The sequence below is a fragment of the Prunus avium genome, chromosome 3, assembly GCF_965620075.1.
Source record: "Prunus avium chromosome 3, drPruAviu1.hap1.1, whole genome shotgun sequence".
Taxonomy (NCBI): domain Eukaryota; kingdom Viridiplantae; phylum Streptophyta; class Magnoliopsida; order Rosales; family Rosaceae; genus Prunus; species Prunus avium.
The window spans coordinates 22,619,237-22,691,325 of NC_142286.1; the positions used below are offsets into that span (position 1 = coordinate 22,619,237).

Genomic DNA, 72,089 nt, shown 5'->3' on the forward strand with positions numbered 1-72,089 from the left:
CCACTCCAATTAGGAACGAACTGCCGTTGAACTTGATTTGTCCAATTTCTCAGACCTATTGATTTCGGATCGAGCCCAAAACTTGGGGAAAATCATAATATGGTGGGAGGAGTCATTTGAAGAGTTTTGAGTGCTATCCAATCGCTAGAAGTATGGAATACACCAACCACTCCAATTAGGAACGAACTGCCGTTGAACTTGAATTGTCCAATTTCTCACACCTATTGATTTAGGATCAAGCCCAAAACTTGGGCAAGATCATAATATGGTGGGAGGAGTCATTTGGTGAGTTTTGAGTGAAATCCAATCGCTAGAAGTATGCAATGCACCAACCACTCCAATTTCGAACGAACTGCCGTTGAACTTGAATTGTCCAATTTCCCGCACCTATTGATTTCGGATCGAACCCCAAACTTGGGCAACATCATAATATGGTGGGAGGAGTCATTTGGTGAGTTTTGAGTGAAATCCAATGGCTAGAAGTATGGAATACACCAACCACTCCAATTAGGAACGAACTGCCGTTGAACTTGAATTGTCCAATTTCTCACACCTATTGATTTCGGATCGAGCCCAAAACTTGGGAAACATCATAATATGGTGGGAGGAGTCATTTGGTGAGTTTTGAGTGAAATCCAATCGCTGCAAGTATGGAATACTCCAACCACTCCAATTAGGAACGAACTGCCGTTGAACTTGAATTGTCCAATTTCCAGCACCTATTGATTTCGGATCGAACCCCAAACTTGGGCAACATCATAATATGGTGGGAGGAGTCATTTGGTGAGTTTTGAGTGAAATCCAATCGCTAGAAGTATGGAATAGACCAACCACTCCAATTAGGAACGAACTGCCGTTGAACTTGAATTGTCCAATTTCTCACACCTATTGATTTCGGATCGAGCCCAAAACTTGGGCAACATCATAATATGGTGGGAGGAGTCATTTGGTGAGTTTTGAGTGAAATCCAATCGCTAGAAGTATGGAATACACCAACCACCCCAATTAGGAACGAACTGCCGTTGAACTTGAATTGTCCAATTTGGAACACCTATTGATTTCGGATCGAGCCCAAAACTTGGGAAACATCATAATATGGTGGGAGGAGTCATTTGGTGAGTTTTGAATGAAATCCAATCGCTAGAAGTTTGGAATACACCAACCACTCCAATTAGGAACGAACAGCCGTTGAACTTGAATTGTCCAATTTCTCACACCTATTGATTTCGGATCGAGCCCAAAACTTGGGCAACATCATAATATGGTGGGAGGAGTCATTTGGTGAGTTTTGAGTGAAATCCAATCGCTAGAAGTATGGAATACACCAACCACCCCAATTAGGAAGGAACTGCCGTTGAACTTGAATTGTCCAATTTCTCACACCTATTGATTTCGGATCGAGCCCAAAACTTAGGCAACATCATAATATGGTGGGAGGAGTCATTTGGTGATTTTTGAGTGAAATCCAATCGCTAGAAGTATGGAATACACCAACCACTCCAATTAGGAACGAACTGCCGTTGAACTTGAATTGTCCAATTTGGAACACCTATTGATTTCGGATCGAGCCCAAAACTTGGGCAACATCATAATATGGTGGGAGGAGTCATTTGGTGAGTTTTGAGTGAAATCCAATCGCTAGAAGTATGGAATACACCAACCACTCCAATTAGGAACGAACTGCCGTTGAACTTGAATTGTCCAATTTCCCACACCTATTGATTTCGGACCGAGCCAAAAGCTTGGGCAACATCATAATATGGTGGGTGGAGTCATTTTGGTGAGTTTTGAGTGAAATCCAATCGCTAGAAGTATGGAATACATCAACCACTCCAATTAGGAAGGAACAGCCGTTGAACTTGAATTGTCCAATTTCTCACACCCATTGATTTCGGATCGAGCCCAAAACTTGGGCAACATCATAATATGGTGGGAGGAGTCATTTGGTGAGTTTTGAGTGAAATCCAATCGCTAGAAGTATGGAATACACCAACCACACCAATTAGGAATGAACTGCCGTTGAACTTGAATTGTCCAATTTGGAACACCTATTGATTTTGGATCGAGCCCAAAACTTGGGCAACATCATAATATGGTGGGAGGAGTCATTTGGTGAGTTTTGAGTGAAATCCAATCGCTAGAAGTATGGAATACACCAACCACTCCAATTAGGAACGAACTGCCGTTGAACTTGAATTGTCCAATTTCTCACACCTATTGATTTCGGATCAATCCCAAAACTTGGGCAACATCATAATATGGTGGGAGGAGTCATTTTGGTGAGTTTTGAGTGAAATCCAATCGCTAGAAGTATGGAATACACCAACCACTCCAATTAGGAACGAAATGCCGTTGAACTTGAATTGTCCAATTTGGAACACCTATTGATTTCGGATCGAGCCCAAAACTTGGGCAACATCATAATATGGTGGGAGGAGTCATTTGGTGAGTTTTGAGTGAAATCCAATCGCTAGAAGTATGGAATACACCAACCACCCCGATTAGGAAGGAACTGCCGTTGAACTTGAATTGTCCAATTTGGAACACCTATTGATTTCGGATCGAGCCCAAAACTTGGGCAACATCATAATATGGTGGGAGGAGTCATTTGGTGAGTTTTCAGTGAAATCCAATCGCTAGAAGTATGGAATACACCAACCACTCCAATTAGGAACGAACTGCCGTTGAACTTGAATTGTCCAATTTCCCACACCTATTGATTTCGGACCGAGCCAAAAGCTTGGGCAACATCATAATATGGTGGGTGGAGTCATTTTGGTGAGTTTTGAGTGAAATCCAATCGCTAGAAGTATGGAATACATCAACCACTCCAATTAGGAAGGAACAGCCGTTGAACTTGAATTGTCCAATTTCTCACACCCATTGATTTCGGATCGAGCCCAAAACTTGGGCAACATCATAATATGGTGGGAGGAGTCATTTGGTGAGTTTTGAGTGAAATCCAATCGCTAGAAGTATGGAATACACCAACCACACCAATTAGGAATGAACTGCCGTTGAACTTGAATTGTCCAATTTGGAACACCTATTGATTTTGGATCGAGCCCAAAACTTGGGCAACATCATAATATGGTGGGAGGAGTCATTTGGTGAGTTTTGAGTGAAATCCAATCGCTAGAAGTATGGAATACACCAACCACTCCAATTAGGAACGAACTGCCGTTGAACTTGAATTGTCCAATTTCTCACACCTATTGATTTCGGATCAATCCCAAAACTTGGGCAACATCATAATATGGTGGGAGGAGTCATTTTGGTGAGTTTTGAGTGAAATCCAATCGCTAGAAGTATGGAATACACCAACCACTCCAATTAGGAACGAAATGCCGTTGAACTTGAATTGTCCAATTTGGAACACCTATTGATTTCGGATCGAGCCCAAAACTTGGGCTGTTCATAATATGGTGGGAGGAGTCATTTGGTTAGTTTTGAGTGAAATCCAATCGCTAGAAGTATGGAATACACCAACCACACCAATTAGGAATGAACTGCCGTTGAACTTGAATTGTCCAATTTGGAACACCTATTGATTTTGGATCGAGCCCAAAACTTGGGCAACATCATAATATGGTGGGAGGAGTCATTTGGTGAGTTTTGAGTGAAATCCAATCGCTAGAAGTATGGAATACACCAACCACCCCGATTAGGAAGGAACTGCCGTTGAACTTGAATTGTCCAATTTGGAACACCTATTGATTTCGGATCGAGCCCAAAACTTGGGCAACATCATAATATGGTGGGAGGAGTCATTTGGTGAGTTTTCAGTGAAATCCAATCGCTAGAAGTATGGAATACACCAACCACTCCAATTAGGAACGAACTGCCGTTGAACTTGAATTGTCCAATTTCTCACACCTATTGATTTCGGATCAATCCCAAAACTTGGGCAACATCATAATATGGTGGGAGGAGTCATTTTGGTGAGTTTTGAGTGAAATCCAATCGCTAGAAGTATGGAATACACCAACCACTCCAATTAGGAACGAAATGCCGTTGAACTTGAATTGTCCAATTTGGAACACCTATTGATTTCGGATCGAGCCCAAAACTTGGGCTGTTCATAATATGGTGGGAGGAGTCATTTGGTTAGTTTTGAGTGAAATCCAATCGCTAGAAGTATGGAATACACCAACCACTCCGATTGGGAACGAACTGCCGTTGAACTTGAATTGTCCAATTTCTCACACCTATTGATTTCGGATCGAGCCAAAAGCTTGGGCAACAGCATAATATGGTGGGAGGAGTCATTTGGTGAGTTTGAGTGAAATCCAATCGCTAGAAGTATGGAATACACCAACCACTCCAATTAGGAACGAACTGCCGTTGAACTTGAATTGTCCAATTTGGAAAACCTATTGATTTCGGATCGAGCCCAAAACTTGGGCAACATCATAGTATGGTGGGAGTAGTCATTTGGTGAGTTTGATTGAAATCCAATCGCTAGAAGTATGGAATACACCAACCACTCCAATTAGGAACGAACTGCCGTTGAACTTGAATTGTCCAATTTGGAACACCTATTGATTTCGGATCGAGCCCAAAACTTGGGCAACATCATAATATGGTGGGAGGAGTCATTTTGGTGAGTTTTGAGTGAAATCCAAACGCTAGAAGTATGGAATACACCAACCACTCCAATTAGGAAGGAACAGCCGTTGAACTTGAATTGTCCAATTTCTCACACCTATTGATTTCGGATCGAGCCCAAAACTTGGGCAACATCATAATATGGTGGGAGGAGTCATTTGGTGAGTTTTGAGTGAAATCCAATCGCTAGAAGTATGGAATACACCAACCACACCAATTAGGAACGAACTGCCGTTGAACTTGAATTGTCCAATTTGGAACACCTATTGATTTCGGATCGAGCCCAAAGCTTGGGCAACATCATAATATGGTGGGAGGAGTCATTTGGTGAGTTTTGAGTGAACCCCAAACGCTAGAAGTATGGAATACACCAACCACCCCAATTAGGAAGGAACTGCCGTTGAACTTGAATTGTCCAATTTGGAACACCTATTGATTTCGGATCGAGCCCAAAACTTGGCCAACATCATAATATGGTGGGAGGAGTCATTGGGTGATTTTTGAGTGAAATCCAATCGCTAGAAGTATGGAATACACCAACCACTCCAATTAGGAACGAACTGCCGTTGAACTTGAATTGTCCAATTTCTCACACCTATTGATTTCGGATCGAGCCCAAAACTTGGGCAACATCATAATATGGTGGGTGGAGTCATTTGGTGAGTTTTGAGTGAAATCCAATCGCTAGAAGTATGGAATACACCAACCACACCAATTAGGAATGAACTGCCGTTGAACTTGAATTGTCCAATTTGGAACACCTATTGATTTCGGATCGAGCCCAAAACTTGGGCAACATCATAATATGGTGGGAGGAGTCATTTGGTGAGTTTTGAGTGAAATCCAATCGCTAGAAGTATGGAATACACCAACCACCCCGATTAGGAAGGAACTGCCGTTGAACTTGAATTGTCCAATTTGGAACACCTATTGATTTCGGATCGAGCCCAAAACTTGGGCAACATCATAATATGGTGGGAGGAGTCATTTGGTGAGTTTTCAGTGAAATCCAATCGCTAGAAGTATGGAATACACCAACCACTCCAATTAGGAACGAACTGCCGTTGAACTTGAATTGTCCAATTTCTCACACCTATTGATTTCGGATCAATCCCAAAACTTGGGCAACATCATAATATGGTGGGAGGAGTCATTTTGGTGAGTTTTGAGTGAAATCCAATCGCTAGAAGTATGGAATACACCAACCACTCCAATTAGGAACGAAATGCCGTTGAACTTGAATTGTCCAATTTGGAACACCTATTGATTTCGGATCGAGCCCAAAACTTGGGCTGTTCATAATATGGTGGGAGGAGTCATTTGGTTAGTTTTGAGTGAAATCCAATCGCTAGAAGTATGGAATACACCAACCACTCCGATTAGGAACGAACTGCCGTTGAACTTGAATTGTCCAATTTCTCACACCTATTGATTTCGGATCGAGCCAAAAGCTTGGGCAACAGCATAATATGGTGGGAGGAGTCATTTGGTGAGTTTGAGTGAAATCCAATCGCTAGAAGTATGGAATACACCAACCACTCCAATTAGGAACGAACTGCCGTTGAACTTGAATTGTCCAATTTGGAAAACCTATTGATTTCGGATCGAGCCCAAAACTTGGGCAACATCATAGTATGGTGGGAGTAGTCATTTGGTGAGTTTGATTGAAATCCAATCGCTAGAAGTATGGAATACACCAACCACTCCAATTAGGAACGAACTGCCGTTGAACTTGAATTGTCCAATTTGGAACACCTATTGATTTCGGATCGAGCCCAAAACTTGGGCAACATCATAATATGGTGGGAGGAGTCATTTTGGTGAGTTTTGAGTGAAATCCAATCGCTAGAAGTATGGAATACACCAACCACTCCAATTAGGAAGGAACAGCCGTTGAACTTGAATTGTCCAATTTCTCACACCTATTGATTTCGGATCGAGCCCAAAACTTGGGCAACATCATAATATGGTGGGAGGAGTCATTTGGTGAGTTTTGAGTGAAATCCAATCGCTAGAAGTATGGAATACACCAACCACACCAATTAGGAACGAACTGCCGTTGAACTTGAATTGTCCAATTTGGAACACCTATTGATTTCGGATCGAGCCCAAAGCTTGGGCAACATCATAATATGGTGGGAGGAGTCATTTGGTGAGTTTTGAGTGAACCCCAAACGCTAGAAGTATGGAATACACCAACCACCCCAATTAGGAAGGAACTGCCGTTGAACTTGAATTGTCCAATTTGGAACACCTATTGATTTCGGATCGAGCCCAAAACTTGGGCAACATCATAATATGGTGGGAGGAGTCATTGGGTGATTTTTGAGTGAAATCCAATCGCTAGAAGTATGGAATACACCAACCACTCCAATTAGGAACGAACTGCCGTTGAACTTGAATTGTCCAATTTCTCACACCTATTGATTTCGGATCGAGCCCAAAACTTGGGCAACATCATAATATGGTGGGTGGAGTCATTTTGTGAGTTTTGAGTGAAATCCAACCGCTAGAAGTAAAACACCAACCACTCCAATTAGGAACGAACTGCCGTTGAACTTGAATTGTCCAATTTGGAACACCTATTGATTTCGTAGCGAGCCCAAAACTTGGGTAACAACATAATATGGTGGGAGGAGTCATTTTGTGAGTTTTGAGTGAAATCCAACCGCTAGAAGTAAAACAACAACCACTCCAATTAGGAACGAACTGCCGTTGAACTTGAATTGTCCAATTTGGAACACCTATTGATTTCGGATCGAGCCCAAAACTTGGGCAACGGCATAATATGGTGGGAGGAGTCATTTGGTTAGTTTTGAGTGAAATCCAATCGCTAGAAGTATGGAATACACCAACCACTCCAATTAGGAACGAACTGCCGTTGAACTTGAATTGTCCAATTTCTCACACCTATTGATTTCGGGTCGAACCCCAAACTTGTGCAACAGCATAATACGGTGGGAGGAGTCATTTGGTGAGTTTTGGGTGAAATCCAATCGCTAGAAGTATGGAATACACCAACCACTCCAATTAGGAACGAACTGCCGTTGAACTTGAATTGTCCAATTTCGAACACCTATTGATTTCGGATCGAACCCCAAACTTGGGCAACATCATAATATGTGGGAGGAGTCATTTGGTGAGTTTTGCGTGAAATCCAATCGCTAGAAGTATGGAATACACCAACCACTCCAATTAGGAACGAACTGCCGTTGAACTTGAATTGTCCAATTTCTCACACCTATTGATTTCGGATCGAGCCCAAAACTTGGGCAACATCATAATATGGTGGGAGGAGTCATTTGGTGAGTTTTGAGTGAAATCCAATCGCTAGAAGTATGGAATACCCCAACCACTCCAATTAGGAACGAACTGCCGTTGAACTTGAATTGTCAAATTTGGAACACCTATTGATTTCGGATCGAGCCCAAAACTTGGGTAACATCATAATATGGTGGGAGGAGTCATTTGGTGAGTTTTGAGTGAAATCCAATCACTAGAAGTATGGAATACACCAACCAGTCTAATTAGGAACGAAATGCCGTTGAACTTGAATTGTCCAATTTGGAACACCTATTGAATTCGGATCGAGCCCAAAACTTGGGCAACATCATAATATGGTGGGAGGAGTCATTTGTTCAGTTTTGAGTGAAATCCAATCGCTAGAAGTAAGGAATACCCCAACCACTCCAATTAGGATTGAACTGCCGTTGAACTTGAATTGTCCAATTTGGAACACCTATTGATTTCGGATCGAGCCCAAAACTTGGGCAACGTCATAATATGGTGGGAGGAGTCATTTGGTTAGTTTTGAGTGAAATCCAATCGCTAGAAGTATGGAATACACCAACCACTCCAATTAGGAACGAACTGCCGTTGAACTTGAATTGTCCAATTTCTCACACCTATTGATTTCGGGTCGAACCCCAAACTTGTGCAACAGCATAATACGGTTGGAGGAGTCATTTGGTGAGTTTTGGGTGAAATCCAATCGCTAGAAGTGTGGAATACACCAACCACTCCAATTAGGAACGAATTGCCGTTGAACTTGAATTGTCCAATTTGGAACACCTATTGATTTCGGATCGAGGCCAAAACTTGGGCAACATCATAATATGGTGGGAGGAGTCATTTGGTGAGTTTTGTGCGAAATCCAATCGCTAGAAGTATGGAATACACCAACCACTCCAATTAGGAACGAACTGTCGTTGAACTTGAATTGTCCAATTTCCCGCACCTATTGATTTCGGATCGAACCCCAAACTTGGGTAACATCATAATATGGTGGGAGGAGTCATTTGGTGATTTTCGAGTGAAATCCAATCGCTAAAAGTATGGAATACACCAACCACCACAATTAGGAACGAACTGCCGTTGAACTTGAATAGTCCAATTTCTCACACCTATTGAGTTCGGATCGAGCCCAAAACTTGGGCAATATCATAATATGGTGGGAGGAGTCATTTGATGAGTTTTGAGTGAAATCCAATCGCTAGAAGTATGGAATACCCCAACCCTGAACCATGCTCAGGAGGATTTGCAGCTGCCAGCTTTGAGCCTTGTCTCCTCCTTTAAGCCATGTGCCTCACCCATGCTGCAACTGACTTTGGATCCAACATAATGAGTGAAGTGGGGAGGCATTCCAGCTATGAAATTCTAAAGGAGCAAGTTGGTACATGCTGGAGCTATTATAGAGAAAGCATGTGCATGCATGTAAAGCAAAGAAATGAAATGAAGTCAATTCCAGTCTCTGTTCGGCTGCCAACTTGCAAGGCCCAAAACGCACACTTCTACTGCTCCGATGGGAATACTTTCTTCATAGAAGTTGTTCCAATGGGTGTCTAGTATAACATATCCAAATTTGAGCACCATTGGATACGTTTTGAAACCTCTAGCCTTCCTACACCAAGACTGGTTCAGAAAACTCGTTTTTCAGCAACCAAAAGGCAACCACATGGGTTGGCAACCAAAAGGCAACCACATGGGTTGGCAGCAAAGGCAGCCACAACTGATCACCTTTGAACCCATGTGAAGATGCTTGAGGTGCAGCAAAAGATGAAGGATGGTGTGGGAGTTCATCATGATGTTCCTCCCTCTTAGCCCTATAAATAGAGAAGCCTTCAAGCTTCAAAACACACCCCAAGGGAGGGAGCTCTCAAACACTTCTCTAGAGCTCCCTTCCCTTCTCTCCCTCAAATTCTCTTAGTTTCCTTTCAAGTTGTCAATTGTTGTAACAAAATGAGTTTACTAAATTTTCCTTCAAGTTTTCTTAGTTCTACTTTACTTTTATTTGTAATGTACATTCTTTCTTAAGTATTCAAGTTTAATTAGTTTCCAAGTTTCAATTATGGTTTTTGTTCTTATTCATTATGCTTATAAGTTAATAGGCTAGTTTGAATGATTGATCACCATTTAGGCTTGCATGTTAGCTATCTTGGTTTGAATTAAGAGTAGACACCATGCTTTAATTCGAATTGAACTATGAATAAGAAGAGTATGTATGGACATTCGACAACAGGGATTAGATACATGCTTGGTTGTTTAAATTGTTCTTCTATGCTTAATGGGTTCCTAATGCTTAGTTTTAGGTTAGACAACAAATGATCAAATTAGGGAATTAGGAACACAAGGTTATGACCAAACACCATGGCTTAATCATACTTTAGCTAGAATCAATCCGTTAATCTAATTGAACTTGGGAACTTATTTGCTTGAGTTATTTCTTTTTTTCTTGTTTTATTTATTTTCTTTTTCATTTCTGTTTTGTGTAGGGAAAATGAATTGGATCATTCAATCACCAATCCTCGTGGGATCGACCTCGCACTTACATATGCTATACTACCAAACGGCTCGTGCACTTGCGAGTATCACAAGTTGAGGATGCAGCTGAATCTATTTTGGTGCAGCTGAATCGAAGCAACACTAGAAGTATGGAATACACCAACCACTCCAGTTAGGAACGAACTGCCATTGAACTTGAATTGTCCAATTTGGAACACCTATTGATTTCGGATCGAGCCCAAAACTTGGGCAACATCATAATATGGCGGGAGGAGTCATTTGGTGAGTTTGAGTGAAATCCAATCACTAGAAGGATGGAATACACCAACCACTCCAATTAGAAACGAACTGCCGTTGAACTTGAATTGTCCAATTTCTCACACCTATTGATTTCGGGTCGAACCCCAAACTTGTGCAACAGCATAATACGGTGCGAGGAGTCATTTGGTGAGTTTTGGGTGAAATCAAATCGCTAGAAGTATGGAATACACCAACCACTCCAATTAGGAACGAACTGCCGTTGAACTTGAATTGTCCAATTTGGAACATCTATTGATTTCAGATCGCGCCCAAAACTTGGGCAACATCATAATATGGTAGGAGGAGTCATTTGGTGAGTTTTGAGTGAAATCCAATCGCTAGAAGTATGGAATACACCAACCACCCCAATTAGGAACGAACTGCCGTTGAACTTGAATTGTCCAATTTCTCACACCTATTGATTTCGGATTGAGCCCAAAACTTGGGCAACATCATAATATGGTCGGAGGAGTCATTTGGTGAATTTTGAGTGAAACCCAATCGCTAGAAGTATGGAATACACCAACCACCCCAATTAGGAACGAACTGCGTTGAACTTGAATTGTCCAATTTCTCACACCTATTGATTTCGGATCGAGCCCAAAACTTGGGCAACATCATAATATGGTCGGAGGAGTCATTTGGTGAGTTTTGAGTGAAATCCAATCGCTAGAAGTATGGAATACACCAACCACTCCAATTAGGAACGAACTGCCGTTGAACTTGAATTGTCCAATTTGGAACACCTATTGATTTCGGATCGAGCCCAAAACTTGGGCAACATCATAATATGGCGGGAGGAGTCATTTGGTGAGTTTGAGTGAAATCCAATCACTAGAAGGATGGAATACACCAACCACTCCAATTAGAAACGAACTGCCGTTGAACTTGAATTGTCCAATTTCTCACACCTATTGATTTCGGGTCGAACCCCAAACTTGTGCAACAGCATAATACGGTGCGAGGAGTCATTTGGTGAGTTTTGGGTGAAATCCAATCGCTAGAAGTATGGAATACACCAACCACTCCAATTAGGAACGAACTGCCGATGAACTTGAATTGTCCAATTTGGAACACCTATTGATTTCGGATCGAGCCCAAAACTTGGGCAACATCATAATATGGTAGGAGGAGTCATTTGGTGAGTTTTGAGTGAAATCCAATCGCCAGAAGTATGGAATACACCAACCACCCCAATTAGGAACGAACCGCCGTTGAACTTGAATTGTCCAATTTCTCACACCTATTGATTTCGGATCGAGCCCAAAACTTGGGCAACATCATAATATGGTCGGAGGAGTCATTTGGTGAGTTTTGAGTGAAATCCAATCGCTAGAAGTATGGAATACACCAACCACTCCAATTAGGAACGAACTGCCGTTGAACTTGAATTGTCCAATTTGGAACACCTATTGATTTCGTATCGAGCCCAAAACTTGGGAAACGTCATAATATGGTGGGAGGAGTCATTTGGTTAGTTTTGATTAAAATTCAATCGCTAGAAGTATGGAATACACCAACCAATCCAATTAGGAACGAAATGCCGTTGAACTTGAATTGTCCAATTTGGAACACCTATTGATTTCGGATCGAGCCCAAAACTTGGGCAACATCATAATATGGTGGGAGGAGTCATTTGGTGAGTTTTGAGTGAAATCCAATTGCTAGAAGTATGGAATACACCAACCACCCCAATTAGGAAGGAACAGCCGTTGAACTTGAATTGTCCAATTTCTCACACCTATTGATTTCGGATCGAGCCCAAAACTTGGGCAACATCATAATATGGTGGGAGGAGTCATTTGGTGAGTTTTGAGTGAAATCCAATCGCTAGAAGTATGGAATACACCAACCACTCCAATTAGGAACGAACTGCCGTTGAACTTGAATTGTCCAATTTCCCACACCTATTGATTTCGGACCGAGCCAAAAGGTTGGGCAACATCATAATATGGTGGGTGGAGTCATTTTGGAGAGTTTTGAGTGAAATCCAATCGCTAGAAGTATGGAATACACCAACCACTCCAATTAGGAAGAAACAGCCGTTGAACTTGAATTGTCCAATTTCTCACACCTATTGATTTCGGATCGAGCCCAAAACTTGGGCAACAACATAATATGGTGGGAGGAGTCGTTTGGTGAGTTTTGAGTGAAATCCAATCGCTAGAAGTATGGAATACACCAACCACACCAATTAGGAACGAACTGCCGTTGAACTTGAATTGTCCAATTTGGAACACCTATTGATTTCGGATCGAGCCCAAAACTTGGGCAACATCATAATATGGTGGGAGGAGTCATTTGGTGAGTTTTGAGTGAAATCCAATCGCTAGAAGTAAGGAATACACCAACCACTCCAATTAGGAACGAACTGCCGTTGAACTTGAATTGTCCAATTTCTCACACCTATTGATTTCGGATCGAGCCCAAAACTTGGGCAACATCATAATATGGTGGGAGGAGTCATTTTGGTGAGTTTTGAGTGAAATCCAATCGCTAGAAGTATGGAATACACCAACCACTCCAATTAGGAATGAAATGCCGTTGAACTTGAATTGTCCAATTTGGAACACCTATTGATTTCGGATCGAGCCCAAAACTTGGGCTGTTCATAATATGGTGGGAGGAGTCATTTGGTTAGTTTTGAGTGAAATCCAATCGCTAGAAGTATGGAATACACCAACCACTCCAATTAGGACCGAACTGCCGTTGAACTTGAATTGTCCAATTTCTCACACCTATTGATTTCGGATCGAGCCAAAAGCTTGGGCAACATGTAAATTTAGGCGCAATATGTAAATTTAAAGCTAAGGGCAAGAGAAACAGTTGTGTTTTTAGAAATCAAATTAAGAAAGCACTAGGGATCCGCCGTCACCTTAACAATTCTATATAGTTCTCCCAATTACTTATGATCTATACATGCATATTTCGAAGGTTAGGTATTCCTAATATATGCCTACTTGGACCCCCAACATAGAGCGTATATCACACATGCAATCTGTCTGTGGTATTCAGATCAAATCTAAACATACATGACTCATTAAGTTCTGTGAAACCTTTTGAAAAATCATGCAACCCTTAAGACGTGGTATTCATCCTAAGTGAACTTGCACATATTAATCACAAGAAGCCTTCATCAATTTCAGGGACCGACCTCCGACCAAAACTGCATCAAATTACTTTTCTAAACATCCTAATGGTGATCAAGCATCAAGACACTTAGATAGTTTAACCCAGTGATGAATAATTCGAAAACATACATGCATATAATCATAAGCAAATTGGACAGAAACTACATATTCTTGCTAAGGCTCGTGGCCTCACCCTAGCAAAAGAGAGTTAGTTACGCATGTTCATAATAAAAATAATCAAGTTCTTCATTCAAATAATAAAGATCGAAAACACCTTGAAGTAGAAATTCTTCACAAATCCTAGCAAAGTCGCGTTCAAAAGCCAAAAGAGAAGTCCCAAAATTCTGTGAAATAGAACTTAAATACTCCCTAAAACCTAGCTGCCAAGAACCTGCTTTTCTATCCCCACAAGGAAACTAAATAAAATAAAATAATGACATGACATAAAATCCAAATTGGACTAGGAGAATCTGCCCCCAATCTGCCCAGCCACGTTTTGGCCTCAAATCTGATCCAAATCCGGCCCAATACAGCTCATTTTAAAGATAAAAACGTTCTGAACACTTCTCCAGAAGGCCACGAATCCATCAGAGGTCATCTCGGGCTCCAAAAACGCCATAAAAGCCCAACACGTCACTTTCCAGCACTGCACACTGCTCCTTTATTTTATCGCCAGAAAATAACTGCTTGGTAGAAAAGTCTGAAATTTTGATACGATCAAGCCAAGTGACTCACGAACATCCTCCAACTGGAATTACTCCAAAATTCGTCCATTTGATTATGTTTTGCTCCAGAGAAAGTCGAAAGTCCTATATTGAGAATAAAATTCAAAGTATCAAAATTCTTCCAAAATATTAACCAAAATATATTAAGAATGGGGCTAAATATATAATATAAAATATGCCCATCAAAATACCCCCAAACTTAGCTTTTTGCTTGTCCTCAAGCAAAACAAGACTCAAAGAAAATAAAAAAAACTTAACAAACTAGACACAAGGCTAAAACTTAAACAAGACAAAATTTCCACCTTGAAGTTGCAATCCATAGAAAATGTTAAAAATCCGAACATCTTTTCAAAAGCTCCAACCAATCCCACTACAGAGTCTAAACCATTGAGAGTCAATTAGAAAAGAATCCACAAATTTCCTTCGGTGTAAAGTGAACCATCATAATTAAGGAGACTCAACCAAAAACCCTTACCTTTCATCCCGTTTATTCACACTTCACCCACTAACTTCACACATAATTTTTTTTTTTTTTCTTTTTCTCTTTTTGCTTCTCTCTCTCTCTCTTCTTTTTTTTTTTTTTTTTTTTTTTTTTTGTAACAGTGGTGGTCGTGCAATGTCAGATCACTCAAGCTTTCGATCCAACCCATGTAATGAGCTTTAGGTCAATGACTCCCAAACCAAATAAGGCTTTGGGGCACTAGGTGTAGAACACCCCTAAGGACTTATTAACCCGAGTTGGAAAGGCTACGAAACCAACTAACCACCCTGCCCCATGCCAAAACTCTACCGTTGGACTCGAGAATCACTGCTGATTAGGCAGGACTGGCCCGGTTACTAGGCAAAGCCTCGGGTGAGACAATTATTACTTTAAAACACATACTAATTTTATTTTATATAGAACAAAAATTAAAACACACTTGGACAAAAAATTAAGTATTTTGATCTCACTCCCCACAAACCATGTTGGTGTGATGTGCAAATTTCAAAGTGTAATTCATGAATTAGTATCCAAGCAACAATAAATAGAAAAGACTCTAATGAGGGATTGATCTTCACCATGTCTATCTGTTCTAATGTTTAAAATAATCTATGGATATTGACTTAAAAACGAAAATTTTAAACAAGACTCAAAAAAAAAAAAATTAAAATTAAAAAATTAAAAAACTAAAATTTACTTTCCCACCCCCAAACTTAAATCACACATTGTCCCCAAGGTGTGGAAAAGAAAATAAAGGAAATAATAAAAATAAAAAACTAAAAAACTAAAAGAAAACCGAAAAATAAAATGCGAGCACAAATAAAAGAAAAGACCAAAGAAAAATTTTAAATAAGAAAAGAAGGAAAAGAACACACCTGGCAATTGCTGAGGGACCACTAAAATTGAACAGCAAGAGCATCCGCTTGCCATTACCCCACTTGGATGAAATTGGCTCCTCATTTTAATGACAATAGAGAAAGGGTGTGAATGAGTTGGTCCATGTCAGTGGATGAATAAAAAAAACGAAATAGGAATCAAATAGACTCTTGACTAGAGCCCAGAGCCAACGGCTCTCGTTGTCCCTTTGCTCATCAGAACCCATACTCCATTCAATTTTTCTTAGAATCCACGCCGTCACCTACTCAAAACCCAAAAGTCTCTCTCTTGTGTCTTTCTCAAAACGCAAACCCTTCCCTTTCTCTGTTAGCCCAGTCACCTGCGCAGATATTCCTTTTCGCAAATATTTCTTCTGTGCACTAATAGCGCTTCTTTATCTTGCGCACACTCAAACCTTCTCTCATAGGCATTTCTCTCAGAAACCCACACTCCGCTCTCGTTCGCAGCTGTTTCAAAACTCAAACTTGGAGTTTTCTGTGCTGGATTTGCTCGAAATGGTATTTGGAGTAACCAAGGGGCCGCTCCGTCCTTAACGATGCACTTCAAACATCAGATCTGAGAGGCCAAAGGTAAAACCCTCCTCAGATATTGGAAATTTCGTTTCAGAATTGATGGTGTGAGCAAAGTCTAACCCTTGCGTGTATGTGTATCCATGTGCGGTCAACCCCCAAACTTGCAAAGCTGAGCAGATTTACACCACACATTGGTCTTGATGAAAATTATGTTTCTGAGCTTGGGTAACGGTAAGCCTCGCGGTTTGCTTGTAATCCATCACTGTCAACTTCGTTTGATGGAAGTAGCAATTTTGGCGTCAGTTCAGTTAGGACTGAAGAACCTCTTTGCCTTGTCTTGAGTGACTCATCCACATCTGTTTTCATCTGCTTCAATTTTAGATTTGCATCAACTTGGAAATAAGACGTGGAGACTGCCGGATGTCAGCGAGCAAGTCAATCTTCAAGTTGCGAGCAGGTATAATATCGAATCCCTGCAAGTTTTGTGGTTGTAATCTGGTAGACTTGCTGCTGGGTGCATGATTCCAGCATAGGAATAGCTGCCTTTGATGTTCATGTAGACTTGCTACTGGGTGCATGATTCCAGTGTAGGATTGCTGCTGGGTGCATGATTCCAGTATAGGATTATCTGCTAGTATGTTTGCTGCTGATTGTTGTGTCCTACATTGAACCAAATATGTGTTAGGAGTAGAAAGAAAATAAAAACAACTAGATAAAGAAAACCAACAAAAAGAAGTAACGAGTTTAGAAAAATTGGGTTGCCTCCCAATAAGCGCTTTATTTTAAGTCTGTAGCTAGACGTTGCAGAAGCCTGGTGGTTAGATCACTGGTTCCTTCAGAGTCAATGACTCGCGTGCAATATCGAAGGGCGACTCCAAATATGGTTTCAGCCTGTGACCGTTCACTTTGAATGTGTTGCCATTAATTTCACTTGTAATATCAACCGCCCCATGAGGATAAACCTTAGTAACCAAATAGGGGCCATTCCAACGAAGACTTTAATTCTCCTGGAAATAACTTAAGCCTTGAACTGAATAACACAACCTTTTTCCCTGGCCGAAATTCCTTCCGCAAAATTTTACTGTCATGAAATGCCTTAGTTCTTTCCTTGTAGATGCGAGAACTGTTATAAGCACCTTGACGAGTTTCCTCTAGCTCCTTTAACTGCAATTTCCGCTTTTTCGCTTTTCCCCTGCTGAGCAACTTATCTGTATTTGAACTTGCCTGAAAGCTAGCTTGAACCATATTGTCTACCACATCAATGTGCATACATTCCTGCTGTTCAGCAGGACGTTTTGCTCCTTCAAACAAATTAAAAACCACAGATTGGTCTTGAACTCGTAAAGTTAATGTTCCAGCTTCCACATCAATTAAAGTCCTAGCTGTTGCCATAAACGGTCTCCCCAAAATAATCGGTGTTTGCATGTCTTCATCCATATCCAAGACCACAAAATCTGCAGGAAGATAGAGATTATCCACTTTAATAATGAGGTCTTCAATAATTCCCCTAGGGTAAGCAACTGAACGGTCCGTGTTGAGCCTATTCCTAACAACTAAAATGAGTTATTAAAAATAGAAACTTCAATTCTCGCAAGTGCACGAACCATTTATAGTATAGCTTATGAAATACGAGGTCGATCCCACGGAGAATGGTAACTTGGTTGCAAGTTAAACTACTTAGAATGATGGAAAAACTGAAAACAAAGAAACAAACTAACTAACAATTGGCAAGGTCTAGGACAGAATCCTAGCACCACACACGCACTCGAATGGGGGGTTTTTGTTGTTTAAATGAAAACAAGAGAATGAAATGGAAGTGCTGGAAGTAAACAATGGCAGCAATGAACAAGTTGTGAAACAATGATTGAGAAGTGTTAGAGCCTTGGAATCTACCACTAGTCTTCCTATCCAAGTTATGAATGCATAGAAATTGACTCAAGCTTCATTAACAATAGATTATCGCATACAAGCCCATGGTATCTAGGTGCAGGATGCATGATTCTCCTAAGGCATGTAATTGTGCATGGTATCTACACAACACGTGATCTCTAATATGCAACCTAAGCATGGTATCTACTTAGAATAAAGCATATAAGAGTCATTAAGTTCCTTGAGAATATGATAATCACACAAGTCCTAGAACATGGTATCTGTCCTAGTCAACCTATGGTTATTAACCCCTTGAATGATTCTTAGGCCATTCATGTGTTGCTTGTGAAAGGAGAGTAGAATTGGTGAATCTAAACCCCTTCCCAACCTGTGCTAGATGCATAAAATCCTAGTTAGCTACTCCAAGAAAACATACATCAAGCACATAATAAGCTGGAGATTAACAACTTGATAATGAAAGCAAGGAAATCAATTAACTATGAAATCATCCATAACATTGAATATTCATGACTAGGGCTTCATCCTAAGCCCTAACAAAATGGATTAGTTAAACATAATTATGAATACAGAAGATAAGAAATACATAGGTAGAATAAAGAGAATAGAAGAACTAGCTGGTGGCAGCAAGGTAGTTTCCAGGACAGCTCCCAGCTCTCCCTCCTTTGCAGCTAGCTCTCTCTCTCTCTTTGTGGTGAATCTGAATGTGTGTATGGAAGTAATGGATGAAGTGAATTGTGTCTGGGATGTGGAATGGAAGTGGTATTTATAGGGAGAAGGAAAGGGGAATTCTGAATTGAATATGACTAATGCATACAACACTTGTATTTAGATAATCAGAATTGGTTGCTGCACTAATAAATCCCACCAGCAGCCATAGGTAATCTTCATGTCAGCATGATCAAGCATCCATCCAGAAACCAATAGCTCATGCCTAGCTCACCATGACCAAGCATCCATCAGCTCATCCTCATGTCAGCATGATGTGTATTTTGATGGGCTCACGGATTGGGTTTGGCTGAATCCAAATATGACTTTAAGATATCCATTTTGAAGTTCAGAATGTCTCTGATCCAACCACACAAGTATTGGCCCAATCCAAGCTCGGATGAAGAAGATAAGTCCGAAATGAACTTCTAACTCAATATCCAGTTTTTGCACGTTTTGCACCATTTTGCTTCAAAAGCAATCTCTTGCTGCCTTCAACCTATAGAACACACAAACATAGGTAAGTGACTTGAAATAAAGAGAAACTAAACAAAATTACTAAGTAACGAAGGCATGCAAATGTGTGAAATTATGAACTTATCAAATACCCCCAAACTTAGACTTTGCTAGTCCTCGAGCAAACAAAATAAAACTACAACTTAGAAAACAGAAAATAAGCAGCTAGCCTTCCAAACAATATCCTCAAAGAATCATCAAAGTATATGGTTCCAAAGAAACACAACAATCACAATCTAAGTTCCACACATGATTCAAGAGTGTGCAAAGCTTACAATGACATCCTTAAGTGTAGTGTGTGAATGCCAAATCAGAACAACACCTGCAACTCAAATAAGTACATGCGCACACACTTAAAGCACAATCAAGAATTTCGAGCCCCATAAGCTCATTATGAAATCAGCTCTCCACAGTAATACCACACATTACCAAGGATCAAAAGGACTTTACAAGGGTTGTAATGAGGCTTAGGGTAGTGGTTGAATGAAAGAGGAGACATGGAGATATAACAACATTTTGAGCACAACTAAAGCATAGGTAAAAGCATGAGAGATTACTGAACTTTGTAACAAGCAAGGAACACATACATGAGCAGATTTTCAACATAATTTCAGCACCTTCAAATGTGTTATTTGGCCTAATTTTGTGGCTCTTTACCCTAGATCACCATGATCTTTCCTTATAACACCCTAGGGCCGTGACTACATTGGTCACACTTCATTACCTCTTTTGATTAGTTAACAATACCCCAAAACTTATTTCTTTTCAACACTTGGGTTACAGCACTAATGACTCACTTTTGCTCCAAAAACCTTGCAATCTTTATGACTCTCCTTTAAAGATAGCTTTAATTGCTCAAAGAATAGGTAAAGATAAGAAACAGAGATTTATTATGGTAGAAATGGTTTACACAAAGAAAGGCTTAACGTAGGCTCAAATGGATTGACTAGGGATGAATACATGTAGAGGGATGGTTAGAAAGGCTCAAACGATTTAAACATGGCCTAAATCACTTCCTAAGCATTGTATGGCAACAGAATGTCTCAAGAGATATTCAAATAAGTTCTAGAGCATGAAACCAAGATCATGAAATAAGCAGAATTGCATAACATCTCCAAGTAGCAAGAAATTGGACTAACTTGGCAAAGTGCTCAATAAGTGCAAGGATGGCATGCAAGACAAAGTTCACTCAGAATCACACATAGGCCTTAAACAATGACTATCAATTTCTGAAAAAACCATATTAGTATTAAATCCAAGTCTTATCATAGGTGTTTGGAAGGATAACGAAACAACACACAAAATCCTGCGTTATTAGACACTAGACACACTTAAAAATTTTAAAATTTGACAATAAAACAACATAACTGAATCCTTCCCCCCAAACTTAAATGAAACATTGTCCTCAATGTTTAGAGTATAAGAACAAGCAATGCCTCATAAATGAAAGGAAAGAAGATAAGGAAAAGACATAACCAAATGTTAGAGTTCAGAAAACAACTCCCCTTTGAAGCGATTAGGACGCAAGCAAGCTCCTTGCACGTTCTATCTTCTCCTCATCACCTTGGGTTGCCTCCCAAGAAGCGCTAAGTTTTATGTCTTCAGCCGGACGTCCAAACTTTGGTGAGCTTCAAGAGAGTGGTGGAGGCTCCTTGAGTGCTTGAGACTCAATATTGGCATCAAAGTTGGCATCAAAGTAAGGTTTCAACCGATGTCCGTTCACCTTGAAGGTGCTGCCATCCTTAATATTTTGAATCTCCACTGCGCCATGATCAAACACATTAGTAATAACAAAAGGGCCAATCCACCGAGAACGAAGCTTACCTGGGAAGAGCTTAAGGCGTGAATTGAATAAGAGAACCTTCTGCCCTTCCTCAAACGTCTTCCTAAGAATCTTCTTGTCATGATACTGCTTTGTTTTCTCCTTATAAAGCTTAGCGTTCTCATACGCCTCATGTCGCAACTCCTCCAACTCATTGAGTTGAAGCCTCCTCTTTTCACCAGCAGCTTTCATGTCAAAATTGAATGCCTTGATCGCCCAATAAGCCCTGTGCTCAAGCTCCACTGGTAAGTGACAAGGTTTACCAAAAACAAGTCTATATGGAGACATACCTATGGGGGTCTTATAAGCTGTCCTATAAGCCCACAATGCATCCTCCAAACGCATGTACCAATCCTTCCTTGTGGTGTTCACTGTCTTCTCAAGTATGTGCTTAATCTCCCTATTGCTTATCTCAACCTGCCCACTAGTTTGAGGATGGTAGGGTGTTGCCACCTTATGCTTGATTCCATACTTCTTCAAGAGTGCTGCAAAAGCTTGGTTAACAAAATGGGAGCCACCATCACTAATGATTGCTCTTGGTGTGCCAAACCTTGTAAAAATATTTCCTCTGAGAAAACTGATCACAATCTTAGCATCATTAGTTCTAGTGGCAATGGCTTCCACCCATTTGGAAACATAATCGACAGCAACTAATATATATTCAAATCCATAAGAAGTAGGAAAAGGGCCCATGAAATCAATTCCCCAAACATCAAATATATCAATGACTAAGATATTAGTGAGAGGCATCTGATTTCTAGCATGCAAATTACCCATCCGTTGGCATCTATCACATGAAGCACAAAATGTATAAGCATCCTTAAAAAGGGTAGGCCAAAAGAAACCTGATTGTAGCACTTTGTTGGCAGTCTTCTTTGCTCCAAAATGGCCTCCGCATGCATGGGAGTGACAAAACTCTAGAATGCTCTTAAAATCACCTTCAGGCACACACCTTCGAATTACTTGGTCCGGACAATGCTTGAATAGGTATGGATCATCCCAAAAGTAGTATCTTGCTTGTTTCCTAAGCTTGTCACGTTGGAATGTAGATAACCCTGTAGGGAGTTCGTTAGTGCATAAGTAGTTAACAATATCAGCAAACCAAGGCAATGGATTAAGAGAATTCAAAGCACAAATAGAGAAGAGTTGCTCATCAGGGAAGCTTTCACGCAATGGCAGTGAATCCTCCTCTTCATTAGATACATGCACCAATCTACTCAAGTGATCAGCCACCACATTCTCACTTCCTTTCTTATCTTTTATCTCCAAGTCAAACTCTTGCAACAAGAGGATCCATCTAATGAGGCGTGGCTTGGCATCCTTTTTAGCTAACAAGTATTTCAATGCTGCATGATCAGTGTAAACAATGACCTTGTTAGTAATCAAATAAGATCTGAACTTCTCTAAAGCAAATATGACAGCTAATAACTCCTTCTCTGTGGTGGAATAGTTGAGTTGGGCATCGTTGAGGGTTCTACTAGCATAGTAGATGGCATGTGGCTTCTTATCAACTCGCTGCCCCAAAACAGCTCCAACAGCATAATCTGAGGCGTCACACATCAGTTCAAAAGGCAAGCTCCAATCCGGTGGCATAATGATTGGGGCAGTTGTGAGCATCATTTTCAAAGCATTGAAAGCATTCTCACAGTTTTGATCAAACACAAAATCCATGTCCTTGGCAAGGAGATTGCACAAAGGCCTTGCAATCTTAGAAAAATCTTTAATGAAACGCCTATAGAAACCTGCATGGCCAAGGAAAGAACGTACTTCTTTGACAGAAGTAGGTGAGGGCATAGAAGCAATCAAATCAATCTTAGCTTTATCTACCTCAATTCCATTACTAGAGATGACATGACCAAGAACTATGCCTTGGTTAACCATAAAATGACATTTTTCCCAATTAAGCACAAGGTTATTTTGTTCACATCTAGCCAACACCTTAGATAAGTTATGCAAACATTGATCAAAAGAATCACCAAAGACAGAGAAGTCATCCATGAATACCTCAATAAACCTTTCTACCATGTCGGAGAAAATGCTCATCATGCACCTTTGGAAAGTGGCTGGGGCGTTGCAAAGACCAAAGGGCATCCTCCTATAAGCAAAAGTACCAAAGGGACATGTGAAGGTTGTCTTCTCTTGATCTTCTGGGGCTATGGCGATTTGGTTGTAACCTGAATATCCATCAAGGAAGCAATAGTGGCTATGGCCAGCCAATCTCTCAAGCATTTGATCAATAAATGGAAGAGGGAAGTGATCCTTGCTTGTTGCTGTGTTGAGCTTCCTATAATCAATGCAAACTCTCCAGCCCGTGGTCATCCGTGTTGGTACAAGCTCGTTTGCTTCATTCTTCACCACTGTGATACCTGATTTCTTGGGGACAACTTGTATTGGGCTCACCCATTTACTGTCAGAAATAGGGTAAATAATACCAACATCTAAAAGCTTCATTACTTCTTTCCTTACCACCTCCTTCATGTTTGGATTGAGACGTCTTTGGGCATCCCTCTTAGGCACTGCATTGTCCTCCAATAGTATCCTATGCATGCACGATGTTGGGCTTATGCCTTTGATATCTGCAATGCTCCATCCAATCGCAGTTTTGTGCTCTTTTAGAACCCTCAAAAGCTTCTTCTCATCATTTGGTTCGAGGTGTGAGGCAATGATAACAGGTAGAGTCTCACTCTCACCTAAATAAGCATATTTAAGGTGTGTTGGCAATTGCTTTAATTCCAACTCCGGTGCCTGCACAATAGAAGGTAAAACCTTATTAGTAGGTGCGGGTAAAGATTCAAATTGGTTTGCATACCTCTTTCCCACTTCTATGTAGCTATCCATGCTGCAAACAAGCTCAAGAAGTAAAGGAGAGATCACAGCCTCTAATCTGTCCACTTCTTCTTTCCTTATGCTTTGTGTGATGCATGCTTCAATAGGCTCCAAATAACTCATTGGCAGTGCTTCTTTCACCATATTATCAATTGCATCAAGCTGGAAAACTTCATGCTCATCACTTGGAAACTTGGAGGCTTCAAACACTTTGAATGCTATTGTCTCATCAAACACGTTCATAGTCAATGTACCCTTCTTCACATCAATAATTGCACCGGCAGTTGCCATGAATGGACGACCAAGAATGAGTGGTAACTGATTGTCATGAATTGGTGCTTCTTCCATTTCCAACACCAAGAAATCAGCTGGCAAAATCAGCTCTTCTACTTTCACCAAAACATCTTCTAGAATGCCCCTAGGGTACCTGATAGTTCTATCTGCCAATTGAATGCTCACAGATGTGGCTTGCAACTCACCAAGGTTAAGTTTCTCATAAACATGATATGGCATAAGGTTAATGGATGCACCAAGATCAAGCAAAGCTTTTTGAAACTTAAAATCACCAACTATACAAGGTATAGAAAATGAACCTGGATCCTTTAGCTTTGGAGGTAGCTTTCTTTGTAAGACTGCACTAACCTCTTCACTTAATGCAACCTGTTCATGCTCTTTGAATCTCCTCTTGTTAGTGCATAGATCCTTCAAAAATTTTGCATATTTTGGAATCTGAGCAATGGCATTGAGCAATGGGATGTTGATTTGCACTTTCTTGAATATTTCCATTATCTCATCCAAGCCTTGATCTTTCTTTGACTTTGATAACCTGCTGGGAAAGGGTGCAATAGGCCTAAAAGCATTAGATGAAATTGGAACTTGATTAGCATTAGATGATACCTTAGGGCCTGTGCTCTTTCCAAGAGAATTGAGGGGCTGTTGGGTGGAACCTGTGGGCTGCCCTTGTGGTGGCTGAATGATCTCCACGTTTTCTCCATCTTCTTGCTCTTCATTGGCATCTCCAACCTTATTATCAACTTGTTTACCACTTCTCAAGATGTGCACTGCTTTAACTTGCTCATGATGCCTTGGATTCACCTCCGTTTGGCTTGGAAAAGTTCCGGATGCTCTATTGCTCATGGAGGATGCAATCTGCCCAACTTGCACTTCTAGTTTGTTCACTGCATTTTGAAGATTCTGATTGGTTTGCATCTGTTGCCCCATGAACTTCTTGAACATGTCTTGCAATTCTCCCATTTGATCACCCCTTTGCTCTTGTACTTGTTGGGGAGCTTGCTGGAATTGCCTTTGTTGTATTTGAAATCCTGGGGGAGGTCCTTGAGATTGTTGCACATTTGAATTATTGCTCCACCTGAAATTAGGATGATTTCTCCACCCCGGATTGTATGTGTTTGAGTAAGGATCATTCTGAGGATTCCTTCCTTGAAGGGCATTTGCTTGCTCTAGCATGTGCTTTGCAAAAGATTGGTCTTGAACTTCCTCTTTGCTTCCTAGAGGGCCAGTCACTGCCTGTTGAAGCAAAGAACACATAACATCAAGTTTTGCATTAATCTCATTATTAGTACTTACCTCAGAGACCACAGCTTTCATAGGAGCTCCTCTTCCTTTATTGTAGCTCCATTGTTGAGAGTTGGTACTCAAAGATTCAAAGAGAGTAAAAGCCTCATCTGCTGTTTTGTTCATCAGTCCTTCTCCACTTGTTGCATCTACCATCATCCTTTCGGAATCAAGCAAACCTTCATAGAAAGATTGCATTTGCATCCAACTCTCTATATTGTGGTGTGGGCAAGAACTCATCATCTCCTTGTACCTCTCCCAGCATTCATGAAAAGCTTCTCCTTCTCTTTGTGTGAAACCAAGAATTTCCTTTCTAATCTTGTTAGTCTTTTGAGCTGGAAAGAATTTCTGCAAAAACTTATTAGAAAGCTCATCCCAAGTACGAATTGAAGCATTAGGCAAAGAGTATAACCATGACTTAGCCTTATCTTTTAAACTGAATGGGAATAGCCTCATCTTAATCTGCTCATCATCAAGTCCTTGAATTTTGATTGTAGCACATATTTCAAAGAATTGCTTAACATGCATGTAAGGATCCTCAGTGGTATTACCATAATAAGTTGGAAGAAGATGAATCATACCACTTCTAAGCTCAAACCTGTCAATTGTGAGTTGAGGATAGACGATGCACGAAGGTTGATCAGTGACTTTGGGGATGGAAAATTCACGCAGGGGTTTCCTAGGTTGGACAACAAGCGCACCACCTCCTTCATCATTATTGTTGTTGTTTGGAATCTCTGCCATCTTGCTTGAACCTTCAGATTCGTAGCTCTCAGATTCAGCACTTAAAGAACTATAATTCCTCCTCAAACCAACACGTACAGCAAAAGTTCCTGGTGAAATTGGCTCAGAATCAGATTCGGACATATATGCACACACAAGAAACCAATTAGTGCCTTCAAATGGAGATAACAACTAAAAAGAAAAACAGAATACAGAAATAAAAACCAACGAAAACAAAAACAAAAACACTCAAAGTAATCTAACTATAGCACCATCGTTACCGGTTCCCCGGCAACGGCGCCAAAAACTTGTTGAGCCTATTCCTAACAACTAAAATGAGTTATTAAAAATAGAAACTTCAATTCTCGCAAGTGCACGAACCATTTATAGTATAGCTTATGAAATACGAGGTCGATCCCACGGAGAATGGTAACTTGGTTGCAAGTTAAACTACTTAGAATGATGGAAAAACTGAAAACAAAGAAACAAACTAACTAACAATTGGCAAGGTCTAGGACAGAATCCTAGCACCACACACGCACTCGAATGGGGGGTTTTTGTTGTTTAAATGAAAACAAGAGAATGAAATGGAAGTGCTGGAAGTAAACAATGGCAGCAATGAACAAGTTGTGAAACAATGATTGAGAAGTGTTAGAGCCTTGGAATCTACCACTAGTCTTCCTATCCAAGTTATGAATGCATAGAAATTGACTCAAGCTTCATTAACAATAGATTATCGCATACAAGCCCATGGTATCTAGGTGCAGGATGCATGATTCTCCTAAGGCATGTAATTGTGCATGGTATCTACACAACACGTGATCTCTAATATGCAACCTAAGCATGGTATCTACTTAGAATAAAGCATATAAGAGTCATTAAGTTCCTTGAGAATATGATAATCACACAAGTCCTAGAACATGGTATCTGTCCTAGTCAACCTATGGTTATTAACCCCTTGAATGATTCTTAGGCCATTCATGTGTTGCTTGTGAAAGGAGAGTAGAATTGGTGAATCTAAACCCCTTCCCAACCTGTGCTAGATGCATAAAATCCTAGTTAGCTACTCCAAGAAAACATACATCAAGCACATAATAAGCTGGAGATTAACAACTTGATAATGAAAGCAAGGAAATCAATTAACTATGAAATCATCCATAACATTGAATATTCATGACTAGGGCTTCATCCTAAGCCCTAACAAAATGGATTAGTTAAACATAATTATGAATACAGAAGATAAGAAATACATAGGTAGAATAAAGAGAATAGAAGAACTAGCTGGTGGCAGCAAGGTAGTTTCCAGGACAGCTCCCAGCTCTCCCTCCTTTGCAGCTAGCTCTCTCTCTCTCTTTGTGGTGAATCTGAATGTGTGTATGGAAGTAATGGATGAAGTGAATTGTGTCTGGGATGTGGAATGGAAGTGGTATTTATAGGGAGAAGGAAAGGGGAATTCTGAATTGAATATGACTAATGCATACAACACTTGTATTTAGATAATCAGAATTGGTTGCTGCACTAATAAATCCCACCAGCAGCCATAGGTAATCTTCATGTCAGCATGATCAAGCATCCATCCAGAAACCAATAGCTCATGCCTAGCTCACCATGACCAAGCATCCATCAGCTCATCCTCATGTCAGCATGATGTGTATTTTGATGGGCTCACGGATTGGGTTTGGCTGAATCCAAATATGACTTTAAGATATCCATTTTGAAGTTCAGAATGTCTCTGATCCAACCACACAAGTATTGGCCCAATCCAAGCTCGGATGAAGAAGATAAGTCCGAAATGAACTTCTAACTCAATATCCAGTTTTTGCACGTTTTGCACCATTTTGCTTCAAAAGCAATCTCTTGCTGCCTTCAACCTATAGAACACACAAACATAGGTAAGTGACTTGAAATAAAGAGAAACTAAACAAAATTACTAAGTAACGAAGGCATGCAAATGTGTGAAATTATGAACTTATCAGTCCGCCAGTTGTAGAATAACTGATGTAGGCTTGATTTCTCCTTGTCCTAGTCTCTGAAAAACAGAAAAAGGCATTAAATTAATACTGGCACCCAAATCAATTAAAGCACGTTTAAAATTAGAATTTCCAATTGTGCATGAAATTGTAAAACTCCCTGGGTCTTGTTTCTTTGGAGGCAGTTTGTGTAATAAAACTGCGCTGCACTGTTCTGTAAGAATAACTTTTTCAAAATCCACGAGCTTCTTTTTCTTTGTGCAAACATCCTTTAAAAACTTGGCATAAGAGGGAATGTTCTTAATTGCGTCAATCAATGGAAGATTGATCTGAACTTTGGCCAACGTCTTCATAAAATCTGTCAACTGTTGATCTTTAACTTTGGGCTTCAACCTTTCAGGATAAGGCATTGGAGGCACATAAACACGTTCTGCAGTTTCTGCAGCAATTTTTTCACTGTTTTCGGATCTGCCCATAGACTCTGTAGAATCCGCAACAATATTAGATTCTGCAAAATTTTCTGAATTTGTTTGTGGCTGTGATGCTGCCCCTGTATTTCCAGCACAATTGTCACCTCTATTGTCATAACTTTTACCCGAACGTAGAACTCGAACTGCCTTACAATCTGCGCCTCCCCTTGGATTTTGTTCAGTTTGGCTAGGAAATGTACCTGGTGCTCTTTCTGAAACTTGGAATGCAATCTGCCCCATTTGCTTTTCTATGTTTTTCACTGTTGCATGCAGATTTTGGAATTCTTGACTGGTGGCGTTTGCTAATTTTTCAATTGCAACCTCCCAAGCAGCCTTCGGCGCAGTAGGTTGCTGTACCTGTTGTTGAAATTGTGGCCTTGCAGGCTGATCTCTGTCCCACTTAAAATTAGGATGATCTCTCCAACCCGGGTTGTAGACATTTGAATACGGGTCATATCTTGGACGCTGGAAATTATTAAATGCATTAACTTGTTCCGCTGCAAATTCCGGATAAGCATCTTTATGTGGACAGCTCAAAAAATCATGGGTTGTCACATTGCAAATGCTACAGGCAGCTGGTAAAAGCTGCTGTACAGCAACCTGTGAACCTGGAATTCTTTGTAATAACATGTCAAATTTTGCATCGAATCTTTCAAGCTTTTTCTCCATTTTTTCAATTTGTGCGGACATATATGGAGAACCATTAGATATCTCAAAAACAGATCTAGATTGTGGCTGCTCAACTGCCCATTGCTGTGTATCTGCTGCCATTTTTTCAAATAATAAACAAGCCTCTTGTGCATTTTTATCCTTGTACGAACCGCCGCATGAAGCGTTGACAAGAGTTTTTGTTGTCATATTTAACCCTCTGAAAAATATATGCACTTGATCCGTACTGCTAATACCAGAATGTGGGCATTTTCTATTCAACTCTTTAAACCGTTCCCACGCCTCATGGCTTCCAGATGGAAGTGTGAGGAGCCATCTCCTTGCTTGATCTTTCAATGTGTATGGAAATAAACGAAGCTTAATAGATTCAGCTGAAAATCCTTTCACCAAAATATTCTTGCATCCCATTAAAAATTCTGCAATGTGCATGTTAGGATCATCGGTTGATAACCCATGAAATGTAGGTAGAATACTCAACATGTGATGCTTGATTTCGAATGTAGACCCTTCTTCCACTGCTGGATATGTAATGCAACCTGGTATGTTAGTTGCATGAGCTGTTAAAGAATTACCCAAAGGATCACCAGCCTCTGGAATAACAAAAGCCATTGTTTCTTTACTGTGCAGGTCCTCAGAATATAAAGATTGCAGAAAAGTCCCTTGCAGTGAAGGAACCCACAGCAAATTTTGCTCCTTGCGTCTCCTCCTTAAAGATTGCTCAGGTTCTGGATCAAACGGAACCAACTGCTGAACTGCTGAACGCGTGCTGACCATGCACAGATTGTAATCTGCACTGCCCTGCTGTGATCTGTAAAAATAAAATAAAAACGGAAATTATTTCTTTCTTTTTCTTTTTTTTTTTAAAATTTTTATGTACAGCAATAATTAATGCAGAATCTGATTAGAACGAATTATTTTGAAATAATCCCCGGCAACGGCGCCAATTTCTTGATAGGCTTTTCAGTACCTGCGCAAACAGGGTTAAAACTCCTACAAAACTTGCAAGAATGACAAGGTTATTGTAGTATAAATGATTCTCGCAAGGTCGTTCTCCGCAGGGATTATTAAATAACTCGTAGCAACCAAATTCTAATTAATTATTGTAAAAGAGAAAGTTGAGATGTTTGATTTTAAGACCTTAACTTAAAACGAATTTAACTAATAAAAATAAGGCAATATGTAAATTTAAAGCTAAGGGCAAGAGAAACAGTTGTGTTTTTAGAAATCAAATTAAGAAAGCACTAGGGATCCGCCGTCACCTTAACAATTCTATATAGTTCTCCCAATTACTTATGATCTATACATGCATATTTCGAAGGTTAGGTATTCCTAATATATGCCTACTTGGACCCCCAACATAGAGCGTATATCACACATGCAATCTGTCTGTGGTATTCAGATCAAATCTAAACATACATGACTCATTAAGTTCTGTGAAACCTTTTGAAAAACCATGCAACCCTTAAGACGTGGTATTCATCCTAAGTGAACTTGCACATATTAATCACAAGAAGCCTTCATCAATTTCAGGGACCGACCTCCGACCAAAACTGCATCAAATTACTTTTCTAAACATCCTAATGGTGATCAAGCATCAAGACACTTAGATAGTTTAACCCAGTGATGAATAATTCGAAAACATACATGCATATAATCATAAGCAAATTGGACAGAAACTACATATTCTTGCTAAGGCTCGTGGCCTCACCCTAGCAAAAGAGAGTTAGTTACGCATGTTCATAATAAAAATAATCAAGTTCTTCATTCAAATAATAAAGATCGAAAACACCTTGAAGTAGAAATTCTTCACAAATCCTAGTAAAGTCGCGTTCAAAAGCCAAAAGAGAAGTCCCAAAATTCTGTGAAATAGAACTTAAATACTCCCTAAAACCTAGCTGCCAAGAACCTGCTTTTCTATCCCCACAAGGAAACTAAATAAAATAAAATAATGACATGACATAAAATCCAAATTGGACTAGGAGAATCTGCCCCCAATCTGCCCAGCCACGTTTTGGCCTCAAATCTGATCCAAATCCGGCCCAATACAGCTCATTTTAAAGATAAAAACGTTCTGAACACTTCTCCAGAAGGCCACGAATCCATCAGAGGTCATCTCGGGCTCCAAAAACGCCATAAAAGCCCAACACGTCACTTTCCAGCACTGCACACTGCTCCTTTATTTTATCGCCAGAAAATAACCGCTTGGTAGAAAAGTCTGAAATTTTGATACGATCAAGCCAAGTGACTCACGAACATCCTCCAACTGGAATTACTCCAAAATTCGTCCATTTGATTATGTTTTGCTCCAGAGAAAGTCGAAAGTCCTATATTGAGAATACAATTCAAAGTATCAAAATTCTTCCAAAATATTAACCAAAATATATTAAGAATGGGGCTAAATATATAATATAAAATATGCCCATCAAAATACCCCCAAACTTAGCTTTTTGCTTGTCCTCAAGCAAAACAAGACTCAAAGAAAATAAAAAAAACTTAACAAACTAGACACAAGGCTAAAACTTAAACAAGACAAAATTTCCACCTTCAAGTTGCAATCCATAGAAAATGTTAAAAATCCGAACATCTTTTCAAAAGCTCCAACCAATCCCACTACAGAGTCTAAACCATTGAGAGTCAATTAGAAAAGAATCCACAAATTTCCTTCGGTGTAAAGTGAACCATCATAATTAAGGAGACTCAACCAAAAACCCTTACCTTTCATCCCGTTTATTCACACTTCACCCACTAACTTCACACATAATTTTTTTTTTTTTTTCTTTTTCTCTTTTTGCTTCTCTCTCTCTCTCTTCTTTTTTTTTTTTTTTTTTTTTTTTTTTGTAACAGTGGTGGTCGTGCAATGTCAGATCACTCAAGCTTTCGATCCAACCCATGTAATGAGCTTTAGGTCAATGACTCCCAAACCAAATAAGGCTTTGGGGCACTAGGTGTAGAACACCCCTAAGGACTTATTAACCCGAGTTGGAAAGGCTACGAAACCAACTAACCACCCTGCCCCATGCCAAAACTCTACCGTTGGACTCGAGAATCACTGCTGATTAGGCAGGACTGGCCCGGTTACTAGGCAAAGCCTCGGGTGAGACAATTATTACTTTAAAACACATACTAATTTTATTTTATATAGAACAAAAATTAAAACACACTTGGACAAAAAATTAAGTATTTTGATCTCACTCCCCACAAACCATGTTGGTGTGATGTGCAAATTTCAAAGTGTAATTCATGAATTAGTATCCAAGCAACAATAAATAGAAAAGACTCTAATGAGGGATTGATCTTCACCATGTCTATCTGTTCTAATGTTTAAAATAATCTATGGATATTGACTTAAAAACGAAAATTTTAAACAAGACTCAAAAAAAAAAAAATTAAAATTAAAAAATTAAAAAACTAAAATTTACTTTCCCACCCCCAAACTTAAATCACACATTGTCCCCAAGGTGTGGAAAAGAAAATAAAGGAAATAATAAAAATAAAAAACTAAAAAACTAAAAGAAAACCGAAAAATAAAATGCGAGCACAAATAAAAGAAAAGACCAAAGAAAAATTTTAAATAAGAAAAGAAGGAAAAGAACACACCTGGCAATTGCTGAGGGACCACTAAAATTGAACAGCAAGAGCATCCGCTTGCCATTACCCCACTTGGATGAAATTGGCTCCTCATTTTAATGACAATAGAGAAAGGGTGTGAATGAGTTGGTCCATGTCAGTGGATGAATAAAAAAAACGAAATAGGAATCAAATAGACTCTTGACTAGAGCCCAGAGCCAACGGCTCTCGTTGTCCCTTTGCTCATCAGAACCCATACTCCATTCAATTTTTCTTAGAATCCACGCCGTCACCTACTCAAAACCCAAAAGTCTCTCTCTTGTGTCTTTCTCAAAACGCAAACCCTTCCCTTTCTCTGTTAGCCCAGTCACCTGCGCAGATATTCCTTTTCGCAAATATTTCTTCTGTGCACTAATAGCGCTTCTTTATCTTGCGCACACTCAAACCTTCTCTCATAGGCATTTCTCTCAGAAACCCACACTCCGCTCTCGTTCGCAGCTGTTTCAAAACTCAAACTTGGAGTTTTCTGTGCTGGATTTGCTCGAAATGGTATTTGGAGTAACCAAGGGGCCGCTCCGTCCTTAACGATGCACTTCAAACATCAGATCTGAGAGGCCAAAGGTAAAACCCTCCTCAGATATTGGAAATTTCGTTTCAGAATTGATGGTGTGAGCAAAGTCTAACCCTTGCGTGTATGTGTATCCATGTGCGGTCAACCCCCAAACTTGCAAAGCTGAGCAGATTTACACCACACATTGGTCTTGATGAAAATTATGTTTCTGAGCTTGGGTAACGGTAAGCCTCGCGGTTTGCTTGTAATCCATCACTGTCAACTTCGTTTGATGGAAGTAGCAATTTTGGCGTCAGTTCAGTTAGGACTGAAGAACCTCTTTGCCTTGTCTTGAGTGACTCATCCACATCTGTTTTCATCTGCTTCAATTTTAGATTTGCATCAACTTGGAAATAAGACGTGGAGACTGCCGGATGTCAGCGAGCAAGTCAATCTTCAAGTTGCGAGCAGGTATAATATCGAATCCCTGCAAGTTTTGTGGTTGTAATCTGGTAGACTTGCTGCTGGGTGCATGATTCCAGCATAGGAATAGCTGCCTTTGATGTTCATGTAGACTTGCTACTGGGTGCATGATTCCAGTGTAGGATTGCTGCTGGGTGCATGATTCCAGTATAGGATTATCTGCTAGTATGTTTGCTGCTGATTGTTGTGTCCTACATTGAACCAAATATGTGTTAGGAGTAGAAAGAAAATAAAAACAACTAGATAAAGAAAACCAACAAAAAGAAGTAACGAGTTTAGAAAAATTGGGTTGCCTCCCAATAAGCGCTTTATTTTAAGTCTGTAGCTAGACGTTGCAGAAGCCTGGTGGTTAGATCACTGGTTCCTTCAGAGTCAATGACTCGCGTGCAATATCGAAGGGCGACTCCAAATATGGTTTCAGCCTGTGACCGTTCACTTTGAATGTGTTGCCATTAATTTCACTTGTAATATCAACCGCCCCATGAGGATAAACCTTAGTAACCAAATAGGGGCCATTCCAACGAAGACTTTAATTCTCCTGGAAATAACTTAAGCCTTGAACTGAATAACACAACCTTTTTCCCTGGCCGAAATTCCTTCCGCAAAATTGAATTGTTCAATTTGGAACACCTATTGATTTCGGATCGAGCCAAAAGCACCCTAAACATCATAATATGGTGGGAGGAGTCATTTTGGTGAGTTTTCAGTAAAATCCAATCGCTAGAAGTATGGAATACACCAACCACTCCAATTAGGAACGAACTGCCGTTGAACTTGAATTGTCCAATTTCGAACACCTATTGATTTCGGATCGAGCCCAAAACTTGGGCAAAATCCTAATATGGTGGGAGGAGTCATTTTGGTGAGTTTTGAGTGAAATCCAATCGCTAGAAGTATGGAATACACCAACCACTCCAATTAGGAACGAACTGCCGTTGAACTTGAATTGTCCAATTTGGAACACCTATTGATTTCGGATCGAACCCCAAACTTGGGCAACATCATAATATGTGGGAGGAGTCATTTGGTGAGTTTTGAGTGAAATCCAATCGCTAGAAGTATGGAATACACCAACCACTCCAATTAGGAACGAACTGCCGTTGAACTTGAATTGTCCAATTTCTCACACCTATTGATTTCGGATCGAGCCCAAAACTTGGGCAACATCATAATATGGTGGGAGGAGTCATTTGGTGAGTTTTGAGTGAAATCCAATCGCAAGAAGTATGGAATACCCCAACCACTCCAATTAGGAACGAACTGCCGTTGAACTTGAATTGTCCAATTTGGAACACCTATTGATTTCGGATCGAGCCCAAAACTTGGGTAACATCATAATATGGTGGGAGGAGTCATTTGGTGAGTTTTGAGTGAAATCCAATCACTAGAAGTATGGAATACACCAACCACTGTAATTAGGAACGAAATGCCGTTGAACTTGAATTGTCCAATTTGGAACACCTATTGAATTCGGATCGAGCCCAAAACTTGGGCAACATCATAATATGGTGGGAAGAGTCATTTGGTGAGTTTTGAGTGAAATCCAATCGCTAGAAGTATGGAATACACCAACCACTCCAATTAGGAAGGAACAGCCGTTGAACTTGAATTGTCCAATTTCTCACACCTATTGATTTCGGATCGAGCCCAAAACTTGGGCAACATCATAATATGGTGGGAGGAGTCATTTGGTGAGTTTTGAGTGAAATCCAATCGCTAGAAGTATGGAATACACCAACCACACCAATTAGGAACGAACTGCCGTTGAACTTGAATTGTCCAATTTGGAACACCTATTGATTTCGGATCGAGCCCAAAACTTGGGTAACATCATAATATGGTGGGAGGAGTCACTTGGTGAGTTTTGAGTGAAATCCAATCACTAGAAGTATGGAATACACCAACCATTGTAATTAGGAACGAAATGCCGTTGAACTTGAATTGTCCAATTTGGAACACCTATTGATTTCGGATTGAGCCCAAAACTTCTGCAACATCATAATATGGTGGGAGGAGTCATTTGGTGAGTTTTGAGTGAAATCCAATCGCTAGAAGTATGGAATACACCAACAACTCCAATTAGGAACGAACTGCCGTTGAACTTGAATTGTCCAATTTCTCACACCTATTGATTTCGGATCAAGCCCCAAACTTGGGCAACATCATAATATGGTGGGAGGAGTCATTTGGTGAGTTTTGAGTGAAATCCAATTGCTAGAAGTATGGAATACAACAACCACTCCAATTAGGAACGAACTGCCGTTGAACTTGAATTGTCCAATTTGGAACACCTATTGATTTCGGATCGAGCCCAAAACCTGGGCAACATCATAATATGGTGGGAGGAGTCATTTGGCGAGTTTTGAGTGAAATCCAATTGCTAGAAGTATGGAATACACCAACCACTCCAATTAGGAAAGAACTGCCATTGAACTTGAATTGTCCAATTTCTCACACCTATTGATTTCGGATCGAGCCCAAAACATGGGCAACATCATAATATGGTGGGAGGACTGATTTGGTCAGTTTTGAATTAAATCCAATCGCTAGAAGTATGGAATACACCAACCACTCCAATTAGGAACGAACTGCCGTTGAACTTGAATTGTCCAATTTCTCACACCTATTGATTTCGGATCGAGCCCCAAACTTGGGCAACATCATAATTTGGTGGGAGGAGTCATTTGGTTTGTTTTGAGTATAATCCAATTGTTAGAAGTATGGAATACACCAACCACTCCAATTAGGAACGAATTGCCGTTGAACTTGAATTTTCCAATTTCTCACACCTATTGATTTCGGATCGAGCCCCAAACTTGGGCAACATCATAATATGGTGGGAGGAGTCATTTGGTGAGTTTTGAGTGAAATCCAATTGCTAGAAGTATGGAATACAACAACCACTCCAATTAGGAACGAACTGCCGTTGAACTTGAATTGTCCAATTTGGAACACCTATTGATTTCGGATCGAGCCCAAAACCTGGGCAACATCATAATATGGTGGGAGGAGTCATTTGGCGAGTTTTGAGTGAAATCCAATTGCTAGAAGTATGGAATACACCAACCACTCCAATTAGGAAAGAACTGCCATTGAACTTGAATTGTCCAATTTCTCACACCTATTGATTTCGGATCGAGCCCAAAACACGGGCAACATCATAATATGGCGGGAGGAGTCATTTGGTGAGTTTTGAGTGAAATCCAATCGCTAGAAGTATTTAATACACCAACCACTCCAATTAGGTAAGAACTGCCGTTGAACCTGAATTGTCCAATTTCTCACACCTATTGATTTCAGATCGAGCCCAAAACTTGGGCAAGATCATAATATGGTGGGTGGAGTCATTTGGTGAGTTTTGAGTGAAATCGCTAGAAGTATGGAATACACCAACCACTCCAATTAGGAACGAACTGCCGTTGAACTTGAATTGTCCAATTTCTCACACCTATTGATTTCGGACCGAGCCCAAAACTTGGGCAACATCATAATATGGTGGGAGGAGTCATTTGGTGAGTTTTGAGTGAAATCCAATCGCTAGAAGTATGCAATACACCAACCACTCCAATTAGGAACGAACTGCCGTTGAACTTGAATTGTCCAATTTGGAACACCTATTGATTTCGAATAGAGCCTAAAACTTGGGCAAAATCATAATATGGTGGGAGGAGTCATTTGGTGATTTTTCAGTGAAATCCAATGGCTTGAAGTATGGAATACACCAACCACTCCAATTAGGAACGAACTGCCGTTGAACTTGAATTGTCCAATTTCTCACACCTATTGATTTCGGATCGAGCCTAAAACTTGGGCAACATCATAATATGGTGGGAGGAGTCATTTGGTGAGTTTTGAGTGAAATCCAATCGCTAGAAGTATGGAATACACCAACCACACCAATTAGGAACGAACTGCCATTGAACTTGAATTGTCCAATTTCCCGCACCTATTGATTTCAGATCAAACCCCAAACTTGGGCAACATCATAATATGGCGGGAGGAGTCATTTGGTGAGTTTTGACTGAAATCCAATCGCTAGAAGTATGGAATACACCAACCACTCCAATTAGGAACGAACTGCCGTTGAACTTGAATTGTCCAATTTCCCGAACCTATTGATTTCGGATCGAACCCCAAACTTGGGCAACATCAAAATATGGTGGGAGGAGTCATTTGGTGAGTTTTGAATGAAATCCAATCGCTAGAAGTATAGAATACACCTACCACTCCAATTAGGAACGAACTGCCGTAGAACTTGAATTATCCAATTTCTCACACCTATTGATTTCGGATCGAACCCCAAACTTGGGCAACATCAAAATATGGTGGGAGGAGTCATTTGTTGAGTTTTGAGTGAAATCCAATTGCTAGAAGTATGGAATACACCAACCATTCCAATTAGGAACGAACTACCGTTGAACTTGAATTGTCCAATTTCTCACACCTATTTATTTCGGATGGAACCCCAAACTTGTGCAACATCATAATATGGTGGGAGGAGTCATTTGGTGAGTTTCGAGTGAAATCCAATCGCTAGAAGTATGGAATACACCAACCACTCCAATTAGGAACGAACTGCCGTTGAACTTAAATTGTCCAATTTCTCGCACCTATTAAGTTCGGATCGAGCCCAACACTTGGGCAACATCATAATATGGTGGGAGGAGTCATTTGGTGAGTTTTGAGTGAAATCCAATCACTAGAAGTATGGAATACACCAACCACTCCAATTAGGAACGAACTGCCGTTGAACTTGAATTGTCCAATTTGGAACGCCTATCGATTTCGGATCGAGCCCAAAACTTGGGCAACATCATAATATGGTGGGAGGAGTCATTTGGTGAGTTTTGAGTGAAATCCAATCGCTAGAAGTATGGAATACCCCAACCACTCCAATTAGGAACGAACTGCCGTTGAACTTGAATTGTCCAATTTCTCACACCTATTGATTTCGGATCGAGCCCAAAACTTGGGCAACATCATAATATACTGGGAGGAGTCATTTGGTGAATTTTGAGTGCAATCCAGTCGCTAGAAGTATGGAATACACCAACCACTCCAATTAGGAACGAACTGCCGTTGAACTTGAATTGTCCAATTTCCCGCACCTATTGATTTCGGATCGAACCCCAAACTTGGGGAACATCGTAATATGGTGGGAGGAGTCATTTGGTGAGTTTTCAATGAAATCCAATGGCTTGAAGTATGGAATACACCAACCACTCCAATTAGGAACGAACTGCCGTTGAACTTGAATTGTCCAATTCTCACACCTATTGATTTCGGATCGAGCCCAAAACTTGGGCAAGATCCTAATATGGTGGGAGGAGTCATTTGGTGAGTTTTGAGTGAAATCCAATCGCTAGAAGTTTGGAATACACCAACCACTCCAATTAGGAACGAACTGCCGTTGAACTTGAATTGTCCAATTTCTCACACCTATTGATTTCGGATCGAACTCAAAACTTGGGCAACATCATATTATGGTGGCATGAGATATTTGGTGAGTTTTGAGTGAAATCCAATCGCTAGAAGAATGGAATACACCAACCACTCCAATTAGGAACGAACTGTCGTTTGAACTTGAATTGTCCAATTTCGCACACCTATTGATTTCGGATCGAGCCCAAAACTTGGGCAACATCATAATATGGTGGGTGGAGTCATTTGGTGAGTTTTGAGTGAAATCAAATCGCTAGAAGTATGGAATACACCAACCACTCCAATTAGGAACGAACTGCCGTTGAACTTCAATTGTCCAATTTGGAACGACTATTGATTTCGGATTGAGCCCAAAACTTGGGCAACATCATAATATGGTAGGAGGAGTCATTTGGTGAGTTTTGAGGAAAATCCAATCGCTAGAAGTATGGAATACACCAACCACCCCAATTAGGAACGAACTGCCGTTGAACTTGAAATGTCCTATTTGGAACACCTATTGATTTCGGATCGAGCCCAAAACTTGGGCAACTGGTGGGAGGAGTCATTAGGTGAGTTTTGAGGGAAATCCAATCGCTAGAAGTACGGAATACACCAACCACCCCAATTAGGAACGAACTGCCGTTGAACTTGAATTGTCCAATTTCTCACAGCTATTGATTTCGGACTGAGCCAAAAGCTTGGGCAACATCATAATATGGTGGGAGGATTCATTTTGGTGAGTTTTGAGTGAAATCCAATCGCTAGAAGTATGGGATACACCAACCACTCCAATTAGGAACGAACTGCCGTTGAACTTGAATTGTCCAATTTGGAACACCTATTGATTTCGGATCGAACCCCAAACTTGTGCAACATCATAATACAGTGGGAGGAGTCATTTGGTGAGTTTTGGGTGAAATCCAATCGCTAGAAGTATGGAATACACCGACCGCTCCAATTAGGAACGAACAGCCGTTAAACTTGAATTGTCCAATATGGAAAACCTATTGATTTCGGATCAAGCCCAAAACTTGGGCAACATCATAATATGGTAGGAGGAGTCATTTGGTGAGTTTTGAGTGAAATCCAATCGCTAGAAGTATGGAATACACCTACCACTCCAATTAGGAACGAACTGCCGTTGAACTTGAATTGTCCAATTTCTCACACCTATTGATTTCGGATCGAGCCCAAAACTTGGGCAACATCATAATATGGTGGGAGGAGTCATTTGGTGAGTTTTGAGTGAAATCCAATCGCTAGAAGTATGGAATACACCAACCACTCCAATTAGGAACGAACTGCCGTTGAACTTGAATTGTCCAATTTCTCACACCTATTGATTTCGGATCGAACCCCAAACTTGTGCAACATCATAATACGGTGGGAGGAGTCATTTGGTGAGTTCTGGGTGAAATCCAATAGCTAGAAGTATGGAATACACCGACCGCTCCAATTCGGAACGAACTGCCGTTGAACTTGAATTGTCCAATTTCTCACACCTATTGATTTCGGATTGAGCCAAAAGCTTGGGCAACATCATAATATGGTGGGGGGTATCATTTTGGTAAGTTTTGAGTGAAATCCAATCGCTAGAAGTATGGGATACACCAACCACTCCAATTAGGAACGAACTGCCGTTGAACTTGAATTGTCCAATTTGGAACACCTATTGATTTCGGATCAAGCCCAAAACTTGGGAAACGTCATAATATGGTGGGAGGAGTCATTTGGAGAGTTTTGAGTGAAATTTTATCCCTAGAAGTATGGAATACACCAACCAATCCAATTAGGAACGAAATGCCGTTGAACTTGAATTGTCCAATTTCTCACACCTATTGATTTCAGATCGAACCCAAAACTTGGGCAACATCATAATATGGTGGGAGGAGTCATTTGGTAAGTTTTGAGTGAAATCCAATCGCTAGAAGTATGGAATACACCAACCACTCCAATTAGGAACGAACTGGCGTTGAACTTGAATTGTCCAGTTTGGAACAACTATTGATTTCGGATCGAGCCCAAAACTTGGGCAACATGATAATATGGTAGGAGGAGTCATTTGGTGAGTTTTGAGGGAAATCCAATCGCTAGAAGTATGGAATACACCAACCACCCCAATTAGGAACGAACTACCGTTGAACTTGAAATGTCCTATTTGGAACACCTATTGATTTCGGATCGAGCCCAAAACTTGGGCAACATTATAATATGGTGGGAGGAGTCGTTAGGTGAGTTTTGAGGGAAATCCAATCGCTACGGAATACACCAACCACCCCAATTAGGAACGAACTGCCGTTGAACTTGAATTGTCCAATTTCTCACACCTATTGATTTCAGATCGAGCCAAAAGCTTGGGCAACATCATAATATGGTGGGAGGATTCATTTTGGTGAGTTTTGAGTGAAATCCAATCGCTAGAAGTATGGGATACACCAACCACTCCAATTAGGAATGAACTGCCGTTGAACTTGAATTGTCCAATTTGGAACACCTATTGAGTTCGGATCGAACCCCAAACTTGTGCAACATCATAATACGGTGGGAGGATTCATTTGGTGAGTTTTGGGTGAAATCCAATCGCTAGAAGTATGGAATACACCGACCGCTCCAATTCGGAACGAACTGCCGTTGAACTTGAATTGTCCAATTTGGAACACCTATTGAGTTCGGATCGAGCCCAAAACTTGGGCAACATCATAATATGGTGGGAGGAGTCATTTGGTGAGTTTGAGTGAAATCCAATCGCTAGAAGTATGGAATACACCAACCACTCAAATTAGGAACGAACTGCCGTTGAACTTCAATTGTCCAATTTGGAACACCTATTGAGTTCGGATCGAGCCCAAAACTTGGGCAACATCATAATATGGTGGGAGGAGTCATTTGGTGAGTTTTGAGTGAAATCCAATCGCTAGAAGTACGGAATACACCAACCACTCCAATTAGGAACGAACTGCCGTTGAACTTGAATTGTCCAATTTGGAACACCTATTGATTTCGGATCGAGCCCAAAACTTGGGCAACATCATAATATGGTAGGAGGAGTCATTTGGTGAGTTTTGAGTGAAATCCAATCGCTAGAAGTATGGAATACACCAACCACTCCAATTAGGAACGAACTGCCGTTGAACTTGAATTGTCCAATTTCTCACACCTATTGATTTCGGATCGAACCCCAAACTTGTGCGACATCATACTACGGTGGGAGGAGTCATTTGGTGAGTTTTGGGTGAAATCCAATCGCTAGAAGTATGGAATACACCAACCACTCCAATTAGGAACGAACTGCCGTTGAACTTGAATTGTCCAATTTCTCACACCTATTGATTTCGGATCGAACCTCAAACTTGTGCAACATCATAATACGGTGGGAGGAGTCATTTGGTGAGTTTTGGGTGAAATCCAATCGCTAGAAGTATGGTATACACCGACCGCTCCAATTCGGAACGAACTGCCGTTGAACTTGAATTGTCCAATTTCTCACACCTATTGATTTCGGATCGAGCCCAAAACTTGGGCAACATCATAATATGGTCGGAGGAGTCATTCGGTGAGTTTTGAGGGAAATCCAATCGCTAGAAGTATGGAATACACCAACCACCCCAATTAGGAACGAACTGCCGTTGAACTTGAATTGTCCAAATTGGAACACCTATTGATTTCGGATCGAGCCCAAAACTTGGGCAACAACATAATATGGTGGGAGGAGTCATTTGGTGAGTTTTGAGTGAAATCCAATCGCTAGAAGTATGATATACACCAACCACTCCAATTAGGAACGAACTGCCGTTGAACTTCAATTGTCCAATTTGGAACACCTATTGAGTTCGGATCGAGCCCAAAACTTGGGCAACATCATAATATGGTGGGAGGAGTCATTTGGTGAGTTTTGAGTGAAATCCAATCGCTAGAAGTACGGAATACACCAACCACTCCAATTAGGAACGAACTGCCGTTGAACTTGAATTGTCCAATTTGGAACACCTATTGATTTCGGATCGAGCCCAAAACTTGGGCAACATCATAATATGGTAGGAGGAGTCATTTGGTGAGTTTTGAGTGAAATCCAATCGCTAGAAGTATGGAATACACCAACCACTCCAATTAGGAACGAACTGCCGTTGAACTTGAATTGTCCAATTTCGAACACCTATTGATTTCGGATTGAGCCAAAAGCTTGGGCAACACCATAATATGGTGGGAGGATTCATTTTGGTGAGTTTTGAGTGAAATCCAATCGCTAGAAGTATGGAATACACCAACCACTCCAATTAGGAACGAACTGCCGTTGAACTTGAATTGTCCAATTTCGAACACCTATTGATTTCGGATTGAGCCAAAAGCTTGGGCAACATCATAATATGGTGGGAGGATTCATTTTGGTGAGTTTTGAGTGAAATCCAATCGCTAGAAGTATGGAATACACCAACCACCCCAATTAGGAACGAACTGCCGTTGAACTTGAAATGTCCTATTTGGAACACCTATTGGTTTCGGATCGAGCCCAAAACTTGGGCAACATTATAATATGGTGGGAGGAGTCATTAGGTGAGTTTTGAGGGAAATCCAATCGCTACGGAATACACCAACCAGCCCAATTAGGAAAGAACTGCCGTTGAACTTGAATTGTCCAATTTCTCACACCTATTGATTTCAGATCGAGCCAAAAGCTTGGGCAACATCATAATATGGTGGGAGGATTCATTTTGGTGAGTTTTGAGTGAAATCCAATCGCTAGAAGTATGGGATACACCAACCACTCCAATTAGGAATGAACTGCCGTTGAACTTGAATTGTCCAATTTGGAACACCTATTGATTTCGGATCGAACCCCAAACTTGTGCAACATCATAATACGGTGGGAGGAGTCATCTGGTGAGTTCTGGGTGAAATCCAATCGCTAAAAGTATGGAATACCCCGACCGCTCCAATTCGGAAAGAACTGCCGTTGAACTTGAATTGTCCAATTTCTCACACCTATTGATTTCGGATTGAGCCAAAAGCTTGGGCAACATCATAATATGGTGGGAGGATTCATTTTGGTGAGTTTTGAGTGAAATCCAATCGCTAGAAGTATGGGATACACCAACCACTCCAATTAGGAACGAACTGCCATTGAACTTGAATTGTCCAATTTGGAACACCTATTGATTTCGGATCGAGCCCAAAACTTGGGAAACGTCATAATATGGTGGGAGGAGTCATTTGGTGAGTTTTGAGTGAAATTCTATCCCTAGAAGTATGGAATACACCAACCAATCCAATTAGGAACGAAATGCCGTTGAACTTGAATTGTCCAATTTCTCACACCTATTGATTTCGGATCGAGCCCAAAACTTGGGCAACATCATAATATGGTTGGAGGAGTCATTTGGTGAGTTTTGAGTGAAATCCAATCACTAGAAATATGGAATACCCCAACCACTCCAATTAGGAACAAACTGCCGTTCAACTTGAATTGTCCAATTTCGAACACCTATTGATTTCGGATCGAACCCAAAACATGGGCAACATCATAATATGGTGGGAGGAGTCATTTGGGGAGATTTGAGTGAAATCCAATCGCTAGAAGTATGGAATACACCAACCACTCCAATTAGGAACGAACTGCCGTTGAACTTGAATTGTCCAATTTCTCACACCTATTGATTTCGGATCGAGTCCAAACTTGGGCAACATCATAATATGGTGGGAGGAGTCAATTGGTGAGTTTTGAGTGAAATCCAATCGCTAGAAGTATGCAATACACCAACCACTCCAATTAGGAACGAACTGCTGTTGAACTTGAATTGTCCAATTTCTCACACCTATTCATTTCGGATCGAGCCCAAAACTTGGGAAACATCGTAATATGGTGGGAGGAGTCATTTGGTGAGTTTTGAGTGAAATCCAATGGCTAGAAGTATGGAATACACCAACCACTCCAATTAGGAACGAATTGCCGTTGAACTTGAATTGTCCAATTTCTCACACCAATTGATTTCGGATCGAGCCCCAAACTTGGGCAACATCGTAATATGGTGGGAGGAGTCATTCGGTGAGTTTTGAGTGAAATCCAATCGCTAGAAGTATGGAATACACCAACCACTCCAATTAGGAACGAACTGCCGTTGAACTTGAATTGTCCAATTTCTCATAACTATTGATTTCGGATCGAGTCCAAACTTGGGCAACATCATAATATGGTCGGAGGAGTCATTTGGTGAGTTTTGAGTGAAATCCAATCGCTAGAAGTATGGAATACACCAACCACTCCAATTAGGAACGAACTGCCGTTGAACTTGAATTGTCCAATTTCTCACACCTATTGATTTCGGATCGAGCCCCAAACTTGGGCAACATCGTAATATGGTGGGAGGAGTCATGTGGTGAGTGAAATCCAATCGCTAGAAGTATGGAATACACCAACCACTCCAATTAGGAACGAACTGCCGTTGGATTTGAATTGTCCAATTTCTCACACCTATTCATTTCGGATCGAGCCCCAAACTTGGGCAACATCGTAATATGGTGGGAGGAGTCATTTGGTGAGTTGTGAGTGAAATCCAATCGCTAGAAGTATGGAATACACCAACCACTCCAATTAGGAAAGAACTGTCGTTGAAATTGAATTGACCAATTTCTCACACCTGTTGATTTCGGATCGAGCACAAAACTTGGGCAACATCATAATACGGTGGGAGGAGTCATTTGGTGAGTTTTGAGTGAAATCCAATCGCTAGAAGTATGGAATACACCAACCACTCCAGTTAGGAACGAACTGCCGTTGAACTTGAATTGTCCAATTTCGAACACCTATTGATTTCGGATCGATCCCAGAACTTGGACAACAACATAATATGGTGGGAGGAGTCATTTGGTTAGTTTCGAGTGAAATCCAAACGCTAGAAGTACGGAATACACCAACCACTCCAATTAGGAACGAACTGCGATTGAACTTGAATTGTCCAATTTCGAACAACATCGTAATATGGGGGGAACAGTCATATGGTGAGTTTTGAGTAAAATCCAATCGCTAGAAGTATGGAATACATCAACCACACCAATTAGGAACGAACTGCCGTTGAACTTGAATTGTCCAATTTGGAACACCTATTGATTTCGGATCGAGCCCAAAACTTGGGCTACATCATAATATGGTGGGATGAGTCATTTGGTGAGTTTTGAGTGAAATCCAATCTTTAGACGTATGGAATACACCAACCACTCCAATTAGGAACGAACTGTCGTTGAAATTGAATTGACCAATTTCTCAGACCTATTGATTTCGGATCGAGCCCAAAACATGGGCAACATCATAATATGGTGGGAGGAGTCATTTGGTGAGTTTTGAGTGATATCCAATCGCTAGAAGTATGGAATACACCAACCACTCCAATTAGGAACGAACTGCCGTTTAACTTGAATTGTCCAATTTCTCACACCTATTGATTTCGGATCGAGCCCCGAACTTGGGCAACATCATAATATGGTGGGAGGAGTCAATCGGTGAGTTTTGAGTGAAATCCAATCACTAGAAGTACGAAACACACCAACCACCCCAATTAGGAACGAACTGTCGTTGAACTTGAATTGTCCAATTTGGAACACCTATTGATTTCGGATCGAGCCCAAAACTTGGGCAACATCATAATATGGTGGGAGGAGTCATTTGGTGAGTTTTGAGTGAAATCAAATCGCTAGAAGTATGGAATACACAACCACTCCAATTAGGAACGAACTGCCGTTGAACTTGAATTGTCTAATTTTTCACAACTATTGATTTCGGATCGATCCCCAAACTTGGGCAACATCATAATATGGTGGCAAGAGTCATTTGGTGAGTTTTGAGTAAAATCCAATCGCTAGAAGTATGGAATACACCAACCACTCCAGTTAGGAACGAACTGTCGTTGAACTTGAATTGTCCAATTTGGAACACCTATTGATTTGGGATCGAGCCCAAAACTTGGGCAACATCATAATATGGTGGGAGGAGTCATTTGGTGAGTTTTGAGTGAAATCCAATCGCTAGAAGTATGGAATACACCAACCACTCCAATTAGGAACGAACTGCCGTTGAACATGAATTGTCCAATTTCGAACATCTATTGATTTCGGATCGAGCCCAAAACTTGGGCAACATCATAATATAGTGGGAGGAGTCATTTGGTGATTTTTGAGTGAAATCCAATCGCTAGACATATGGAATACACCAACCACTCCAATTAGGAACGAACTGTCGTTGAAATTGAATTGACCAATTTCTCACACCTATTGATTTCGGATCGAGCCCAAAACTTGGGCAACATCATAATATGGTGGGAGGAGTCATTTGGTGAGTTTTTAGTGAAATCCAATCGCTAGAAGTATGGAATACACCAACCACTCCAGTTAGGAACGAACTGCCGTTGAACTTGAATTGTCCAATTTGGAACACCTATTGATTTCGGATCGAGCCCAAAACTTGGGCAACAACATAATATGGTGGGAGGAGTCATTTGGTGAGTTTTGAGTGAAATCCAATCGCTAGAAGTATGGAATACACCAACCACTCCAATTAGGAACGAACTGCCGTTGAACTTGAATTGTCTAATTTGGAACATCTATTGATTTCGGATCGAGCCCAAAACTTGGGCAACATCATAATATAGTGGGAGGAGTCATTTGGCGAGTTTTGAGTGAAATCCAATCGCTAGACGTATGGAATACACCAACCACTCCAATTAGGAACGAACTGTCGTTGAAATTGAATTGACCAATTTCTCACACCTATTGATTTCGGATCGAGTCCAAAACTTGGGCAACAACATAATATGGTGGGAGGAGTCATTTGGTGAGTTTTGAGTGAAGTCCAATCGCTAGAAGTATGGAACACACCAACCACTCCAATTAGGAACGAACTGCCAATGAACATGAATTGTCCAATTTCGAACACCTATTGATTTCGGATCGAGCCCAAAACTTGGGCAACAACTTAATATGGTGGGAGGAGTCATTTGGTGAGTTTTGAGTGAAATCCGATCGCTAGAAGTATGGAATACACCAACCACTCCAATTAGGAACGAACTGCCGTTGAACTTGAATTGTCCAATTTGGAACACCTATTGATTTCGGATCGAGCCCAAAACTTGGGTAACATCATAATATGGTGGGAGGAGTCATTTGGTTAGTTTTGAGTGAAATCCAATCGCTAGAAGTATGGAATACACCAACCATTCCAATTAGGAACGAACTGTCGTTGAACTTGAATTGTCCAATTTGCAACTCCAATTGATTTCGGATCGAGCCCAAAAGTTGGGCAACATCAGAATATGGTGGCAGGAGTCATTTGCTGAGTTTTGAGTGAAATCAAATCGCTAGAAGTATGGAATATACCAACCACTCTAATTAGGAACGAACTGCCGTTGAACTTGAATTGTCCAATTTCTCACACCTATTGAGTTCGGATCGAGCCCAAAACTTGGGCAACATCATAATATGGTGGGAGGAGTCATTTGGAGAGTTTCGAGTGAAATCCAATCGCTAGAAGTATGGAATACACCAACCACTCCAATTAGGAACGAACAGCCGTTGAACTTGAATTGTCCAATTTGGAATACCTATTGATTTCGGATCGAGCCCAAAACTTGGGCAACATCATAATATGGTGGGAGGAGTCATTTGATGAGTTTAGAGTGAAATCAAATCGATAGAAGTATGGAATAAACCAACCACTCCAATTAGGAGCGAACTGCCGTTGAACTTGAATTGTCCAATTTCTCACACCTATTGATTTCGGATCGAGCCCAAAACTTAGGCAACATCATAATATGGTGGGAGGAGTCATTTGGTGAGTTTTGAATAAAATCCAATCGCTAGAAGTATGGAATACACCAACCACTCCAGTTAGGAACGAACTGCCGTTGAACTTGAATTGTCAAATTTGGAACACCTATTGATTTCGGATCGAGCCCAAAACTTGGGCAACATCATAATATGGTGGGAGGAGTCATTCGGTGAGTTTTGAGTGAAATCCAATCGCTAGAAGTATGGAATACACCAACCACTCCAATTAGGAACGAACTGCCGTTGAACTTGAATTGTCCAATTTGGAACATCTATTGATTTCGGATCGAGCCCAAAACTTGGGCAACATCATAATATAGTGGGAGGAGTGATTTGGTGATTTTTGAGTGAAATCCAATCGCTAGACGTGTGGAATACACCAACCACTCCAATTAGGAACGAACTGTCGTTGAAATTGAATTGACCAATTTCTCACACCTATTCATTTCGGATCGAGCCCAAAACTTGGGCAACATCATAATATGGTGGGAGGAGTCATTTGGTGAGTTTTGAGTGAAATCCAATCGCTAGAAGTATAGAACACACCAACCACTCCAATTAGGAACGAACTGCCAATGAACTTGAATTGTCCAATTTCGAACACCTATTGATTTCGAATCGAGCCCAAAACTTGGGCAACAACTTAATATGGTGGGAGGAGTCATTTGGTGAGTTTTGAGTGAAATCCGATCGCTAGAAGTATGGAATACACCAACCACTCCAATTAGGAACGAACTGCCGTTGAACTTGAATTGTCCAATTTGGAACACCTATTGATTTCGGATCGAGCCCAAAACTTGGGTAACATCATAATATGGTGGGAGGAGTCATTTGGTTAGTTTTGAGTGAAATCCAATAGCTAGAAGTATGGAATACACAAACCACTCCAATTAGGAACGAACTGCCGTTGAACTTGAATTGTCCAATTTGGAACTCCAATTGATTTCGGATCGAGCCCAAAACTTGGGCAACATCATAATATGGTGGGAGGAGTCATTTGGAGAGTTTCGAGTGAAATCCAATCGCTAGAAGTATGGAATACACCAACCACTCCAATTAGGAACGAAATGCCGTTGAACTTGAATTGTCCAATTTGGAACACCTATTGATTTCGGATCGAGCCCAAAACTTGGGCAACATCATAATATGGTGGGAGGAGTCATTTGGTGAGTTTTGAGTTAAATCCAATCGCTAGAAGTACGGAATACACCAACCACTCCAATTAGGAACGAACTGCCGTTGAACTTGAATTGTCCAATTTGGAATACCTATTGATTTCGGATCGAGCCCAAAACTTGGGCAACATCATAATATGGTGGGAGGAGTCATTTGATGAGTTTAGAGTGAAATCAAATCGCTAGAAGTATGGAATACACCAACCACTCCAATTAGGAGCGAACTGCCGTTGAACTTGAATTGTCCAATTTCTCACACCTATTCATTTCGGATCGAGCCCAAAACTTTTGCAACATCATAATATGGTGGGAGGAGTCATTTGGTGAGTTTTGAGTGAAATCCAATCGCTAGAAGTATGGAATACACCAACCACTCCAGTTAGGAACAAACTGCCGTTGAACTTGAATTGTCCAATTTGGAACACCTATTGATTTCGGATCGAGACCAAAACTTGGGCAACATCATAATATGGTGGGAGGAGTCATTTGGTGAGTTTTGAGTGAAATCCAATCGCTAGAAGTATGGAATACACCAACCACTCCAATTAGGAACGAACTGCCGTTGAAATTGAATTGACCAATTTCTCACACCTATTGGATTCGGATCGAGCCCAAAACTTAGGCAACATCAGAATACGGTGGGAGGAGTCATTTGGTGAGTTTTGAGTGAAATCCAATCGCTAGAAGTATGCAATACACCAACCACTCCAATTAGGAACGAACTGCCGTTGAACTTGAATTGTCCAATTTCTCACACCTATTGATTTCGGATCGAGCCCAAAACTTGGGCAACGTCCTAATATGGTGGGAGGAGTCATTTGGTGAGTTTTGAGTGAAATCCAATCGCTAGAAGTATGGAATACACCAACCACTCCAATTAGGAAAGAACTGTCGTTGAAATTGAATTGACCAATTTCTCACACCTGTTGAATTCGGATCGAGCCCAAAACTTGGGCAACATCGTAATATGGTGGGAGGAGTCCTTTGGTGAGTTTTGAGTGAAATCCAATCGCTAGAAGTACGGAATACACCAACCACTCCAATTAGGAACGAACTGCCGTTGAACTTGAATTATCCAATTTGGAACACCTATTGATTTCGGATCGAGCCAAAAACTTGGGCAACATCATAATATGTTGGGAGGAGTCATTTGGTGAGTTTTGAGTGAAATATAATCGCTAGAAGTATGGAATACACCAACCACTCCAATTAGGAACGAACTGCTGTTGAACTAGAATTGTCCAATTTGGAACACCAATTGATTTCGGATCGAGCCCAAAACTTGGGCAACAACATAATATGGTGGGAGGAGTCATTTGGTGAGTTTTGAGTGAAATCCAATCCCTAGAAGTACGGAATACACGAACCACTCCAGTTTGGAACGAACTGCCGTTGAACTTGAATTGTCCAATTTGGAACACCTATTGATTTCGGATCGAGCCCAAAACTTGGGCAACATCATAATATGGGGGGAGGAGTCATTTGGTGAGTTTTGAATGAAATCCAATCCCTAGAAGTATGGAATACACCAACCACTCCAATTAGGAAAGAACTGTCGTTGAAATTGAATTGACCAATTTTTCACACCTATTGAATTCGGATCGAGCCCAAAACTTGGGTAACATCATAATATGGAGGGAGGAGTCATTTGCTGAGTTATGAGTGAAATCCAATCGCTAGAAGTATGGAAAACACCAACCACTCCAATTAGGAACGAACTGCCGTTCAACTTGAATTGTCTAATTTGGAACACCTATTGATTTCGGATCGAGCCCAAAACTTGGGCGACATCATAATATGTTGGGAGGAGTCATTTGGAGAGTTTTGAGTGAAATCCAATCGCTAGAAGTATGGAATACACCAACCACTCCAATTAGGAACGAACTGCCGTTGAAATTGAATTGACCAATTTCTCACACCTATTGAATTCGGATCGAGCCCAAACTTGGGCAACATCATAATATGGGGGGAGGAGTCATTTGGTGAGTTTTGAGTGAAATCCAATCGCTAGAAGTATGGAATACACCAACCACTCCAATTAGGAAAGAACTGTCGTTGAAATTGAATTGACCAATTTTTCACACCTATTGAATTCGGATCGAGCCCAAAACTTGGGTAACATCATAATATGGAGGGAGGAGTCATTTGCTGAGTTATGAGTGAAATCCAATCGCTAGAAGTATGGAAAACACCAACCACTCCAATTAGGAACGAACTGCCGTTGAACTTGAATTGTCTAATTTGGAACACCTATTGATTTCGGATCGAGCCCAAAACTTGGGCGACATCATAATATGTTGGGAGGAGTCATTTGGAGAGTTTTGAGTGAAATCCAATCGCTAGAAGTATGGAATACACCAACCACTCCAATTAGGAACGAACTGCCGTTGAAATTGAATTGACCAATTTCTCACACCTATTGAATTCGGATCGAGCCCAAACTTGGGCAACATCATAATATGGTGGGAGGAGTCATTTGGTGAGTTTTGAGTGAAATCCAATCGCTAGAAGTATGGAATACACCAACCACTCCAATTAGGAACGAACTGTCGTTGAACTTGAATTGTCCAATTTCTCACACCTATTGATTTCGGATCGAGCCCAAAACTTGGGCAACATCATAATATGTTGGGAAGAGTCATTTGGAGAGTTTTGAGTGAAATCCAATCGCTAGAAGTATGGAATACACCAACCACTCCAATTAGGAACGAACTGCCGTTGAAATTGAATTGACCAATTTCTCACACCTATTGAATTCGGATCAAGGCCAAAACTTAGGCAACATCATAATACGGTGGGAGGAGTCATTTGGTGAGTTTTGAGTGAAATCCAATCGCTAGAAGTATGGAATACACCAACCACTCCAATTAGGAACGAACTGCCGTTGAACTTGAATTGTCCAATTTCTCACACCTATTGATTTCGGATCGAGCCCCAAATTTGGGCCACATCATAATATGGTGGGAGGAGTCATTTGGTGAGTTTTGAGTGAAATCCAATTGCTAGAAGTATGGAATACCCCAACCACTCCAATTAGGAACGAACTGCCGTTGAACTTGAATTGTCCAATTTCTCACACCTATTGATTTCAGATCGAGCCCAAAACTTGGGCAACATCATAATATGGTGGGGGGAGTCATTTGGTGAGTTTTGAGTGAAATCTAATCGCTAGAAGTATGGAATACACCAACCACTCCAATTAGGAACGAACTGCCGTTGAACTTGAATTGTCCAATTTGGAAGACCTATTGATTTCGGATCGAGCCCAAAACTTAGGCAACATCATAATACGGTGGGAGGAGTCATTTGGTGAGTTTTGAGTGATATCCAATTGCTAGAAGTATGGAATACCCCAACCACTCCAATTAGGAACGAACTGCCGTTGAACTTGAATTGTCCAATTTCTCACAAATATTGATTTCGGATCGAGCCCAAAACTTGGGCAACATCATAATATGGTGGGAGGAGTCATTTGGTGAGTTTTGAGTGAAATCCAATCGCTAGAAGTATGGAATACACCAACCACTCCAATTAGGAACGAACTGCCGTTGAACTTGAATTGTCCAATTTGGAACACCCATTGATTTCGGATCGAGCCCAAAACTTGGGCAACATCATAATATGGTGGGAGGAGTCATTTGGTGAGTTTTGAGTGAAATCCAATCGCTAGAAGTACGGAATACACCAACCACTCCAATTAGGAACGAACTGCCGTTGAACTTGAATTGTCCAATTTGGAACACCTATTGATTTCGGATCGAGCCAAAAACTTGGGCAACGTCATTATATATTGGGAGGAGTCATTTGGTGAGTTTTGAGTAAAATCCAATCGCTAGAAGTATGGAATACACCAACCACTCCAATTAGGAACGAACTGTCGTTGAACTGGAATTGTCCAATTTCTCACACCTATTGATTTCGGATCGAGCCCAAAACTTGGGCAACATCATAATATGGTGGGGGGAGTCATTTGGTGAGTTTTGAGTGAAATCCAATCGCTAGAAGTATGGAATACACCAACCACTCCAATTAGGAACGAACTGCCGTTGAAATTGAATTGACCAATTTCTCACACCTATTGAATTCGGATCAAGGCCAAAACTTAGGCAACATCATAATACGGTGGGAGGAGTCATTTGGTGAGTTTTGAGTGAAATCCAATCGCTAGAAGTATGGAATACACCAACCACTCCAATTAGGAACGAACTGCCGTTGAACTTGAATTGTCCAATTTCTCACACCTATTGATTTCGGATCGAGCCCCAAATTTGGGCCACATCATAATATGGTGGGAGGAGTCATTTGGTGAGTTTTGAGTGAAATCCAATTGCTAGAAGTATGGAATACCCCAACCACTCCAATTAGGAACGAACTGCCGTTGAACTTGAATTGTCCAATTTCTCACACCTATTGGATTCGGATCGAGCCCAAAACTTAGGCAACATCAGAATACGGTGGGAGGAGTCATTTGGTGAGTTTTGAGTGAAATCCAATCGCTAGAAGTATGCAATACACCAACCACTCCAATTAGGAACGAACTGCCGTTGAACTTGAATTGTCCAATTTCTCACACCTATTGATTTCGGATCGAGCCCAAAACTTGGGCAACGTCCTAATATGGTGGGAGGAGTCATTTGGTGAGTTTTGAGTGAAATCCAATCGCTAGAAGTATGGAATACACCAACCACTCCAATTAGGAAAGAACTGTCGTTGAAATTGAATTGACCAATTTCTCACACCTGTTGAATTCGGATCGAGCCCAAAACTTGGGCAACATCATAATATGGTGGGAGGAGTCCTTTGGTGAGTTTTGAGTGAAATCCAATCGCTAGAAGTACGGAATACACCAACCACTCCAATTAGGAACGAACTGCCGTTGAACTTGAATTGTCCAATTTGGAACACCTATTGATTTCGGATCGAGCCAAAAACTTGGGCAACATCATAATATGTTGGGAGGAGTCATTTGGTGAGTTTTGAGTGAAATATAATCGCTAGAAGTATGGAATACACCAACCACTCCAATTAGGAACGAACTGCTGTTGAACTAGAATTGTCCAATTTGGAACACCAATTGATTTCGGATCGAGCCCAAAACTTGGGCAACAACATAATATGGTGGGAGGAGTCATTTGGTGAGTTTTGAGTGAAATCCAATCCCTAGAAGTACGGAATACACGAACCACTCCAGTTTGGAACGAACTGCCGTTGAACTTGAATTGTCCAATTTGGAACACCTATTGATTTCGGATCGAGCCCAAAACTTGGGCAACATCATAATATGGGGGGAGGAGTCATTTGGTGAGTTTTGAATGAAATCCAATCCCTAGAAGTATGGAATACACCAACCACTCCAATTAGGAAAGAACTGTCGTTGAAATTGAATTGACCAATTTTTCACACCTATTGAATTCGGATCGAGCCCAAAACTTGGGTAACATCATAATATGGAGGGAGGAGTCATTTGCTGAGTTATGAGTGAAATCCAATCGCTAGAAGTATGGAAAACACCAACCACTCCAATTAGGAACGAACTGCCGTTCAACTTGAATTGTCTAATTTGGAACACCTATTGATTTCGGATCGAGCCCAAAACTTGGGCGACATCATAATATGTTGGGAGGAGTCATTTGGAGAGTTTTGAGTGAAATCCAATCGCTAGAAGTATGGAATACACCAACCACTCCAATTAGGAACGAACTGCCGTTGAAATTGAATTGACCAATTTCTCACACCTATTGAATTCGGATCGAGCCCAAACTTGGGCAACATCATAATATGGGGGGAGGAGTCATTTGGTGAGTTTTGAGTGAAATCCAATCGCTAGAAGTATGGAATACACCAACCACTCCAATTAGGAAAGAACTGTCGTTGAAATTGAATTGACCAATTTTTCACACCTATTGAATTCGGATCGAGCCCAAAACTTGGGTAACATCATAATATGGAGGGAGGAGTCATTTGCTGAGTTATGAGTGAAATCCAATCGCTAGAAGTATGGAAAACACCAACCACTCCAATTAGGAACGAACTGCCGTTGAACTTGAATTGTCTAATTTGGAACACCTATTGATTTCGGATCGAGCCCAAAACTTGGGCGACATCATAATATGTTGGGAGGAGTCATTTGGAGAGTTTTGAGTGAAATCCAATCGCTAGAAGTATGGAATACACCAACCACTCCAATTAGGAACGAACTGCCGTTGAAATTGAATTGACCAATTTCTCACACCTATTGAATTCGGATCGAGCCCAAACTTGGGCAACATCATAATATGGTGGGAGGAGTCATTTGGTGAGTTTTGAGTGAAATCCAATCGCTAGAAGTATGGAATACACCAACCACTCCAATTAGGAACGAACTGTCGTTGAACTTGAATTGTCCAATTTCTCACACCTATTGATTTCGGATCGAGCCCAAAACTTGGGCAACATCATAATATGTTGGGAAGAGTCATTTGGAGAGTTTTGAGTGAAATCCAATCGCTAGAAGTATGGAATACACCAACCACTCCAATTAGGAACGAACTGCCGTTGAAATTGAATTGACCAATTTCTCACACCTATTGAATTCGGATCAAGGCCAAAACTTAGGCAACATCATAATACGGTGGGAGGAGTCATTTGGTGAGTTTTGAGTGAAATCCAATCGCTAGAAGTATGGAATACACCAACCACTCCAATTAGGAACGAACTGCCGTTGAACTTGAATTGTCCAATTTCTCACACCTATTGATTTCGGATCGAGCCCCAAATTTGGGCCACATCATAATATGGTGGGAGGAGTCATTTGGTGAGTTTTGAGTGAAATCCAATTGCTAGAAGTATGGAATACCCCAACCACTCCAATTAGGAACGAACTGCCGTTGAACTTGAATTGTCCAATTTCTCACACCTATTGATTTCAGATCGAGCCCAAAACTTGGGCAACATCATAATATGGTGGGGGGAGTCATTTGGTGAGTTTTGAGTGAAATCTAATCGCTAGAAGTATGGAATACACCAACCACTCCAATTAGGAACGAACTGCCGTTGAACTTGAATTGTCCAATTTGGAAGACCTATTGATTTCGGATCGAGCCCAAAACTTAGGCAACATCATAATACGGTGGGAGGAGTCATTTGGTGAGTTTTGAGTGATATCCAATTGCTAGAAGTATGGAATACCCCAACCACTTCAATTAGGAACGAACTGCCGTTGAACTTGAATTGTCCAATTTCTCACACCTATTGATTTCGGATCGAGCCCAAAACTTGGGCAACATCATAATATGGTGGGAGGAGTCATTTGGTGAGTTTTGAGTGAAATCCAATCGCTAGAAGTATGGAATACACCAACCACTCCAATTAGGAACGAACTGCCGTTGAACTTGAATTGTCCAATTTGGAACACCCATTGATTTCGGATCGAGCCCAAAACTTGGGCAACATCATAATATGGTGGGAGGAGTCATTTGGTGAGTTTTGAGTGAAATCCAATCGCTAGAAGTACGGAATACACCAACCACTCCAATTAGGAACGAACTGCCGTTGAACTTGAATTGTCCAATTTGGAACACCTATTGATTTCGGATCGAGCCAAAAACTTGGGCAACGTCATTATATATTGGGAGGAGTCATTTGGTGAGTTTTGAGTAAAATCCAATCGCTAGAAGTATGGAATACACCAACCACTCCAATTAGGAACGAACTGTCGTTGAACTGGAATTGTCCAATTTCTCACACCTATTGATTTCGGATCGAGCCCAAAACTTGGGCAACATCATAATATGGTGGGGGGAGTCATTTGGTGAGTTTTGAGTGAAATCCAATCGCTAGAAGTATGGAATACACCAACCACTCCAATTAGGAACGAACTGCCGTTGAAATTGAATTGACCAATTTCTCACACCTATTGAATTCGGATCAAGGCCAAAACTTAGGCAACATCATAATACGGTGGGAGGAGTCATTTGGTGAGTTTTGAGTGAAATCCAATCGCTAGAAGTATGGAATACACCAACCACTCCAATTAGGAACGAACTGCCGTTGAACTTGAATTGTCCAATTTCTCACACCTATTGATTTCGGATCGAGCCCCAAATTTGGGCCACATCATAATATGGTGGGAGGAGTCATTTGGTGAGTTTTGAGTGAAATCCAATTGCTAGAAGTATGGAATACCCCAACCACTCCAATTAGGAACGAACTGCCGTTGAACTTGAATTGTCCAATTTCTCACACCTATTGATTTCAGATCGAGCCCAAAACTTGGGCAACATCATAATATGGTGGGGGGAGTCATTTGGTGAGTTTTGAGTGAAATCTAATCGCTAGAAGTATGGAATACACCAACCACTCCAATTAGGAACGAACTGCCGTTGAACTTGAATTGTCCAATTTGGAAGACCTATTGATTTCGGATCGAGCCCAAAACTTAGGCAACATCATAATACGGTGGGAGGAGTCATTTGGTGAGTTTTGAGTGATATCCAATTGCTAGAAGTATGGAATACCCCAACCACTCCAATTAGGAACGAACTGCCGTTGAACTTGAATTGTCCAATTTGGAACACCTATTGATTTCGGATCGAGCCAAAAACTTGGGCAACGTCATTATATATTGGGAGGAGTCATTTGGTGAGTTTTGAGTAAAATCCAATCGCTAGAAGTATGGAATACACCAACCACTCCAATTAGGAACGAACTGTCGTTGAACTGGAATTGTCCAATTTCTCACACCTATTGATTTCGGATCGAGCCCAAAACTTGGGCAACATCATAATATGTTGGGAGGAGTCATTTGGAGAGTTTTGAGAGAAATCCAATCGCTAGAAGTATGGAATACACCAACCACTCCAATTAGGAACGAACTGTCGTTGAACTTGAATTGTCCAATTTCTCACACGTATTGATTTCGGATCGAGCCCCAAACTTGGGCAACATCATAATATGGTGGGAGGAGTCATTTGGTGAGTTTTGAGTGAAATCCAATCCCTAGAAGTATGGAATACACCAACCACTCCAATTAGGAAAGAACTGCCGTTGAAATTGAATTGTCCAATTTCTCACACCTACTGATTTCGGATCGAGCCCAAAACTTGGGCAACATCATAATATGGTGGGAGGAGTCATTTGGTGACTTTTGAGTGAAATCCAATCGCTAGAAGTACGAAATACACCAACCACTCCAATTAGGAACGAACTGCCGTTGAACTTGAATTGTCCAATTTGGAACACCCATTGATTTCGGATCTAGCCCAAAACTTGGGCAACATCATAATATGGTGGGAAGAGTCATTTGGTGAGTTATGAGTGAAATCCAATCGCTAGAAATAAGGAATACACCAACCACTCCAATTAGGAACGAACTGCCGTTGAAATTGAATTGTCCAATTTCTCACACCTACTGATTTCGGATCGAGCCCAAAACTTGGGCAACATCATAATATGGTGGGAGGAGTCATTTGGTGAGTTTTGAGTGAAATCCAATCCCTAGAAGTATGGAATACACCAACCACTCCAATTAGGATCGAACTGCCGTTGAACTTGAATTGTCCAATTTGGAACACCTATTGATTTAGGATCGAGCCCAAAACTTGGGCAACATCGTAATATGGTGGGAGGAGTCATTTGGTGAGTTTTGAGCGAAATCCAATCCCAAGAAGTATGGAATACACCAACCACTCCAATTAGGAACGAACTGCCGTTGAACTTGAATTGTCCAATTTCTCACACGTATTGAATTCTGATCGAGCCCAAAACTTGGGCAACATCATAATATGGTGGGAGGAGTCATTTGTTGTGTTTTGAGTGAAATCCAATCGCTAAAAGTATGGAATACACCAACCACTCCAATTAGGAACGAACTGCCGTTGAACTTGAATTGTCCAATTTGGAACACCTATTGATTTAGGATCGAGCCCAAAACCTGGGCAACATCATAATATGGTGGGAGGAGTCATTTGGTGAGTTTTGAGTGAAAAACAATCGCTAGAAGTATGGAATACACCAACCACTCCAATTCGGAAAGAACTGTCGTTGAAATTGAATTGACCAATTTCTCACACCTATAGATTTCGGATCGAGCCCAAAACTTGGGCAACATCATAATATGGTGGGAGGAGTCATTTGGTGAGTTTGGAGAGAAATCCAATCATTAGAAGTATGGAATACACCAACCACGCCAATTAGGAAAGAACTGCCGTTGAACTTGAATTGTCCAATTTGGAACACCTATTGATTTCGGATCGAGCCCAAAACTTGGGCAACATCATAATATGGTGGGAGGAGTCATTTGGTGAGTTTTGAGTGAAATCCAATCGCTAGAAGTATGGAATACACCAACCACTCAAATTTGGAACGAACTGCCGTTGAACTTGAATTGTCCAATTTCTCACACCTGTTGATTTCGGATCGAGCCCGAAACTTGGGCAACATCATAATATGGTGGGAGGAGTCATTTGGTGAGTTTTGAGTGAAATCCAATTGCTAGAAGTATGGAATACCCCAACCATTCCAATTAGGAACGAACTGCCATTGAACTTGAATTGTCCAATTTCTCACACCTATTGATTTCGGATCGAGCCCAAAACTTGGGCAACATCATAATATGGTGGGAGGAGTCATTTGGTGAGTTTTTAGTGAAATCCAATCGCTAGAAGTATGGAATACACCAACCACTCCAATTAGGAACGAACTGCCGTTGAAATTGAATTGACCAAGTTCTCACACCTATTGAATTCGGATCGAGCCCAAACTTGGGCAACATCATAATATGGTGGGAGGAGTCCTTTGGTGAGTTTTGAGTGAAATCCAATCGCTAGAAGTATGGAATACACCAACCACTCCAATTAGGAACGAACTGTCGTTGAACTTGAATTGTCCAATTTCTCACACCTATTGATTTCGGATCGAGCCCAAAACTTGGGCAACATCATAATATGTTGGGAGGAGTCATTTGGAGAGTTTTGAGTGAAATCCAATCGCTCGAAGTATGGAATACATCAACCACTCCAATTAGGAACGAACTGCCGTTGAACTTGAGTTGTCCAATTTCTCACACCTATTGATTTCGGATCGAGCCCAAAACTTGGGCAACATCATAATATGGAGGGAGGAGTCATTTGCTGAGTTTTGAGTGAAATCCAGTCGCTAGAAGTATGGGAAACACCACCCACTCCAATTAGGAACGAAATGCCGTTGAACTTGAATTGTCCAATTTTTCACACCTATTGATTTCGGATCGAGCCCAAAACTTGGGCAACATCATAATATGGTGGGAGGAGTCATTTGGTGAGTTTTGAGTGAAATCCAATCGCTAGAAGTATGGAATACACCAACCACTCCAATTAGGAACGAACTGTCGTTGAAATTAAATTGACCAATTTCTTAGACCTATTGATTTCGGATCGAGCCCAAAGCATGGGCAACATCATAATATGGTGGGAGGAGTCATTTGGTGAGTTTTGAGTGAAATCCAATCGCTAGAAGTATGGAATACACCAACCACTCCAGTTAGGAACGAACTTCCGTTGAACTTGAATTGTCCAATTTGGAAAACCTATTGATTTCGGATCGAGCCCAAAACTTGTGCAACATCATAATATGGTGGGAGGAGTCATTTGGTGAGTTTTGAGTGAAATCCAATCGCTAGAAGTATGGAATACACCAACCACTCCAATTAGGAACGAACTGCCGTTGAACTTGAATTGTCCAATTTGGAACACCTATTGATTTCGGATCGAGCCCAAAACTTGGGCAACATCATAATATGGTGGGAGGAGTCATTTGGTGAGTTTTGAGTGAAATCCAATCGCTAGAAGTATGGAATACACCAACCACTCCAATTAGGAACGAACTGTCGTTGAAATTAAATTGACCAATTTCTTAGACCTATTGATTTCGGATCGAGCCCAAAACATGGGCAACATCATAATATGGTGGGAGGAGTCATTTGGTGAGTTTTGAGTGAAATCCAATCGCTAGACGTACGGAATACACGGACCCCTACAATTAGGAACGAACGGTCGTTGAAATTGAATTGACCAATTTCTCGAACCTATTTATTTCGGATCGAGCCCAAAACTTGGGCAACAACATAATATGGTGGGAGAAGTCGTTTGGTGAGTTTTGAGTGAAATCAAATCGCTAGAAGTATCGAATACACCAACCACTCCAATTAGGAACGAACTGCCGTTGAACTTGAATTGTCCAATTTGGAACACCTATTGATTTCGGATCGAGCCCAAAACGTGGGCAACATCATAATATGGTGGGAGGAGTCATTTGGTTAGTTTTGAGTGAAATCCAATCGCTAGAAATATGGAAAACACCAACCACTCCAATTAGGAACGAACTGCCGTTGAACTTGAATTGTCCAATTTCTCACACCTATTGATTTCGGATCGAGCCCAAAACTTGGGCAACTTCATAATATGGTGGGAGGAGTCATTTGGTGAGTTTTGAGTGAAATCCAATCGCTAGAAGTATGGAATACACCAACCACTCCAATTAGGAACGAACTGCCGTTGAACTTGAATTGTCCAATTTGGAACACCTATTGATTTCGGATCGAGCCCAAAACTTGGGCAACATCATAATATGGTGGGAGGAGTCATTTGGTGAGTTTTTAGTGAAATCCAATCGCTAGAAGTATGGAATACACCAACCACTCCAATTAGGAACGAACTGCCGTTGAACTTGAATTGTCCAATTTCTCACACCTATTGATTTCGGATCGAGCCCAAAACTTGGGCAACATCATAATATGGTGGTAAGAGTCATTTGGTGACTTTTGAGTGAAATCCAATCACCAGAACTATGGAATACACCAACCACTCCAATTTGGAACGAACTGCCGTTGAACTTGAATTGTCCAATTTGGAACACCTATTGATTTCGGATCGACCCCAAAACTTGGGCAACATCATAATATGGTGGGAGGAGTCATTTGGTGACTTTTGAGTGAAATCCAATCGCTAGAAGTATGGAATACACCAACCACTCCAATTAGGAACGAACTGCCGTTGAACTTGAATTGCCCAATTTTGAACACCTATTGATTTCGGATCGAGCCCAAAACTTTGGCAACATCATAATATGGTGGGAGGAGTCATTTGGTGAGTTTTGAGTGAAATCCGATTGCTAGAAGTTTGGAATACACCAACCACTCCAATTAGTAATGAACTGCCGTTGAACTTGATTTGTCCAATTTGGAACACCTATTGATTTCGGATCGAGCCCAAAACTTGGGCAACATCATAATATGGTGGGAGAAGTCATTTGGTGAGTTTTGAGTGAAATCCAATCGCTAGAAGTATGGAATACCCCAACCACTCCAATTAGGAACGAACTGCCGTTGAACTTGAATTGTCCAATTTCTCACACCTATTGATTTCGGATCGAACCCAAAACTTGGGCAACATCATAATATGGTGGGAGGAGTCATTTGGTGAGTTTTGAGTGAAATTCAATCGCTAGAAGTATGGAATACACCAACCACTCCAGTTAGGAACGAACTGCCGTTATACTTGAATTTTCCAATTTGGAACACCTATTGATTTCGGATCGAGTCCAAAACTTGGGCAACATCATAATATGGTGGGAGGAGTCATTTGGTGAGTTTTGAGGGAAGTCGAATCGCTAGAAGTATGGAATACACCAACCACTCCAGTTAGGAACGAACTGCCGTTATACTTGAATTTTCCAATTTCTCACACCTATTGATTTCGGATCGAGCCCAAAACTTGGGCAACATCATAATATGGTGGGAGGAGTCATTTGGTGAGTTTGGAGAGAAATCCAATCGCTATAAGTATGGAATACACCAACCACTCCAATTAGGAACGAACTTTCGTTGAAATTGAATTGACCAATTTCTCCCACCTATTGATTTCGGATCGAGCCCAAAACTTGGCCAACATCATAATATGGTGGGAAGAGTCATTTGGTGAGTTTGGAGAGAAATCCAATCACTAGAAGTATGGAATACACCAACCACTCCAATTAGGAACGAACTGCCGTTGAACTTGAATTGTCCAATTTGGAAGACCTATTGATTTCGGATCGAGCCCAAAACTTGGGCAACATCATAATATGGTGGGAGGAGTCATTTGGTGAGTTTTGAGTGAAATCCAATCGCTAGAAGTATGGAATACACTAACCACTCCAATTAGGAAAGAACTGTCGTTGAAATTGAATTGACCAATTTTTCACACCTATTGATTTCGGATCAAGCCCAAAACTTGGGCAACATCATAATATGGTGGGAGGAGTCATTTGGTGAGTTTTGAGTGAAATCCAATCGCTAGAAGTATGGAATACACCAACCACTCCAATTAGGAACGAACTGCCGTTGAACTTGAATTGTCCAATTTGGAAGACCGATTGATTTCGGATCGAGCCCAAAACTTGGGCAACATCATAATATGGTGGGAGGAGTCATTTGGTGAGTTTTGAGGGAAATCGAATCGCTAGAAGTATGGAATACACCAACCACTCCAATTCGGAAAGAACTGTCGTTGAAATTGAATTGACCAATTTCTCACACCTGTTGATTTCGGATCGAGCCCAAAACTTGGGCAACATCATAATATGGTGGGAGGAGTCATTTGGTGAGTTTGGAGAGAAATCCAATCACTAGAAGTATGGAATACACCAACCACTACAATTAGGAATGAACTACCGTTGAACTTGAATTGTCCAATTTCTCACACCTATTGATTTCGGATCGAGCCCAAAACATGGGCAACATCATAATATGGTGGGAGGAGTCATTTGGTGAGTTTTGAGTGAAATCCAATCGCTAAAAGTATGGAATACACCAACCACTCCAATTAGGAACGAACTGCCGTCGAACTTGAATTGTCCAATTTGGAAGACCTATTGATTTCGGATCGAGCCCAAAACTTGGGCAACAACATAATACGGTGGGAGGAGTCATTTGTTGAGTTTTGAGTGAAGTCCAATCACTAGAAGTATGGAATACACCAACCACCCCAATTAGGAACGAACTGCCGTTGAACTTGAATTGTCCACTTTCTCACACCTATTGATTTCGGATTGGGCCCAAAACTTGGGCAACATCATAATATGGTGGGAGGAGTCATTTGGTGAGTTTTGAGTGAAATCCAATCGCTAGAAGTATGGAATACACCAACCACTCCAATTAGGAACGAACTGCCGTTGAACTTGAATTGTCCAATTTGGAAGACCGATTGATTTCGGATCGAGCCCAAAACTTGGGCAACATCATAATATGGTGGGAGGAGTCATTTGGTGAATTTTGAGGGAAATCGAATCGCTAGAAGTATGGAATACACCAACCACTCCAATTCGGAAAGAACTGTCGTTGAAATTGAATTGACCAATTTCTCACACCTGTTGATTTCGGATCGAGCCCAAAACTTGGGCAACATCATAATATGGTGGGAGGAGTCATTTGGTGAGTTTGGAGAGAAATCCAATCACTAGAAGTATGGAATACACCAACCACTACAATTAGGAATGAACTACCGTTGAACTTGAATTGTCCAATTTCTCACACCTATTGATTTCGGATCGAGCCCAAAACATGGGCAACATCATAATATGGTGGGAGGAGTCATTTGGTGAGTTTTGAGTGAAATCCAATCGCTAAAAGTATGGAATACACCAACCACTCCAATTAGGAACGAACTGCCGTCGAACTTGAATTGTCCAATTTGGAAGACCTATTGATTTCGGATCGAGCCCAAAACTTGGGCAACAACATAATACGGTGGGAGGAGTCATTTGTTGAGTTTTGAGTGAAGTCCAATCACTAGAAGTATGGAATACACCAACCACCCCAATTAGGAACGAACTGCCGTTGAACTTGAATTGTCCACTTTCTCACACCTATTGATTTCGGATTGGGCCCAAAACTTGGGCAACATCATAATATGGTGGGAGGAGTCATTTGGTGAGTTTTGAGTGAAATCCAATCGCTAGAAGTATGGAATACACCAACCACACCAATTAGGAACGAACTGCCGTTGAAATTGACTTGACCAATTTCTCACACCTATTGATTTCGGATCGAGGCCCAAACTTGGGCAACATCATAATATGGTGGGAGGAGCCATTTGGTGAGTTTTGAGTGAAATCCAATGGCTAGAAGTACGGAATACACCAACCACTCCAATTAGGAACGAACTGCCTTTGAACTTGAATTGTCCAATTTCTCACACCTATTGATTTCGGATCGAGCCTAAAACTTGGGCAACATCATAATATGGTGGGAGGAGTCATTTGGTGAGTTTTGAGTCAAATCCAATCCCAAGAAGTATGGAATACACCAACCACTCCAATTAGGAAAGAATTGTCGTTAAAATTGAATTGACCAATTTCTCCCACCTATTGATTTCGGATCGAGCCCAAAACTTGGGCAACATCATAATATGGTGGGAGAAGTCATTTGGTGAGTTTTGAGTGAAATCCAATCGCTAGAAGTATGGAATACCCCAACCACTCCAATTAGGAACGAACTGCCGTTGAACTTGAATTGTCCAATTTCTCACACCTATTGATTTCGGATCGAACCCAAAACTTGGGCAACATCATAATATGGTGGGAGGAGTCATTTGGTGAGTTTTGAGTGAAATTCAATCGCTAGAAGTATGGAATACACCAACCACTCCAGTTAGGAACGAACTGCCGTTATACTTGAATTTTCCAATTTGGAACACCTATTGATTTCGGATCGAGTCCAAAACTTGGGCAACATCATAATATGGTGGGAGGAGTCATTTGGTGAGTTTTGAGGGAAATCGAATCGCTAGAAGTATGGAATACACCAACCACTCCAGTTAGGAACGAACTGCCGTTATACTTGAATTTTCCAATTTCTCACACCTATTGATTTCGGATCGAGCCCAAAACTTGGGCAACATCATAATATGGTGGGAGGAGTCATTTGGTGAGTTTGGAGAGAAATCCAATCGCTATAAGTATGGAATACACCAACCACTCCAATTAGGAACGAACTTTCGTTGAAATTGAATTGACCAATTTCTCCCACCTATTGATTTCGGATCGAGCCCAAAACTTGGCCAACATCATAATATGGTGGGAAGAGTCATTTGGTGAGTTTGGAGAGAAATCCAATCACTAGAAGTATGGAATACACCAACCACTCCAATTAGGAACGAACTGCCGTTGAACTTGAATTGTCCAATTTGGAAGACCTATTGATTTCGGATCGAGCCCAAAACTTGGGCAACATCATAATATGGTGGGAGGAGTCATTTGGTGAGTTTTGAGTGAAATCCAATCGCTAGAAGTATGGAATACACTAACCACTCCAATTAGGAAAGAACTGTCGTTGAAATTGAATTGACCAATTTTTCACACCTATTGATTTCGGATCAAGCCCAAAACTTGGGCAACATCATAATATGGTGGGAGGAGTCATTTGGTGAGTTTTGAGTGAAATCCAATCGCTAGAAGTATGGAATACACCAACCACTCCAATTAGGAACGAACTGCCGTTGAACTTGAATTGTCCAATTTGGAAGACCGATTGATTTCGGATCGAGCCCAAAACTTGGGCAACATCATAATATGGTGGGAGGAGTCATTTGGTGAGTTTTGAGGGAAATCGAATCGCTAGAAGTATGGAATACACCAACCACTCCAATTCGGAAAGAACTGTCGTTGAAATTGAATTGACCAATTTCTCACACCTGTTGATTTCGGATCGAGCCCAAAACTTGGGCAACATCATAATATGGTGGGAGGAGTCATTTGGTGAGTTTGGAGAGAAATCCAATCACTAGAAGTATGGAATACACCAACCACTACAATTAGGAATGAACTACCGTTGAACTTGAATTGTCCAATTTCTCACACCTATTGATTTCGGATCGAGCCCAAAACATGGGCAACATCATAATATGGTGGGAGGAGTCATTTGGTGAGTTTTGAGTGAAATCCAATCGCTAAAAGTATGGAATACACCAACCACTCCAATTAGGAACGAACTGCCGTCGAACTTGAATTGTCCAATTTGGAAGACCTATTGATTTCGGATCGAGCCCAAAACTTGGGCAACAACATAATACGGTGGGAGGAGTCATTTGTTGAGTTTTGAGTGAAGTCCAATCACTAGAAGTATGGAATACACCAACCACCCCAATTAGGAACGAACTGCCGTTGAACTTGAATTGTCCACTTTCTCACACCTATTGATTTCGGATTGGGCCCAAAACTTGGGCAACATCATAATATGGTGGGAGGAGTCATTTGGTGAGTTTTGAGTGAAATCCAATCGCTAGAAGTATGGAATACACCAACCACTCCAATTAGGAACGAACTGCCGTTGAACTTGAATTGTCCAATTTGGAAGACCGATTGATTTCGGATCGAGCCCAAAACTTGGGCAACATCATAATATGGTGGGAGGAGTCATTTGGTGAATTTTGAGGGAAATCGAATCGCTAGAAGTATGGAATACACCAACCACTCCAATTCGGAAAGAACTGTCGTTGAAATTGAATTGACCAATTTCTCACACCTGTTGATTTCGGATCGAGCCCAAAACTTGGGCAACATCATAATATGGTGGGAGGAGTCATTTGGTGAGTTTGGAGAGAAATCCAATCACTAGAAGTATGGAATACACCAACCACTACAATTAGGAATGAACTACCGTTGAACTTGAATTGTCCAATTTCTCACACCTATTGATTTCGGATCGAGCCCAAAACATGGGCAACATCATAATATGGTGGGAGGAGTCATTTGGTGAGTTTTGAGTGAAATCCAATCGCTAAAAGTATGGAATACACCAACCACTCCAATTAGGAACGAACTGCCGTCGAACTTGAATTGTCCAATTTGGAAGACCTATTGATTTCGGATCGAGCCCAAAACTTGGGCAACAACATAATACGGTGGGAGGAGTCATTTGTTGAGTTTTGAGTGAAGTCCAATCACTAGAAGTATGGAATACACCAACCACCCCAATTAGGAACGAACTGCCGTTGAACTTGAATTGTCCACTTTCTCACACCTATTGATTTCGGATTGGGCCCAAAACTTGGGCAACATCATAATATGGTGGGAGGAGTCATTTGGTGAGTTTTGAGTGAAATCCAATCGCTAGAAGTATGGAATACACCAACCACACCAATTAGGAACGAACTGCCGTTGAAATTGACTTGACCAATTTCTCACACCTATTGATTTCGGATCGAGGCCCAAACTTGGGCAACATCATAATATGGTGGGAGGAGCCATTTGGTGAGTTTTGAGTGAAATCCAATGGCTAGAAGTACGGAATACACCAACCACTCCAATTAGGAACGAACTGCCTTTGAACTTGAATTGTCCAATTTCTCACACCTATTGATTTCGGATCGAGCCTAAAACTTGGGCAACATCATAATATGGTGGGAGGAGTCATTTGGTGAGTTTTGAGTCAAATCCAATCCCAAGAAGTATGGAATACACCAACCACTCCAATTAGGAAAGAATTGTCGTTAAAATTGAATTGACCAATTTCTCCCACCTATTGATTTCGGATCGAGCCCAAAACTTGGGCAACATCATAATATGGTGGGAGGAGTCATTTGGTGAGTTTTGAGTGAAATCCAATCGCTAGAAGTTTGGAATACACCAACCACTCCAATTAGGAACGAACTGCCGTTGAACTTGAATTGTCCAATTTCTCACACCTATTGATTTCGGATCGAGCCCAAAACTTGGGCAACATCATAATATGGTGGGAGGAGTGATTTGGTGAAATTTGAGTGAAATCCAATCGTTAGAAGTTTGGAATACACCAACCACTACAATTAGGAAAGAACTGTCGTTGAAATTGAATTGACCAATTTCTCACACCTATCGAATTCGGATCGAGCCCAAAACTTGGGCAACATCATAATATGGTGGGAGGAGTCATTTGGTGAGTTTTGAGGGAAATCCAATCGCTAGAAGTATGGAATACACCAACCACTCCAATTAGGAACGAACTGCCGTTGAACTTGAATTGTCCAATTTGGAATACCCATTGATTTCGGATCGAGCCCAAAACTTGTACAACATCATAATATGGTGGGAGGAGTCATTTGGTGAGTTTTGAGTGAAATCCAATCGCTAGAAGTGTGGAATACACCAACCACTCCAATTAGGAACGAACTGCCGTTGAACTTGAATTGTCCAATTTGGAACACCTATTGATTTCGGATCGAGCCCAAAACTTGGGCAACATCATAATATGGTGGGAGGAGTCATTTGTTTTGTTTTGGGTGAAATCCAATCGGTAGAAGTAAGGAATACACCAACCACTCCAATTTGGAAAGAACTGTCGTTGAAATTGAATTGACAAAGTTCTCACAACTTTTGATTTCGGATCGAGCCCAAAACTTAGGCAACATCATAATATGGTGGGAGGAGTCATTTGGTGTGTTTTGGGTGAAATCCAACTGCTAGAAGTAAGGAATACCCCAACCACTCCAATTAGGAACGAACTGCCGTTGAACTTGAATTGTCCAATTTCTCACAGCTAATGATTTCGGATCGAGCCCAAAACTTGGGCAACATCATAATATGGTGGGAGGAGTCATTTGGTGAGTTTTGAGTGAAATCCAATCGCTAGAAGTAAGGAATACACCAACCACTCCAATTAGGAACGAACTGCCGTTGAACTTGAATTGTCCAATTTGAAACATCTATTGATTTCGGATCGAGCCCAAAACTTGGGCAACATCATAATATAGTGGGAGGAGTCATTTGGTGAGTTTTGAGTGAAATCCAATTGCTAGACGTATGGAATACACCAACCACTCCAATTAGGAACGAACTGTCGTTGAAATTGAATTGACCAATTTCTCACACCTATTGATTTCGGATCGAGCCCAAAACTTAGGCAACATCATAATATGGTGGGAGGAGTCATTTGGTGAGTTTTGAGTGAAATCCAATCGCTAGAAGTATGGAATACACCAACCACTCCAGTTAGGAACGAACTACCGTTGAACTTGAATTGTCCAATTTGGAAGAACTGTTCATTTCGGATCGAGCCAAAAACTTGGGCAACATCATAGTATGGTGGGAGGAGTCATTTGGTGAGTTTTGAGTGAAATCCAATCGCTAGAAGTACGGAATACACCAACCACTCCAATTAGGAACGAACTGCCGTTGAACTTGAATTGTCCAATTTGGAACACGTATTGATTTCGGATCGAGCCCAAAACTTGGGCAACATCATAATATGGTGGGAGGAGTCATTTGGTGAGTTTTGAGAGAAATCCAATCGCTAGAAGTGTGGAATACACCAACCACTCCAATTAGGAAAGAACTGTCGTTGAAATTGAATTGACCAATTTCTCACACCTGTTGAATTCGGATCGAGCCCAAAACTTGGGCAAAATCATAATATGGTGGGAGGAGTCATTTGGTGAGTTTTGAGTGAAATCCAATCGCTAGAAGTGTGGAATACACCAACCACTCCAATTTGGAACGAACTGCCGTTGAAC

General features: G+C 40.9%; 1 protein-coding gene, 2 long non-coding RNA genes and 1 other non-coding gene across 5 annotated transcripts; 3 read left to right on the plus strand and 1 right to left on the minus strand.

The window, feature by feature from the left end:
- The first annotated feature begins 16,026 nt into the window (after nt 1-16,026).
- On the plus strand, nt 16,027-30,397 carry LOC148295752 (uncharacterized). 2 transcript variants are annotated; one of them, XR_015834417.1, is made up of 4 exons: nt 16,027-16,492; nt 16,605-16,666; nt 16,817-16,892; nt 30,229-30,397. It is a non-coding gene; the product is annotated as an uncharacterized LOC148295752 (long non-coding RNA). The 2 variants fall into 2 exon arrangements; XR_015834416.1 differs by having other exon boundaries at nt 16,027-16,666.
- LOC148295753 (small nucleolar RNA R71) lies at nt 25,984-26,090 on the plus strand. Its single transcript, XR_015834900.1, has one exon. It is a non-coding gene; the product is annotated as a small nucleolar RNA R71 (small nucleolar RNA).
- Nucleotides 28,465-30,210, minus strand: LOC148295754 (uncharacterized). The gene has a single exon (XM_088250095.1). The coding sequence runs from the start codon at nt 30,208-30,210 to the stop codon at nt 28,465-28,467; it is 1,746 nt and encodes a 581-aa protein (XP_088106221.1).
- Nucleotides 30,398-33,323: 2,926 nt separating the features above from the next.
- Nucleotides 33,324-34,798, plus strand: LOC148295755 (uncharacterized). Its single transcript, XR_015834453.1, has 3 exons — nt 33,324-33,789; nt 33,902-33,963; nt 34,114-34,798. It is a non-coding gene; the product is annotated as an uncharacterized LOC148295755 (long non-coding RNA).
- The last annotated feature ends 37,291 nt before the right edge of the window (nt 34,799-72,089 follow it).

Excerpts from the sequence above, each read along its gene's own strand:
- LOC148295754 (XM_088250095.1), bottom strand. The coding sequence starts at position 30,210 with ATGGCTTTTGTTATTCCAGAGGCTGGTGATCCTTTGGGTAATTCTTTA.